Source organism: Ascaphus truei, chromosome 4 (assembly GCF_040206685.1).
Source record: "Ascaphus truei isolate aAscTru1 chromosome 4, aAscTru1.hap1, whole genome shotgun sequence".
Lineage (NCBI taxonomy): Eukaryota > Metazoa > Chordata > Amphibia > Anura > Ascaphidae > Ascaphus > Ascaphus truei.
The window spans coordinates 110,763,212-110,835,300 of NC_134486.1; the positions used below are offsets into that span (position 1 = coordinate 110,763,212).

At 45.6% G+C, this 72,089-nt stretch overlaps 1 protein-coding gene across 1 annotated transcript; it reads left to right on the plus strand.

Moving 5' to 3' along the window:
- Nucleotides 1-6,806: 6,806 nt before the first annotated feature.
- LOC142493018 (heterogeneous nuclear ribonucleoprotein L-like) lies at nucleotides 6,807-53,122 on the plus strand. Its single transcript, XM_075596403.1, has 13 exons — nucleotides 6,807-7,111; nucleotides 19,209-19,324; nucleotides 28,749-28,986; nucleotides 29,559-29,644; nucleotides 33,459-33,555; nucleotides 33,633-33,705; nucleotides 35,453-35,521; nucleotides 42,197-42,414; nucleotides 43,746-43,867; nucleotides 44,849-45,050; nucleotides 46,058-46,115; nucleotides 46,212-46,310; nucleotides 52,960-53,122. Exons 1-13 carry the CDS (start codon nucleotides 6,956-6,958, stop codon nucleotides 53,013-53,015), a joined length of 1,590 nt encoding a protein of 529 aa, XP_075452518.1. The 5' UTR covers nucleotides 6,807-6,955; the 3' UTR covers nucleotides 53,016-53,122.
- The last annotated feature ends 18,967 nt before the right edge of the window (nucleotides 53,123-72,089 follow it).

The following is a 72,089-nucleotide window of genomic DNA, read 5'->3' on the forward strand; positions in this document are numbered from 1 at the left end:
CTGACTGTCTCCCTGCGGTAGCGCATGGCACTGGTAGTATTTCAGAAAATACTACCTTGGAGGTCCTTGCCTTAAGCTTTTGGCCTAGATCACTGTAATCATTTTTTAGAACCCTCCATCTTTCTCTAACTTTGTCATTGGTGTCAACGTGTACCAAGACCGCCGGATCAATACCAGCCCTCCCCCCCCCCAACAATCTGTCTACCCGATCCGCAATGTGCCGAACCCGAGCGCCCAGGAGACAACAAACTGTTCGGTTCATGCGGTCCTGGCAACAGATTGCCCTATCTACCTTCCTAATAATGGAGTCTCCTACCACCACAATCTTTCTTTGTATCTGAGCTTCCTGAGTCCCCACTGTGCTGGAGGAACTATTCCCCTGGCTGCTAGAGGAATTAGTCTCCCCCAGCCTTGCCATTTCTGCCCCAACATTCCCAATATCTTCACTCAACATGGCAAATCTATTGGGATGTGTCAGCTCAGAAACGACCTGCCTCTCCCTATTACCCCTGCTTCCCCTTCTAACTGTCACCCAGCTACCTACCTGCTCCTCACTAACAGAAACCAAGATACCTACCTGCTCCTCACTAACAGCGCCACCATCTGCACCACTAGTCGACGCAAGGGCCTGCTCAGTGAGCTCTAATTCCCTTTCAAGATTGCCAATGTCCCTCAATATTGCAAGTTGCCTCTTCAGATCAGCAATCTCTGACTCTAAAGTGACCACCAGCTCACACTTCTCACAGCGATATGCTCCTTGGAACAGCTGCTCCAAGTGCACATACATGTGGCAAGATGTGCATTGAGTGGCATTTTCAATCCTGCTCATTCTAGCAACTATGAAGTTTAGAAGTACTAACAGTAAACTGTACTTCAATAACTATACCTTGTTTAACCGCTTCCTTGTTCAAACTGCTTCTGGTTCTAACTGCACACACTTTAAACAACAAGCACTTGAAATCAACCACACAGATCAGTCAGTACACGCAAGCTCAGGATTCGTTAGAAGCCTCTGTTTAAATAAGGACACCCACCAGGTGTGTTAGGTTATCAATTAACTAACCCCACCCACTGCAGGTGTGTTAGGTCAGCCAATTAACCAACCACACCCACTCTGCCTCAGGCAGGAGAAAGGGAACAAAAAGTTACAGGCTTCAAATTACAGCACACTTTAAAAATAGATTAACCCCCTGCACACTCCCAAAAAACAGCCACCCCTGCTAGTATACCCATTACTTCCCTTTCCTTCTGGTTCTAACTGCACACACTTTAAACAACCAGCACTTGAAATCAACCACACAGATCAGTCAGTACACGCAAGGAAGTGGCTCACTCTGCAAGGAAGTGGCTCCAGCCTGAGGTATGTTCCATCGCTGCAGTTCTCGAAAGAGTCGTTATAGACCGGTTCCTGAGGGGTCTCCCCCGCACCATCCAGAAGTGGGTGAGCCATAGTGACCCCAAAGACGCCGAACAGTTGGTCGCTTTAGTCAAATGTTACTTGACTGCCGAAGAGATGTCCAAGAGTTCAAGTCCAGATGAGTGCTCCGGTTCTCGCTTCCTGTGCTCCAGGAGGTCCGATAAGACTGTTCAACCCGAATAGGAATCCCCAAGGACTCATTGACTTGCGTTAAGGAGTAGGAAGTCCCACAGCACCTAGGAGGGAATCTGGTCTCGTTGTTCCCAGTAGACTGGAGACAAAACACCGACCCAGTTTTGGAAGGTATCTAGAGTGCTACAGATGCCATGAACTTGGACATGTGGCCGCAGTTTGCCCTCGGAACACGGAACCAATGGAATTTAATTTTTCTGTGGGGCATGGTTCGCGCTGGGTTTCTACGATTCAGCACAGTTCTTGCAGTTCAGAAGAGGACAATGAGGACTTCTATGTGGCCCCGCGGAAAGGACAACCTCCGTGTGCAACAGAAGCTGCAGGGAAAGTTTACCCCGTGGCATCAGAAAAGACCAGAGGTGGACTACAACACAGAGCGCTTGGCGCAATCGTCACAGGAGTGACTACTAGCCTTGGTATGACAAAGGCTACCGATACCACATAATCAGAAATCCAAGTGAGTCTGACCAAAAGAGTGTTGACTGGAAACGGTTCTATGAGGCGTCCCAACAAGACGTTCAACACCTCATCGGCAAGCAAGAAGTTTCTCAGCGAGAGGTCTGCACGTTAAAAACAGAGCTGGGTAAAGTAAAGCAGCAAGAGCTACAGGAGCGACTGAGTACCCAGTGGGTCCCCGCCGAGCAGCATGATGAGCTGAAGGCCACCCTGAGCCTTACCCGAGCATCACTGGAAGCAGAATACGAAAAAACTAAAAATGTCCAAACCTTGGATTCTGAAAAACTGAAGTTGGATAAAAGGCTTCTAGAGCTAAAGCGGATAACTGAACACACGTCCCAGCAACTCACAGCTATAAATGAGGACAACCTCAAGCTGGAGAAAGAGCTAGAGAAGCAGAGAGCCTGCTCCATCACCAAAAATCGGTACTCCCGGGAGAAAGAGGCATGGAAAACAGAAGCAGCAGCAATCCTATCGACAAAAACTACAGAGATCCAAAATCTGAAGGATGCGCTGACACAAACCCAGAGCAAGCACCGGGAAGAGATGAAGGCCCTAAGAGGAATTGAATTGGCAGCTGCCTTGAGCCAGAGAAGAAGTATAGAAGGACAGCTTCAAGACCTGAGGAAGGACCTGGAGTTTGAGCATGCTGGCCGCAAGAAGGTAGAGAAACAACAGCGTGACCTAGGCGAAATGCTCGAAGCTCTGAAGACTGAGTGGGACACTACGCTGGACTCTATTACTGCTCAGCAGGAGGTCTAAGGCCTCGGTCCCGCTGCGCTCGTTGGCGCGGGCGGCGGGTCGCGAGTTCCCCACCAGCAGGGGAATCCTCGCGAGCCGGTCCCGGTCCCCCCTGGCTGCACAGAGCACTACACACTGTAGCGCGTCAGCCGCTGGAGACACCAGAGAATGGTGTTTTCTAGCTTTGACGCGTGACGTGTGTGGCTGTGAGCCAATGGGGAGGGGAGGCTTCGGGAGGAGGAGAGGCTTCGGGGAGCGGGGAGGAGTGTGGAGTGAAAGCAGGTGAGTGCCTTTCTCTGTGTGTGTGTCTGAGTGCGTGCCTGTCTGTGTGTGTATGTGTCTGAGTGCGTGAGTGCCTGTCTGTGTGTGTGTGTGCCCGAGTGCCTGCCTCTGTCTGTGTGTGTGTGTGTGTATGAGTGCGTGAGTGCCTGCCTGTGTGTGCGCGCGTGTGTGTGTATGAGTGCGTGAGTGCCTGCCTGTGTGTGTGTGTGCGCGTGTGTATGAATGAGTGCCTGCGTGTGTGTGTTTAAACTTTTACCTTCCAGCTCCAGCCCGAGTCCGTGGAGGGAGGGGGGGGAGAGTAGCGGGTCCCTCCGCTCAAGCCACGCCCCCCCTCCCTGTCAAACCGCCCACCTCCCGCCCACCTCCCGCCCACCTCCCGATCAAACCTCCCACCTCCCGCCCACCTCCCGCTCCGGCTCCCGCTCCCTACAGACCGCAGATCGCAATCTGTGTATCTCAGCGCACCGCCTGTCAGCAGCGCAGGTGCGCTGACTCTGGGAGCGGGGCCTTAGCCTAATGAAGAAAACCTTTAAGAAGAGGAGGATGTCAGACATGTCTGACAAAGAGGTTGGTGCACGGGATAGTGCACAGGCCGCTCACAGGACAATGTTTCGCTGGGGGGAGGGATATGTGATGCCGTCACTGCCCTCTAAGGGTTAGAATGGGGCAGTTGTGGGACTTTACAGCTCTCATAGAGTTAATCCTCTTGAAAAGGTCTGTTCAGCTGAGAGTTAATGAGCTAATTAGCCTAGCCTGTATAGTCAGGAAGTGATACAGAGATTCCCCCCCCCCCCATGCTGTCAGACACACACTGTTGAGAGTTATACAGAGAGGGTGAGAGACACTGCTGCTAGACTGATCTGAAGACACACACAGATAGCCCTGTGAGAGACTGAAAGGAGACCTGCTGCAGGTACAGTGAGTAAAGTGGGGAAAGAGTTTAGTTCTCCACGATTAGATAGGGACTAAGCAGTATTAGTCAGTACTCCTGGAAAGAGTTAGGTCTTTTGTTTCTGTTTTGTGTTATGAGTTAACCCTGTACCTGCTTTGTACCCTGTAAATAAACCCCTGCTTAGAAAGTACAGTGTTTCCAGCCTTTGATCTGGACAAAAGATCCGACGCTGGGACTGAGACGTCACAATATATACACATATATACATGAGAAACAAAACAGCGCTAATACACAGACATAGGTGCCCTTATTTAGACACTTAAATAATAAATAAATACAATACCAATAAATGATAGAGTCATGTAGGGGGAACAAAATGTCCAATGTAATGTCCACACAAAAGGTAATAATGGTAGCCAAAAACCAAGGTGAAAAGCGGGGGGACTGTTGCATCCAGGGGAGAATCACTCCCCAAAGTTCCAATGTAGAAAAGAAAGAAAAAGCACACACCCCTAGTGCATTATCCTCAATAGTAAAACATGAAAGGTTTATTGAAGCAAATGTGTGATAGGCAATTCACACTTACAAGATAAAATAAGGCCAAATGCACATAAAGGTATCTTTTGGTGAGTGTATAAACCTCTGGTCCCACTGGGTGGAGGGAACTTATATGATAACTCACTGCCAGCAGATCCGCAGCCTCGCTGTAATGGGCTGCACACGTGCACAACACACCTTTGTGCGATAAGGCAATGTCAGGATCCAGGTTTAGAAGTACTTTCCCCTGTGTCTTGCTGTCCTTCGTTTCGGTTCCTTCCTCAGGGAGCCTGAGGAAGCTTGTCATCAAGCGAAATGCGTAGCTCAACCTTTTTTTCCCTTGGAGGCTTCCGTAGCCAAACAGTGAGGGGTCGCGTTCCTAACATTTCAAACACCATCTTGAGTTCCTACACTCCGAAGCGCTGCAGAGACCAGAGAGGAGGAACCGAAACGAAGGACAGCACCCCCACTGATTTCATTTTCCGTTTGTATTACTTGTGTTTTTTATCTTTGTACTATTAAAATACCTTTTAAATTCCGGTGGACCCCCAAAAAAATTGTGGGACCCTTGGAGCCAATTGGGGGGCATACACATCGCAGCTGTGGCAGGAACCCTTATGGGTTTTGACTCACACATGCCCGTGTGAGTATTAACTATAGCCTTCCTTTCACACCTATTCTCCCTGGGGAGATCACCCAACATTTTCTCTATGGGCACTAAGAAGTATTTGTACTGATGTCTATTTTAACTCCTTTCTTCCACCTCGGGGGACATTGAATACTCTGAGGACCTGTGAATCCACCTGCAGTGGAGGGGAAGACGTGGACTCCAAGTAAAGATCATCTGCAGAGTTTAGCCCTGAGAGGCTTTCACGCACACAGGCCCGTGTGAGTATATATATTCACTTATCCATTTTTACTTTCATCATCCCACAACCTAAGCATATTGTTCTTTTAAAATATTTTACATTGTCATTGTTATATGCTGATCTGCGCTCCCCTTGCTTTCCTATTATCATGCTCAAAGGGCTGTTTTTTGCCGGGTTAGATCACGTTCTGCGATCTAACCAGTGAGAAAACAGAGGATCCCTCCTCTTCTGTTTGCCACAAAATGGCTGCCGCAGTTACGTGACCGCACTGTGCCGAAGGGGCCGTGGCACTCAGGCACTACAACCCCCCGGCATTCAAAGGGTTAAGTAAAAGCGTGTTCCATAGTTTGGGTAAGATTAGTGAAAAGGTTTGACATGGGAGGGCTGTAGAGCTAAAAGGGGCAAACACGAGACGACCTTGGGTTGAGCTGAGTAGGGGTGTAACGAGAGATCACAGTTCAAATAAGGTATATTCAGGTTTGATTATTTTGTGGAAACCAGCCAAACATGGAGGCAGGCTGAGTTCAGGGTGGATACTACGGCAGCGAGCTTCTGTGCGCGCCTCCGCCGCTCGCTCCTGCAGCCCTGCGATCTCTGACTTATAGGCTGCGCTTATAGTGACGGCGACGGTGACGTCGCCTTGCCGTTGCTGGAAAAATCAAATTGACTTGGCTTCCAGCGATCACGACCAAGCCGTCGCTCCGTCACGTCGCTTCTACTATAAGCACACGCGATGGAGGCAATACATTTGTTTTGCCGTGACGTCGCATCGCCGTCACCGACAATATAAGCGCAGCCTTCGCTGCAGGAGTTGGGTCACGGCGTTTGGGGGCGTGGAGAATGTGTCACGTGACGCGACTGCAGCCTGAAAAATCCATTTCGGTTGTGGTGGCAAAATGTAGGGTCAACGCTGTACTTTGCCGCCACAAGAAGCTGCAATGTGACATGGTTCGTTTGACATGGATCGTGTGCCGATTGTGCGTGCGCTTACGTCACGTAGTATCCACGCTGAACTCAGCCTTAAAGACTGGGGGTGCTTCAGCCCCTTACCCCTGGGTTACTGGGTACATACATTTTTACCTTATGGAAATATATGCTGCTGATTTTATGTATACAACATAACCACATAAATAAGAATTCCTGCATTAAAAATGCAATATACAGCTATATCTGGAGAGACAGCAGCCTGGCCTGCGTGCCATTTATTACACAATGCAGTTGCTCTGGGAGCTGGGGGGTTAACTACCTCACTGCACGTTTGAGCATGAAACGCGGAGATGGTAACGGCCTTGTCACCCTGGCAACAAGTCGTCCAATCGCGGTGCAGGGAGTGGGCGTGGCTCCGCTCTGGCCCTTCGCCCCCTCATTGAGGTCCATTCTCCAGCCCGCCTCTGGCGAAGCTGGTTGGTGGGAATCATGGAATCACGCGTGCGCAGTGAACGGCTCGAACCGGAAGTGGCAATACGGTGCGCCGACATCACAAGTCCCGCCCTCCAGCAGGCTGAGTGTCCGCCTCGCGCTGGTGTGAGGAGCAGTTGTTACGTCACAGCGGGAAACAGGAGCGGAGACATGGCGGCCTCTCCGGAGCAGTGCGAGGGAGGGGAGTATGAGACCAAGCCCAAAAAACTGAAGACCGGGCTGGAGGAGGACGGGGAGATAGATGATACCTCGGAGGAGCAGGACAGGGAGACGGCGGGAGCGGTCCCGGGAGCGGGGAGCTGCGGGGTAATGTGGTGACAAGCGCACATGTGTCTGATATATATATTTATATATATATATACATACATACACACACACACGGGAAATATGTATGTATTGTACATATAAATATATACATTCTGTGTGTGTACATGTACTTTTAGTCTGTGAGCAATGCATGGTACCTACAACCTGTGTGTGTGTGTGTGTGTGTGTGTGTGTGTGTGTGTGTGTGTGTTTAATTTGCTTTAAATGTTGTGAAATGCTTTTGTGTTAAAGTATTTCCCAATTCCCCTCATTTTTATGTCTTCGGAATGGAAGTCACTGCTCAATGATTTTTTATATATATATATATTATATGTGTGTGTGTGTGTGTATATATATATATATATATATATATATATATATATATATATATATATACACACACACACACACATATAATATATATATATATATATCTCTAATCAAACTGGGTGTACCTATAGGAACACATCATCCCTAAGCCTGCTAGTTGGCACATAGCACAGCAGATGCTAATGCCAATTATAGACTATGGGGACATAGTATATGGCACGGCACCCCAAACCCGCCTTGGCAAACTTGACACCCTCTACAATTCAATATGCCGTTTTGTTCTCCAATGCAACTACAGCAAACATCTTGCGAAAAGCTCAAAGAACTAGATTGGTAATCTCTTGTCTAGTCGCAAAGTTTTTGTCCTTTTTTTTATTTTTTATTATTACTTCAACTACTTTCTGGGCAAGCTACCCGTCTATCTGAACAAGCTCCTCGCCCCTACCACATGCAGCACTTATCATCTGAGATCAGACTCCAAAAGACTCATGGTTCCAAGGTTCAGCAAAGTATCCGTCCGCTCCTCCTTCTCTTACCGTGCACCCCAAAACTGGAACAACATACAGGAGACTCTCTCAGCCACTACCAGTCTTAAGTTCTTAAAAAACTAAAGCTATCTCACATTTTAATCTGGTCTGTAACTATTACGCCTATATTATATATTATTTTTAACTGTTTATGTATATATAATGTATAATCCTGTTCATTTAATGTAACCATGTATTTGTCATCATAACTTTGTGCCAACACATACTTGAAAATGAGGTAACTTTCAATATGTTACCTTTACCTTATATAAATATATATTGTATCGGTATCTCATTGGGTTTTTTTATGCAGAGAATATCCACTTGGACAATATATAGAATTATTCCTTTAGTCTCGGACATTGTGCACAGACAAATGGGGTAATTGGAATAAAGGAAAGTGACTGGTGCTCAATAATTTGCACTTAAAATAAGACAGTTTTTTATTTTATATATATATATATATATATATATATATATATATATATATATATATATATATATATATATATTTTAGTGTTCGACAAACCTATACATTTGCTCGCCCCGGGCGAGTGGATTTAACCCCCGGGCGAGTAAATATTGGCCCAAGCAGCACACGTTTGGTACTAGGTGGCGAGTAGATTTTTTTTGTGTGGCAAGTAGATTTTTTGGTGATTTGTCAACCACTGTGTGTGTGTGTGTATATATATATATATATATATATATATATATATATATATATATATATATATATATATATATATATATATATATATATAAAAACACGTGTTTTTTTTAAAAGAATCAGTCACTTTCCTGATAGCTATAGAGCTAGAGATATATGCACCAGATGCTTGGGACCCTATGGAAGTTCACTCACATAGCACATATCTTTATAGAACAATTTAACTGCAGACACATGCTCATATAACTCTATAAATCCGGTCCTCGTTTATCAGACATGATGCGTCCCGCAAACCGCTGTTGGATTGCGCGCCCATGTTAATCCACGGCGTGCGAATGCATCCAGCGGGCTGCATTATCCAGCGTTTGATAAGGCATTCGACGGGAAGCCGGGTACCAAGGACCACCTGTGATACGCACAGGCGCGCGCACACTCCTCGGTATCCGATGGCCCGTTTTCCGTTGAATTTCTTATCAGACGTCGGAACTGCTTATCTGATGCTCGTCGCCGAGGATTAACATGGACTGTCTGTTATTCGGTGGCGGTTTGCGGGACGCATTTTGTCTGATAAACGGGGACCGGCTATACGGAGCTGTGTGTGTGTGTGTGTGTGTGTATCTTATCTATATCTTAATATATAAAATCGAAAGGTTGGAACAAGCTGCGGTGAATCTGATTGGTCCTCAGCCTCTGGCCAATCAGATTGGTGGCTCTGACGTCACCCAACTGCCACTCTCTTCCCCCTCGGCCACACACACACACACACACTCTCTCTGTCCTCTCCCCCCTCCTCCCCCCATCACACTCACCCTCACGTGCGCCGCCCTGCACCGGCTCCCGGAGGAGGGGAAGCGCGGCGCGGCCCTCCTGGCCAGCCACCAACGCTCACTTCCCTCACTCCCCGGCGCTCACTTCCCTCCCTCCTTGGCGGGGGGACAGGCAGTGGGCAGGCAGCCTCCGGAAGGACCCCCTTCCATCTGCAGCTGCCTCGGGGCTAATGGCTCCCAACCGTGAGCGCGACAACAAAGCAGTGAGACGCTGCGGGACAGGGCGGGTGGGACATGCCCTTCCCTCTGGACCCCTTCCCCACGGCGCTCCCTTGCTTGCCCGCATGGGGAGGGAGATGGGCGCGTGGAAGGGGGGGGTGCGGTGGTGGTGCGCACTCACGGCTGGCGGGAGGTTGGGAGCCGCCTGTTCGGATCGCCGGACGTTCCACTCTCCCTACCCCCCCCCCCCTCCTGTCCACTGTGTGTGTGTGTGTGTGTGTGTGTGTGTGTGTGTGACACTGTGTGTGTGTGACACTGTGTGTGTGTGACACTGTGTGTGACACTGTGTGTGTGTGTGTGTGTGTGTGTGACACTGTGTGTGTGTGTGTGTGTGACACTGTGTGTGTGTGTGTGTGACACTGTGTGTGTGTGTGTGTGTGACACTGTGTGTGTGTGTGTGTGTGTGACACTGTGTGTGTGTGACACTGTGTGTGTGTGTGTGTGTGTGACACTGTGTGTGTGTGTGTGTGTGACACTGTGTGTGTGTGTGTGTGACACTGTGTGTGTGTGTGTGTGTGTGTGTGTGTCACTGTGTGTGTGTGTGTGTGACACTGTGTGTGTGACACTGTGTGTGTGTGTGTGTGTGTGACACTGTGTGTGTGTGTGTGTGACACTGTGTGTGTGTGTGTGTGACACTGTGTGTGTGTGACACTGTGTGTGTGTGTGTGTGTGTGTGTGTGTGACACTGTGTGTGTGTGTGTGTGTGTGTGTGTGTGAGACACTGTGTGTGTGAGACACTGTGTGTGTGAGACACTGTGTGTGTGTGTGTGTGTGTGTGTGTGTGTGTGTGTGTGTGTGTGTGTGTGTGTGTGTGTGTGTGTGTGTGACACACTGTGTGTGTGTGTGTGTGTGTGTGTGTGTGTGTGTGACACACTGTGTGTGTGTGTGTGTGTGTGTGTGACACACTGTGTGTGTGTGTGTGTGTGTGACACACTGTGTGTGTGTGTGTGTGTGTGTGTGTGACACACTGTGTGTGTGTGTGTGTGTGTGTGTGACACACTGTGTGTGTGTGTGTGTGTGTGTGTGACACACTGTGTGTGTGTGTGTGTGTGTGTGACACACTGTGTGTGTGTGTGTGTGTGTGTGTGTGTGACACACTGTGTGTGTGTGTGTGACACACTGTGTGTGTGTGTGTGTGTGTGTGTGTGTGTGTGACACACTGTGTGTGTGTGTGTGTGTGTGTGTGTGTGACACACTGTGTGTGTGTGTGTGACACTGTGTGTGTGTGTGTGTGACACTGTGTGTGTGTGTGTGTGTGTGTGTGACACTGTGTGTGACACTGTGTGTGTGTGTGTGTGACACTGTGTGTGTGACACTGTGTGTGTGTGTGACACTGTGTGTGTGTGTGTGACACTGTGTGTGTGTGTGTGTGTGACACTGTGTGTGTGTGTGTGTGTGTGTGTGTGTGTGTGTGTGTGTGTGTGTGTGTGTGACACTGTGTGTGTGTGTGTGTGTGTGTGTGTGTGTGACACTGTGTGTGTGTGTGTGTGACACTGTGTGTGTGTGTGTGTGTGACAGTGTGTGTGTGACACTGTGTGTGTGTGTGTGTGTGTGTGTGTGTGACAGTGTGTGTGACACTGTGTGTGTGTGTGTGTGTGTGTGTGTGTGTGTGACACTGTGTGTGTGTGTGTGTGTGTGTGTGTGTGTGTGTGTGTGACACTGTGTGTGTGTGTGTGTGTGTGTGTGTGTGTGTGTGTGTGTGTGTGTGTGACACTGTGTGTGTGTGTGTGTGTGTGTGACACTGTGTGACACTGTGTGTGTGTGTGTGTGACACTGTGTGTGTGTGTGTGTGTGTGTGTGTGTGTGACACTGTGTGTGTGTGTGTGTGTGTGTGTGTGTGTGTGACACTGTGTGTGTGTGTGTGTGTGTGTGTGTGTGTGTGTGACACTGTGTGTGTGTGTGTGTGTGTGTGTGTGTGTGTGAGACACTGTGTGTGTGAGACACTGTGTGTGTGTGTGTGTGTGTGTGACACACTGTGTGTGTGTGTGTGTGTGTGTGTGTGTGTGACACACTGTGTGTGTGTGTGTGTGTGTGTGTGTGACACACTGTGTGTGTGTGTGTGACACACTGTGTGTGTGTGTGACACACTGTGTGTGTGTGTGTCACACTGTGTGTGTGTGTGTGTGTGTGTGTGACACACTGTGTGTGTGACACACTGTGTGTGTGACACACTGTGTGTGTGACACACTGTGTGTGTGTGTGTGTGTGTGTGTGTGTGTGTGTGTGTGTGTGTGTGTGTGTGACACACTGTGTGTGTGTGTGTGTGTGTGTGTGTGTGTGTGTGTGTGTGTGTGTGTGTGACACACTGTGTGTGTGTGTGTGTGTGTGTGACACACTGTGTGTGTGTGTGTGACACACTGTGTGTGTGTGTGTGTGTGTGTGACACACTGTGTGTGTGTGTGTGTGTGTGTGTGTGTGTGTGTGTGTGTGTGTGTGTGTGTGTGTGTGTGTGTGACACACTGTGTGTGTGTGTGTGTGTGACACACTGTGTGTGTGTGTGTGTGTGACACACTGTGTGTGTGTGTGTGACACACTGTGTGTGTGTGTGTGTGTGTGTGTGTGTGACACTCCTAGGATGGGGACCGGAGCTGCGCATGGGGAGGGGGGAGCGGAAAAACAGACAGGGGGAGAGGAGGGAGCCAGACAAGGGGAGAGGAGGGAGCCGGACATTTTAAGCCCGGCCAACGCCGGGTGCCTGTCCTGTCAACTGCCCCCCCTCCTGTCCACTGCCCCCCCCCCTCCTGTCCACTGCCCCCCCCTCCTGTCCCCTGCCCCCCCTCCTGTCCCCTGCCCCCCCTCCTGTCCCCTGCCCCCCCTCCTGTCCACTGCCCCCCCTCCTGTCCACTGCCCCCCCTCCTGTCCACTGCCCCCCCTCCTGTCCACTGCCCCCCCTCCTGTCCACTGCCCCCCCCTCCTGTCCACTGCCCCCCCCTCCTGTCCACTGCCCCCCCCCCTCATGTCCACTGCCCCCCCTCCTGTCCACTGCCCCCCCCTCCTGTCCTCTGCCCCCCCTCCTGTTCACTGCCCCCCCCCCTCCTGTCCACTGCCCCCCCTCCTGTTCACTGCCCCCCTCCTGTTCACTGCCCCCCCCTCCTGTCCACTGCCCCCCCTCCTGTTCACTGCCCCCCCCTCCTGTCCACTGCCCCCCCCCCCTCCTGTCCACTGCCCCCCCCTCCTGTTCACTGCCCCCCCTCCTGTTCACTGCCCCCCCCCCTCCTGTCCACTGCCCCCCCCTCCTGTCCACTGCCCCCCCCTCCTGTCCACTGCCCCCCCCTCCTGTCCACTGCCCCCCCTCCTGTCCACTGCCCCCCCCTCCTGTTCACTGCCCCCCCTCCTGTTCACTGCCCCCCCCCTCCTGTTCACTGCCCCCCCTCCTGTTCACTGCCCCCCCTCCTGTTCACTGCCCCCCCCCCTCCTGTTCACTGCCCCCCCCTCCTGTCCACTGCCCCCCCCCCCCTGTCCACTGCCCCCCCTCCTGTCCACTGCCCCCCCTCCTGTCCACTGCCCCCCCCCTCCTGTCCACTGCCCCCCCCTCCTGTCCACTGCCCCCCCCTCCTGTCCACTGCCCCCCCCCTCCTGTCCACTGCCCCCCCCCTCCTGTCCACTGCCCCCCCCTCCTGTCCACTGCCCCCCCCTCCTGTCCACTGCCCCCCCCTCCTGTCCACTGCCCCCCCCTCCTGTCCACTGCCCCCCCCTCCTGTCCACTGCCCCCCCCTCCTGTCCACTGCCCCCCCCTCCTGTCCACTGCCCCCCCTCCTGTCCACTGCCCCCCCTCCTGTCCACTGCCCCCCCCTCCTGTCCACTGCCCCCCCTCCTGTCCACTGCCCCCCCTCCTGTCCACTGCCCCCCCTCCTGTCCACTGCCCCCCCTCCTGTCCACTGCCCCCCCCTCCTGTCCACTGCCCCCCCCTCCTGTCCACTGCCCCCCCCTCCTGTCCACTGCCCCCCCCTCCTGTCCACTGCCCCCCCCCTCCTGTTCACTGCCCCCCCCCCTCCTGTTCACTGCCCCCCCCCTCCTGTCCACTGCCCCCCCCCCTTCTGTCCACTGCCCCCCCCTCCTGTCCACTGCCCCCCCCTCCTGTCCACTGCCCCCCCCTCCTGTCCACTGCCCCCCCTCCTGTCCACTGCCCCCCCCCCTCCTGTTCACTGCCCCCCCTCCTGTTCACTGCCCCCCCTCCTGTTCACTGCCCCCCCCCCTCCTGTTCACTGCCCCCCCCCCTCCTGTTCACTGCCCCCCCCCCTCCTGTCCACTGCCCCCCCCTCCTGTCCACTGCCCCCCCTCCTGTCCACTGCCCCCCCCTCCTGTCCACTGCCCCCCCCTCCTGTCCACTGCCCCCCCCCCTCCTGTCCACTGCCCCCCCCCCCTCCTGTCCACTGCCCCCCCCCCTCCTGTCCACTGCCCCCCCTCCTGTCCACTGCCCCCCCCTCCTGTCCACTGCCCCCCCCTCCTGTCCACTGCCCCCCCCTCCTGTCCACTGCCCCCCCCTCCTGTCCACTGCCCCCCCCTCCTGTCCACTGCCCCCCCCTCCTGTCCACTGCCCCCCCCCCCCTCCTGTCCATTGCCCCCCCCCCCTCCTGTCCACTGCCCCCCCCTCCTGTCCACTGCCCCCCCCCCTCCTGTCCACTGCCCCCCCCCCTCCTGTCCACTGCCCCCCCCTCCTTTCCACTGCCCCCCCCTCCTGTCCACTGCCCCCCCCTCCTGTCCACTGCCCCCCCTCCTGTCCACTGCCCCCCCCTCCTGTCCACTGCCCCCCCTCCTGTCCACTGCCCCCCCTCCTGTCCACTGCCCCCCCCTCCTGTCCACTGCCCCCCCCTCCTGTCCACTGCCCCCCCCTCCTGTCCACTGCCCCCCCTCCTGTCCACTGCCCCCCCCTCCTGTCCACTGCCCCCCCCTCCTGTCCACTGCCCCCCCTCCTGTCCACTGCCCCCCCCTCCTGTCCACTGCCCCCCTCCTGTCTACTGCCCCCCCCCCTCCTGTCTACTGCCCCCCCCCTCCTGTCTACTGCCCCCCCCTCCTGTCTACTGCCCCCCCTCCTGTCTACTGCCCCCCCCCTCCTGTCTACTGCCCCCCCCCTCCTGTCTACTGCCCCCCCCCTCCTGTCTACTGCCCCCCCCTCCTGTCTACTGCCCCCCCCCTCCTGTCTACTGCCCCCCCCCTCCTGTCTACTGCCCCCCCCCCCTCCTGTCTACTGCCCCCCCCCTCCTGTCTACTGCCCCCCCCTCCTGTCTACTGCCCCCCCCCTCCTGTCTACTGCCCCCCCCCCTCCTGTCTACTGCCCCCCCCCCTCCTGTCCACTGCCCCCCCCTCCTGTCCACTGCCCCCCCCTCCTGTCCACTGCCCCCCCTCCTGTCCACTGCCCCCCCTCCTGTCCACTGCCCCCCCCTCCTGTCCACTGCCCCCCCCTCCTGTCCACTGCCCCCCTCCTGTCCACTGCCCCCCTCCTGTCCACTGCCCCCCCTCCTGTCCACTGCCCCCCCCCTCCTGTCTACTGCCCCCCCCCTCCTGTCTACTGCCCCCCCCCCTCCTGTCTACTGCCCCCCCCCCCCTCCTGTCTACTGCCCCCCCCCCTCCTGTCTACTGCCCCCCCCCTCCTGTCTACTGCCCCCCCCCTCCTGTCTACTGCCCCCCCCCTCCTGTCTACTGCCCCCCCCCCTCCTGTCTACTGCCCCCCCCCCTCCTGTCTACTGCCCCCCCCCCTCCTGTCCACTACAGAATGCGGTAGTGCAGAGCACAGGACTCCACAGGACAGCAGTGATGAAGATAAAAGTTTTCTTTATTGGCACGTCATGGTGCAGACAGGTATGGGTGCAAGATCTCCTCCTCTTACGCGTTTCACGCCTGTGTTTGGCGCTTCGTCAGAGAGTCATACCTGTCTGCACCATGACGTGCCAATAAAGAAAACTGTTATGAGACGTACATGATTTTATATTGGCTTGCGTTTTATTAACAGTTTACAAAGCGAAGCCGATACTCTTAACTCAACTTGCACTGAAATACATATGCGACAAGAAGTAAATACTCATTCCTATCTGAAATTTGTTTGTGTTTCTATGCGTAATCCCTGATACGCTTATGAGCGATTTGATGTGCTGACCCATTGAGCTGTAAATCTTTAGAGGCCCTTTTTAATATTTAGGGCCCTTTTAATAAGCAATTCCAAGCTGTAAATCCATTTACAGCTCATTCACAAGGGACAGCGTTGGGTCCCTTATTAACAACATATAGTGCATAGGAGCAGTGTTTCGCTCTGTGTATGCGCTATACAAGACATTAAGATAGACGGCCCTTACAATGCTCTGGCCAGCAGCATCTTCTCTACGTTAAAAAATCCTCTTGGGTTATTTACTAAAGTCCTGGCTACAAGACTGGGGTAAAACCAGCGCTAAGTAATTGCACCAGATTTATCAAAGTTTAAACTCCAATTGCCCGTAATGGAATTTCTTTCTTTGATAAATACGCTGGTGGCCTTTTCCCAATTTTGAAGCCAGGAGACTTTGGTTATTACAGCACAAAAATAACCCCGCTACAGCTTAAGTAGATGATATTGAAGTGTTCACTAGGTATAGCTACACGAATACAGAAGAACTGGAAACCTAGTTATAAGCACTCGATCACTAATATGATAAATGAAGTAATTAAAAATAATTTGTCAACAAATGAATAAAATAAAGGGTATTAAAATCAACAATGTGTGTAATGACTCTGGTCGTTGTGCAAGCACTATATGAATGCTCACGACCCTGTATTGGTATATATCAGATGGCTTGAATAAGTCATCATAGGTACTATAAATATAGAAGGCTACTAAGGAGAAGCCTAAAACTCTAACTCCCGAGAAGAGTGCAAGGATAATATAGATCCCCAAATGGATTCCTGAGTATAATCTCTCATAGTCCTGCACTCATAATAATGGTGGCAACAAACTGATGTTATATTGTCAGACGCACCCCTGCATCCGCACTGAAAAAAATGAGTATCAGTGCAGATGACAATTGGAAGTGCACAGAAATACCTTAGTATGATGTAACTTGTATTCAGTAATATTCAAGTGGCTATTATGAGTAACAGCTTGATCCTAAGGACCTTTATCAGCAACAATGTTTTCGGAGTAGTGGTGTTAGGAGTGAGACATGCCCCAAAGTAAAAGGTTAAAGCAGCACACTATTGATAAGCAGTACAGTACAAGGCTCCAGCTACACTGATGGTGCATGAAATCGGTACCAATGTCTGTGCAAACATAACAATTAAGCTGCATGAGGCAGCTGAAATTCAGAGACTGCTACAGTTGGCTAAATACAGACCACAGATCACTTTAGTGTTAAACGTCAACTTCTGTACCCGCATCGATCATATCAATACGGATATCAATTTAGAAATACTGCACAGTAGCTGGTAGGATTCAAGTGAAGATCTTAACAGTAGCTTAATTGGTGGCACGCGCCTTCACTCGCGCTGATCGTATTCACCATATTAGTGCTAGTGTCAGTGGAGATATGCTATAACCGGGGTCACGCTAATTTTAAAAAAAATGGCCGCCACGCGCCCGATCGGGAGGAGGGGGTGTGAGGCGCCGGCAGCCCTACACGATCCCCAGCAGCCACTGTACTAGCCCCAGCAGCCACCGTACTTCCCCTCCGCACTTACCCCAGCAGCCGCCCTACACGATCCCCCCCAGCAGCAGCAGCAACTACCAGAGGTAGGGGGGGGATCTGTGTGCCTGCCTGTCTGTGTCTGTATGGCCCGCGAACGATGTTATAAATATCCAAATGGCCCTTGGCAGAAAAAAGGTTCCCCATCCCTGCTCTAGACGGATGCTTGCTGTGCTGAAGACGGATGTTTAACCACTCGCAGCATCGCAAACTTAGTATCTGTGGAGGTTAAGACAAATGTAATATATTGAGGCCCTACTTATTGGTAGCTCAACATAGTGGGGGATATGCCTGTTAAAGAATTGCAATCATTTGTATACCTTAGGTGACAAGTTGCCACCCAAGTGACATATGCAAGGGGAGGGTGACAGTTGGTCACTATTCCCTTTCTCCCCTCCCCCCCCCCCCCCCCATCTCTTGTACTTGTCACTTGTGGTCCTTGTCAGAGGGCTGGCCGTCGGAGATGAAGGGACTAGTTTATAAAGCACAGAATTAGTAGCAACGCCACACCTTTTAGACCTTGCCTCAAGTACCAAATTAGATTGTACCTTTAAAACTATGCACAGCGTACATTGTGAGGATTTATATAAGAAAACAGTATCTAGTGCTGTACTTCAGCTACTGTCGTACTGTTTCTTGTGCCTCTACATAAAGAAACAGGGCCGAAAATACATTACTGTGGGACTTTACCATCTCCATAAACTTACAATTTGAAATACCTATTATATAAGGATTTGTAATGTAGAGGTAACTTTGTGCGGATAGTCTGGTTTTATAATCTAATAGATTCATTCTAGGAAATGAGCAAAAATAGCATGACGTTCTCTGAAGTCATAAGATCCGTGGCTGTCTGGTCCTCGTGATATACAGGGTACATTAAGTGCAGCCTACGTCTAAAGGAGTAAAGTGGTTTGAGAAACATCATGCTGCAGAAAGCCCTGTGTTTTATTACCCTTATCACCTGCAATATTTGTCTTGTTTGTTTCCTAGCAAATGGACAGACATCCTATATTTGTGTTTGCCTTATTTCATAGGGGTTTTTATCTAAGTTTTAGAAGAGCTTGCTAGATAGTAAATGGTGAGACAAGCCGCTGTTGCTATGGGAGTAATGACACCAAGAAAAAGATTAGTTGGCTTGTTGTGAAAGTATCTAGTACAACTGAACCCTGTTATAACACGGTGCTCGGGTCCACATAATGAGACCGCGTTATAACCGGCAAGCCAGAAATGGCCGTCACGCAAGGCCATTACCCGGCATCTGCAGCTCTCTCCTCTCCCTGCTTCATCGGGCTGTGTCCACATGCGCGGCGCTTACGTACCTTTCGAGCGCAGAGGAGGGTCACGTGACCCTTCTCTGACCAATGACAGCCCAACAGTGAATACATTTTATATAATACACATGCTGAAATCGAACCCATGACCTTTCATATGCCAGTGCAATTCTCTAGCTGCTACACCACAGGGTTGGTGTGATGAATCTAACTATCTAAACAAACTTAACATCTACTGCACAGTACAGTCCATCACCATGATGGTGTAGCAGCTAAAGAATTGCACTAGCAAATGAAAGGTCATGGGATTGATTCCTGTATGTGTATTATATAAAATGTATTCATGGGTTCAATTCCCACATGGTGTAGGGGGGATGGGTGTGTGTGTGTCTCCGTGTGTGTCCGTTGGCAATAAAGCATTGAATGTTATAAAAAAAAATATAAAAAATTTAAACACCTTGGAGATGTTTTTAAATCGGGAGCCACGCTCAGACCGCGTTAAGTGGATCTGAGTTGTAGCGGATCGCCTATAACGGGGTTGAGCTGTACCTACTGCCTTAGGTCAGATCATTTTAATGTCTACACACCATTTCATTTTGTTTCTCAGGATGGAAGAAAACTTCAGACAGTGTCGGTGTCCCCTGTGGTCCATATCAGAGGCCTATCTAAATCTGTGGTGGAGGCTGACCTAGTGGAGGCTCTCACTAAGTTTGGGACTATATGGTATGTACCACTTTGTAAACATTAATTGGTGGCCTCATTTAACTCTTTAATACCCATTGCGACGCATAAAAGATATGTGTACACCATCCAGTGCTGGAGCAGCCTTTTATAATGGTAAATCATGTTGTGCCACATCTTTATTTGCTATATGTGCCAATGTACAGCTCGTTCTGCCCTTTTTTTTTTACGGTGGCTACAATTGAACGTCCGTGAATTTACTTTGTAAGCAGCTTCACATTCCCACAACGATTGTTTACTGGAGGTTCAAGCTGTAAAATGTCTGTTCATTATTAGGCATTGAACAAGCTGTTTTGTATTTTATATTGGACTTGGCCTATTTATTTTTATTTAATGCATGAAAATAGGTTTTGTTAACTTTTGAGAAAATGGGTGTTCCAGGTCAATATGTTTTTTGCTTCTTTTTTTTTTTTTTTTTTACATTGCATAGAATATTTTCATTCTCAAACACTAGGAATAGTTGCCATATCATTAAGGATATTCTTATGGGTACTGATCTGGATACTGATGCTGTACCTGTAGAAGCTTTAGGGGCCTGTTTATTAATAATTTCTGATCAAACTGACTAAAATCATTTGGAGACACATTTTGCGACATTTATTATTTATTTAGCACATGTCCCCAAATATTTGTCTTGCCCCTCCTAACTGTGCATGTGGTTATAAAGACATGGTGCTGATGTGTCACCCCCTAATGGTCTTAACGTAATATTCCATGAAGAGTAAGGAGGAAGATAGTACGTACCTGAGGAAGGTGCTATATCTCTCTAAACATTGTGCAATATGCAATAAATAGTCCGACTTTCGAGACCTTCAGCGAGGAATGTGTAATCTTTCGCCTCCTTTATTTTTAGTGATTTTTGGTTTCGGCTCTGCAAATCCGTGTGGTATGCAAATGAAGAAATCGCGTAAAATTAAATATTCACATGGTATTCCATAAAATGCAACGTTGGATTTGAATGAGATTCTTGCAACAAACAAAAATTCGCCCAACTCCTCAGGGTGGCAATGATTTTTTTGTTTTTTAACGCTACGGGGATGTATTCGGTTACTTCGGTGGATATGCTAGCCACGGTATGAGGATGTAGATATCCATTGTTAATGCTCGAGAGTTAGAGTACATTATTAGTCCTCTCTCTTACACTGGCTTAGTTATACTACTTGTAATGAGGGAAACCCACGTTGGGGCTTATTCTGCAAGATTGCCATCTCGCACATCAAACCCCACTGAAGTCAATGTGCGATATCGCTGAAACGGTAATCTTGCATTTTACGGAATAAGTGAACAAAAAGAACTGTGCAGCGCCTAACAGTGACAATATATTACGAGATACAATCTAATGTTAATCAGATAATATCAAAAAATTTACGACCGTGCAAAAGTGTCCTTAGAACAATAGTCCCATGATCTGAGAAGCTGGATCCGAATTAAACTCGGCACATATGCAAAGAAAAGAGAAAACACAACGTAGTGTGATATTGCTAGGAGAAAAATAATAATAATAAACCTAATTGGAAAAGAATAACAAATTCCCAGAGGTAGGATAACAGTCAGAGAAGGTAAGTGAAAAAAGTACATTTAATAATCTTAAAAACATGTAGCAAATAGATATAAAACTCCTCTCCTCTTGTTTTGTGTTTTCTCTGGTGAATTTGCATAGATCATTTTTCATTTAATGAATAGGCCCCTTAGTGTCATAAACACGTTCTTCCCAAATGGGAGGTACTTAAATACTTTTTATGTTAGAAGAACAGATTTGGGCCTTGTGGTGTTCAAAGCTGCTTTTATTTTATAAAAAAAAGCATAATTGACATGTCGGTCCAATAAAAAAGTGTTGCAATGATTCCAATAAACAACATCTATAGTCATTGAAATCAACCTCGCATCAGTTAATTGTATTTATTTTTCTTTAGCCTTATTAGCATTTGTTTTAATCAATATCACTTTACAATTAGATTAAAAACGACAACAATAGATGCCTTAATATGTAATATTGCTGCAGTTTTTTGCTGCTATTGCAGGTATCTAATTAAGTGAGAAAATAACCGATCTAAGATTTTAAAGTTGCTATGGTTGTGTATGATTTATTATCAGAATATTAATCGTTATAATTAATATTTGATTGGAAAATCGTAATTCTGGCTATTTTTAGAGGGCTTGAAAGTATTATTTCCTGTATCTCCCCATGGCAGTGGGCACACTTGTGTTAAGCTCTGGCTGAGCGAGGGCAGAAAAAAAAGGTTAATGCAAGTAGTACCTCCAATTAGGAACCCCTCCTCCTACCTGCAGGCTGTGGGGCTTTTTGTCGTACCTGGCTGAGGCTCTTTTTTTTTTTGGTTGACTTAATACTTTTTGTGAAGGTAGTTGTTTCTAGGGTCCCATTCTGCTCCACATGTCGCACTTGGGTGCGTAGCTATTTAGGGGGTCCTCTGAGACTGGGGCTGCACGCGGAGGCGCAGTGGGGTAGGCTCCTCCCTTTTCGAGCGGAGCATGCTCTTCTCCCAGTCTGCAACTGCATAGTGTGGAGCCACTTGGGCACTTCTAGCTTGACGTCATTTCCGGGCGCCGCCATTTTAAGTTGGATGGAAAGTGCTGCTACTCTGCGTCAGCATGGAGTCTGACAGTAACCTCTGCTGAGGTCTAGTAGGTAAGCTTTTTTTCCTTTTGAAAAAGTGTATTGTTTTTGCAAATGCCTTTAATTCGGTTTTCAAAAACTTTTACAATATTTTTGGTAATTACAGGCCAACTGTATAATTGTAATAACAATTCTAACTTTTTTGCAATGATTCCCCCCCCCCCTATTCATATGCCAGTAGCTCAGCTCAGCCAGAAAAGGGTATCTGAGGAAGAGAATTGCAAAAAAATAAAAAGATAAATATGAACGGCTTTCGGAAAGCCTGCTATTGATGGGGAAAAGATTGGTGTGTAATGTGATAGTACTCTAGCACAATAATCATCAGAACAGATATAAACCTTTCTAACATTGATGAAGGACAGTATATCACAGAGCTTGCAATCAGCAATGCAGACCCCGAAGGAATCTCATAAGAGATCAAGATTAAGACAACCCTATTCAAAAGAGAGAAATCTTCAGACGGCTTGGACATTCAACAAGTATTCCTTTCAGAAGATTAATATTCTGGGTCATCTGAGGAGTAAGTACAACCAGACAGCTCTCCTTTTGATCAAGGTTTGGTCGATAGCCTTGTTAAAGCAGTAAAAGAAGCACCCAGGATCAATTAACCAGAGATAAGTCAGATAATTTGCCATTCATATAAGGTGATCCAAGATATGATTTGGAGCAGAGTGTTACAGCCAGACAAAATCCCGTTTTTCCAAAACGGTTTAGTTTAAAAAGATGTATCCCTTTACAAATAAAGAGGCTAAGATTTGATGTGGCCATTATCGGACTGACTAGTGAACCACTGTACCAATGGCAGATGCAATTTATTTTAAAGATCCTACGGAAAGACTGATCGTGTGTGTTGTATGAATCATTTCTTGCATCAGGGGCATCCTTCAAGCCAGTAGTAGCAACAATCTCAGTTTCCAGGGCTACTAGGGTCTGGTTGGCCAATATAGAGTAGGCCCTTGTTTGGGGTGTGAAAAGATTCTCCATTATCGACACCGTAGCTGAAATCAAACTGGCGACAATTTATAGCAGAAGCCTTGTTCAAAATGATACATGGGGCAGCTAAATCAATGGCTGACAGTAACCGATTGAGCATTGTGGCTGCGTTCTTGGTTGACAGATACAACTTCCCCCCCAAAAAACTGTATACTCTTCCTTTTTTCATGGCGACTTTTTATTTGGAAAAACGCTGGGAACTATTATATTCAGTATTTGGGTGAAGGCCCTCTTTTCTTTTAGAGCGCCACGTTACAACCAAACCCGATGCACTTTTAGAGAAGCAAGACCATATCGCCCTGACGGGTTGTACTAGTCGGCCAGAATGGAAAAGTGGGCAAAGCCAGGAAGAGGAGTAACCTATAGAGAAAATGTTGCCTGAAATGAGAGCTTCGCAGTTGCTGGTGGGTGGAAGGCTCGCCAGATTCAGGGCTGCCTTTGATCAAATTGTTACAGATGAGTTCTGCAAATGTTATCATTCGGTTACCATCTAAAATTCATAACTTTTCCAAGGAAAATAATTTCTTGTGTCTTTAAAAGTGCCAAAGAATAAGGAATCAAGAGAGGCTATGGAGCAGATCTACAACCTCAAATTAAATCAAGTGATTGGGAGTTTCTAAGAGCCCAAAGAAAGAAAGAGACCACCTCTACTCGATCATATTTTTAGTTAAAAAAAATTCGCTGGGAGCTTCAGGCCAGTCCTGGATCTAAAGCTTGTGAACACCTTCCTAGAGATCAGAAGGTTCAAGATGGAGTCCTTAAAATCCTTGTTACAGGCAGTAGACCCAGGAGACTGGTTGGTGTCACTGGATTTAAGAGCTGCTTATCTGCACATTCCAATCACGAAGAAACATCAGAATCTCAGTTGTGAGTCTTCACTTAGCCCTGGGACATGATGAATTGAAGCTCGCTGAGGCGGGCTGAGCAGATGCACAAAGCCCCTGCATCGGTCATCAGCGCGGCTATAGTTTCCCCCTCCGCATGCGTGCGGAGGCTCTGAAACTTTGCCGAGAAAGGCAAGTTTCAAATTTGCCGCTCGGGGAAGCGATGTGAGCGATCACGTGACCACTCACATCCAATGGGAGCGGGGGACTAGCTCCGTCTCCCGCTCCGCCTCCTGGCACGCCTCCGCCCCCTGAGCGCGCTCGCTGCCTCGTCTGCAAGGACAGGAAAAACCTCCATTTTGGAGCAGGCGAGGCAGAGCAGGAGCGCGGCTCAGCGCTGTTTAATCCTCTATGTCCCAGGCCTTACAGTACGCAACTTTCCGCTTTGGTGTAGCAATGACTCAGAACTTTCACAAAAGTACTGGTTTCCGTAAAAGCAAGGCATCCTGATATTTCCATATTTAGAGAACATTTTCATAAAATCTGAAAGCAAAAAGATACTGGTGTCACATCTCACAATAGTTTCAGCCTTTAAAAAAAATGTATATTGTTTTATTGGAAATATTTTACATATCTATCACAGCAGGTAACATTTTCATAATACATTATACATATTAAGGAATCAGTCTCCCACACCATAAGTCAGAATGATAGGCTAATAGGTTAAGAATATGACTTCAGTCTTCTGGTTACCTTTCTGTTTGGGACCCTTATGGATTTCTTGTATAAAGAATTTCCCTTTTACATGCTGTCAATGTAATTCTGGCTTTATTTACCTTATTTTTAAAAAAAAATTATAACATATCAAAATTTGGTTGACCTTTGAATTAACATAAAATTAAAAAACCCCACCCACCCATTTACAATGTCAGGATCTTAGTACTTTATAGATCAGTTGTTCAAGGTTTTCTTTTGTTCTCTTCTAGTATTTGTCCTCGTGTTGGCATTCTATTTTTATTTTGTTTGAGGTGTGTGATTTAGACACCATGTCGGCAGAAACTTTTTCTATGGCTGTCTTGGCCTTGTCTGATAGTTAATGCGCATCTCTCTCTTTTTTTTTTTTTTTTTTTTTTTTTTTTTTTGTGGAAAACAAAAATTGGTCTTGAGCTCCTTATGGAAGAAGCTTGAGTCTATTTTGTCCATGGACATCAGTTTAAATAGATACGTTTTGACTATATCTTATGTTGGCGATAATGGGGATATCCATTGCAGTATGATTTGCTTTTCTAGCTGCTAGTAGCACAATTTCAGAAGCCTTGACTACTCTAGTTGTGTTGCCTTCCCCGTCTAGCCATGCTTCTATGTTGGCAAGTAGTAACACCATTGGATTCTTGTGATTTGTGATTTTTTTAGTACTTTTTGTTATATAGTCCATAATTTCATCCCAGACTTTTTTTTTAAAATATGGCTGCACAACCATAGGCAGTGTTTAAGCGCCGCCTTCGGCGTTTGACACTTGGGGCATTGATTGGAAACATTTGTTGAAAGCAATATGTGCCCTGTGCTATAGAAAAAGAAAAACTATGCACCAAATTGTGTATAATGTTGTGACAATGTGATAAATATAAAGATTAAAGTGAATTCTAGATTAGGTATTGATGTGCACCCTAAATTGAAGACAGTTACAATATTAAAATAATATTGTGATAGTATGATACAAAAATAAATACAAAAATCTTCAATAATGATGAGTCTGCTGCTTGTCAGAGTGGGTGACTCGGCACCACATGAATAGACATGGAAAAGAAAGACACAGCACACAACTCTCATAGTGTAAAACATTCATTATATTTCTACTAACAAGTGTGGTAATAAATGCACGTACAAGATAACTCCGTTAGAAAATCAGGGCGTGTTTAGGGTACATTTTACCACTCGTGTACTCGCTCAGTGGATGGCCTCTGCAGTTATAAGCCCTCATTCCAGAAGCACAGCATCACCGGTCCAGGAATCACCAGTCCAGCAAATCCTCCGCTGGACGCAAGTCCACTCGCGTGTCCCACGGTCCCGGTACACAACTCAACCAGGTGCTCCCCTTAATATTGGCTGTAGGGCTGACTTAGCCCAAGTTTCAAGCCGCAGCTTCGGTACTTAACAGCGGAGCTCCTGACGTCACTGGGGGTGCGTCCAAACGAGCGACTCTCCAGCACAGGAGCAATGTGTATACCACAGACAGGCACGGAGATACCAGGAAATAAGGTATTTGAACACTTGAACAGCACAGGTCCTATGCGTTTCGTAGAACAAACTCTACTTCATCAGGGATCCCTGGGGTCCTTTCGACCAGCTTTAAAATATCTGTTTCTCTCTTTACTAATTGAAGATCAGTTGAAGTGACTGACAAGAAACGACCTTCTAGAAGGATGTTCTCTTCTGGATCCCGATTGCATCCATGGATAAAGAGACTCAATCAACACAGGTTGAGGTGCACAATTAGGGGACCCAATCATTTAGGATGAATGGCTGGTAACTTGGACAAATAAGTGGTCAAGTTTTTTTGCGAGTTAAAGGCCATAGAAAAAGCGTTTGAACCTCCTTTTGCAAGGCCTTTGCGTAAAGGGGAAATCGGACAAAAGGCTGGGGGTGGCATACTTGTGCAGACAAGGAGGCACAAGAAGCAAGTTGTTGGGTAGCGTGACAAAACCATATTTAACTTGCAACTGGTTTTCTGTCCAAGTATCGCAGCCATGCACATTCCAGGGGAACAGAACACATTTGCCGACTTACTCGGTCGTCAGATGGTTCATCCTGGATCGGAATAAAAAATGGGTCGTTCTAAAGAGAACAGACAAATGGGGACGTCCAGAAAACGATCTGATGGCAACAAATATAAACAGAAAAATCCGCCCCTCCGCACCCCTCAAGGAATTCCCATCCGCAAGCAGCATGTATATATATTTGCTCAGCTTACCTTGGACCTTTCATCTCCCATATTCCACTCTTTCCAATAGTACTAAAGAAGAGGTACTCGCAGGTCTTGAACATGGCAATCCAACCTCCCTTCAGTTAACCTGTATCACAAGACCTAATGCGTCGAGGGCCAGTCCAGCATCCATATTCTCAAATCTCCAGACCTTTAGGGCCAAATTGAGTGACAATTTCTCAGGAACATGGGTCTTTCTGAGTCCATTATCACAATCTTAAAAGTGCAGTTCAAGCTGCTGTTTTAAAAAAATATATATATTTTTTTTTTCCCTCATTCAATTTGTGCTTCTGTACAATCTGCACACTGACAAGTGATTAGCTAAGCTGCAGATCGATCAGTTCTCCTGTAATCGCTTGCTCGGGGCTATTTAATTCAGTTCTTGCACAGCATTCTGGGTAATGTAGTCCTGGAATATGATTGACTGGTCAGTTACTACTGTAGATACAATTGGTGCACTGCTAGAGAGAGGGCATGGCTCGAGCCAGAGCCTATCAGAAGGGGAAGGGGCTGTCACTTTGGAAATGCTTCCTACATTACAAACATTAAAGATGTCTTTTTAAAACTTTTTTTTTTTTTTAAATGCTACACTATTTTCTCATAGTACAGAACTGATTTATATTTAAAAAAAACACCTGTAGGATATTGCTTGAACTGCAGCTTTAATGGCTGCCAGAAAGTATTCAACTTCAAAAGTATATGTAGTGGTGCTGCAAATTGGAGTGGATTATAAAGCCAATCAAGGGATTATTTTACAATTCCTGCAGAATGGCCTGGATAAAGGGTTTAGTTTAAATTGATTGAACGTTCAAGTCTTGGCAATATATCAATTTTTCTAGAGGCATTTGGCTTATTTGATAGTGAAACATCTGAGACCACAGATCAGAGAGAAGATTCCACCATGGGACTGGTCTTTACTCTTCACAAGTCACATGAAACCTTCATTTGAGATATTACATTGAGAATGCTAACGCTGAAATAATGTTTTTAGTGGCAATAGCATCAAGAAGAATCTGAGAGCTACAAGCGCTCATCAAAGCATCCTTCCCCTTTCTTATTTATTTTTGTAAGTCCTACATCAGGATAAAATTGTGCTGAGTCAGTATAATTTTTTTACCCAAAGTAATTTCTCTGTTACATCTAAAACAAGAGTGTTATCCACTCATTCTGTCCTAATTTAAACTCGTATGGAAGAACATTTGAGTTCGCGGGATGTTCTTTGCAGTCTAGTGCACTACTTAGAAAGGGTTGACAGTTTTTGCAAGTCAGATATTGTTCGTTCTACTGGCTATCAAAGCACCAATTGCACGATTTGATAAAATCGTACCCAAAGACTGCTTATTAAGCAGATCTGTGAGAAGGCGGTCTGGTCATTATTCATTAACTTTATTAAGCATTATAAATTAGATGTGCAGGCCTCTGACACAAGCTTTGACCATAAGATGCTACAAGCTGTAGTAGCTTAATAAAAAAAAAATTGCAGCTACACCTTTTGTATGACTTGGTTATTCTTTCCTGTCCCTTTGTTCGATACTGCTTGGGGTAGGTTCCAGTTGTCTCTACTGCCATGGGGATGAACAGGAAAAGGAAACCTTGTTTCATACCTGCAGTCAATTTCTTTTCCTGGAATCCTTCCATGGCAGTGGGTAGATCTTCCTTGCCCTCTGAGTTTTTTTACAATATGTCATATTGTTGTATTTCAGCTGTTTGGAAAACCAGAGACAGCCTGCAGTTAGGAGGGGTTTCTTATAGGAGGTACTATTACCCTTAGGACAGGAAAACACAAAAACTAAGTTCCTATCTCAGTCGGAGGCAGAGCTTAACCCAAGTGTGCCCACTGCCATGGAAGGATTCTGGGAAAAGTAAGCATTTTGGGAAGTCTGAAGCTAGATTACATTCATTCTCCTAGTGTTCTTTTTTTCTAATGAGCTCCCCATAGAATTAACACTCTCTCTCTCCTTGTCCGGTCAGCTACGTGAGGTTGATGCCCTTCAAACGACAGGCGCTGGTGGAATTTGAAGACATTGAGTTTTCTAAAAAGTGCGTGACCTTTGCTACCAGTGTGCCGGTGCACATAGCAGGTCAGCAAGCCTTTTTCAACTACTCTACAAGCAAACTCATCACCAGGCCGGCAAACACTGAGGAGCCATCTGGTGGGAGTAAAGTTCTCCTCCTGTCTATTCAGAATCCCCTCTATCCAATCACAGTGGTACGTCTGCTTTCCCATCTATACATCCGCATATAGGTCTCGGCAGGCTATTTTCCAGCACATATCTAATTAAGCATGAGTCTAATGTAAAAACACAGTACTATATCAGTTTTTTTTAAATTTGGGAAACAAAGAAGATTCCAAGTTCGCACAATAAATCTGAAGAAATAGAAATACAGTTTTCTTCAATGGAACTGAAAGGTTGAAACTTATGGAAACTTTTTTTTATTTTATTTAGAGACCAAATTCATTTTGTTAAGGGAGCTCATATAACTTCGATTTTCTATCTTGTTAAAAGCAATATGTGTAAAGTAAACATTGGATATTTTTTAGACGTCCAACAGCTCTTTCCTAGTGTTTACTTTCCTGATCAGTTTTTGATTTTCCACGAATGAGTGGACAATACATACCCGGTTGTGGTTCTAACATGCACTTGCGTGCCCTCTTATGCACACACATCCTATTATTAGTATATTGTATTATATTTGCATGTTAAATCAAATAATGTCTTGCCATATAATATTGTGTGTTTTTAATGTAATTTATCATATGCTTTTCTTGGTTTCCTGTAGGATGTCTTGTATGCCGTCTGCAATCCAGTTGGAAAAGTTGAGCGCATAGTTCTATTTAAGAGAAATTCGATCCAAGCCATGGTTGAATATCCTTTTTAATTTAGAGTTTTTATTCTGGATTGCAGTTGAGTATTATTTGTTACGGAAGACCAGAACTTATTCCCCAGGATCAAGGCACCATCATCATTTTTTATTTGTTTTTAAGTAAATACAGGCCTCCACTTAAGGATGCATCGCAATACTTTAGTCAGTTTGAGAACAACGAAATAAAATTAATTTGTTTGTTGTCATGAGGCAGATAAGAAAAGCCAGAATTATAATAATACATAGTTGTATTAAATGAACAAAAGTAATACATTCAGTTTGCAGACATTTCATGGACACTTGGATATGCCAATAATCATAACTAACATTTACAGACAGGATTAAAATTGTATTAGAAGAGGTAGGATAGGCCTGCCAGGTGTTTAGAAGGAGCTTACAATCAGAGTAAGCAGAGTAAGTTGGCATTGAGTACAGGGGATGAGACAGCTGGTGAATTTCAGAATGCAATAGAACAGCTGCAACATTACCAAACATAAGTGCTGAGACGCAAGTGATAAGTGAGGCAAGCTGAGACGCCCTTTGTCTAATGCCTTTGGGGCAGAAATTCTTTGGTAGAATGAAACCGTAGCATAGCACACTATTGGACCTCACTGCAGAAATGTGGGAGGGGGACACTGGTCAGGCTCCAGGTGGTCTTTAAAGTGTTTATTTTCCTCACACCAGACCGGAAAAAGGTGTTCAATAAAGGATTTTTATTCTGACAGGATTCAGCAGGCACAACACCACCTACATAGATCAGAGCTATACTCACTAAAATAGGACTACAGGGGGGTTCCTAGGTGCTGGGTACCAATTCCAAGGCTTACCCAGGAGTTCTCAATGATGCCGTTCGCCACCAAGCAGATTTAAATGTCTTGCTCAAAAGTATGGGTCTTTGCGTCTCCAGCAGAACTCTAAATCCCAGTGCACAAGTGGGTTTCGATTCTCCTGCTCTGATCGGCCCCAAGCCTCGTTCTGATGTTACTTGGAGCACACCGCTTGGTTATCTAGCTCTGGGGACTGGCTATGGAGCGGCGATCGGCTCTACCTTCAATTGTTTCCATGGGAGACAGGTTTGAGATCAATAACAGCGCAGTCGCTGTGTGGCGGATTACAATAGCAATTACAGCTCGAGAGGCTTGTCTATGTTGTCCAATCCAGGCTTGGGATGGACTTGGGTGCGAGCAGGGATTACAAGCCGGCTAATAGGAAACACACCTACGGGACTGAGACCCAGCAGTGGTTCCCACGGCCGACTGGGTATCTCCCGCTGGGATAGGCACCTTGGTGTCTGGGCAGACACGTGGCTCCACTCTGAGCCAACATCCCCCAGACCCGATCTCTGCCAATCACTGCTCTACCTTTTGTCCCTTGCCGTGCACCCCTCACCCCCCCTTACTCCCTCAGCCAGACCTGTTTTCATGGACATACAGGCTGAGGAAGTGAACTACTTGCCCAGCATGTCCGGTGATTCCAACAATACATTTACATGCAGGAATAAAGAGGTCATACAATGGTTACAAGGTGCTTTTAAACAGTGTAACTTGGAGGTCCTCTGGGCCGGTTGAGCCATAGGGAGATTGGTGATGCTGGTCCTTTTGTCCCTACAGTCGCATTCAAATTTCCCCCCCTGAAAATATTCACTCTTGTTGCATCTGGTTTTATAGTCCTACATTCCTATTTGCAACACAGATTTTTGAATCCCGTTAGGATGACATTTTGTCCGTCACATGCCTGCTAAATGAAGCAATGAAAACATGCTTCTCGGTGTTAGTAATTCATTTACTTCGGGCTGTGATTATACTCTCTTCCTCATCCTCTTTTTAGAGACAAGAAAATATGCCTATTATGTAGTATTTGTTTCCTCTCTGACTTTGAATTTGCACGAATATCTGGCATGATTACTTCACTGTTGTGGGAGGCAGTGGCGTAGCTAGACATGCGCGGGCTCCCGGGCAAAAAACTATTTCAGGCCCCATTAATATTAATACCGACTGCTTTTTTTTTTTGTTTTCTCCCTCATCATCCCTCATCTTAATCTCTCCCTCGACTCATTTCTCCCCCTTATCTCATCACCTCTCTCCCTCCTATCTCTCCCCCACCATCACCTCTATTCCCCCCTTCCCCCCCCCCACCACCATCATCACCTCTCTCGCCCATGCCTACCTGTGGGTGGTCCGGCGTTAAACAGAGGATAAGCCGGCAGAGGAATCAGCAGCTGTTACAGAGGGAGATCAGGAGAGCAGGGGAGGAGCACACTGTAGTGGTCTGAACCGCACGTCTTTCTTACTTCCGGTGTCTGTTGCTAGAGCGTGTTCCTGCCATGCTGTCCTGCCCTCACTCTGTAACCGCTGCTGATTCCTCTGCCAACGTAGCCTCTGTTTTAATGCTGGGGTCCGCCGCTGCATACCATCTTCCCCTGCCTGTCTGAAGGAGCGATGGGCTGCCGTGCTTTCGCTACGCCCCTGTGTTGAGGAATGAAGCCACAGAAGGTATTAAAGTGGCATTCGATCGTTTTTTCCCTAATTTTTTGCTTGGCTTTGGGATGAGTACGTTGAAATTTCAGAAGATGTGACATGGGATGGTATCCGTAAATGTGGCAGAATAAGAGGACGAACTTCACTTTCCGTATTCGCCTTCTCCCCCCTGTGCTCGCGCCCCCTTACCTTTTTGCCGGCAACAAAGATGCCGCGGGTCATGTGACGCTCCAGTTTCAGCACCCCTGCTCTAATCATTTCTTTCTCTATACCCACTTGGTCGTCGTCATCCCCTATAATTTTTTCCTTGTCACTGGCTATTCTGCTTCTCTGCCCCATGTACTATTTTGCCTTCTTGACCAGCTCCTCCCTTTTTCTGGTGAATTCCCTGCTAGGTAAGATGCAGCAGGACCCTGGGAAGTTGCAAATCCCCTTGCTGTTGTAGGGGAAGTGTAGGTTTGCAGTTTCCTTCGGTTCTTCGCTCCAGTTTTGTGTATGAAATGATCTCCATGTACCTGTGCTGTAGCCTCATTTTAAAGGAGCAATCCCAACTATGCGTTTTTTTTATTTTAATAGGATTGAAGCAAGGGGTCTCTGGAGCTGAACCCCATTAATTCCCGCTCCAGGACACACCTCTGCTTCCCAATATATTTACCTCGTATGAGGTGCCGATATATCTCCCGGTCATGCAGGCCAATAAGAACCCGCAAAAGGTGACGTGACGATTTCCTATTGGCCCGTACGATGCGGGACATTTAAACCACCATTATGAGAACCCACACAGGGTCAGCTCTGAAGACTCCCACTGCTTTAATCCTATTTATGGGAAGAAGAAAAAAAGACATAGCTTGGACTGCCTCTTTAGAAACAAACATTCAAGCACAGTAAGACCTCTCTTAAAACCGGAAATCCCTCACAAAAATTATTATTTTTTTAAATGTCAATATCATTAAATTAAACAAAACTACAAGTGAGAAAATAAGACTGAATCAAAGCATTTGATTACTAAGTTGGAAAAACAAATTCTAAATTCTTATTTTTGTGTTTATGCCCCCTTTCTCCTCCACCCCTCCCCCACTCATATTTGACCGATTAATCCTTCCATTACCATTCACTTTCTTTGGTATTAAAGGGGACTTCTCCCTCTTGACAATTCAACAACCTAACTGGCCTTCTGAGCACAAAGTGTGACTTTAAATATTACACATTGTATATGTACATGAAAAGGGAAAAAAATCTATATGAACTAAAACAACTGACACATATTACACTGTTGGTTATGTTGTCATTAATTAAATGATGTGCATTAATGAATCCTGGCTTCCTTAACCCGATCAACATTTGAGACTGTTGAAATGGCCCAAAAGGCCAAATCGTCCCTAAATGGAGCGGACATATACGCTGGATGCTGTACACTAAAAATAGAAAATGCTAGGGTAAGTCATGATCCGAATGTCTGTATATTGTTTCCTTGTAATTGGTTTGGCACTGACTTTAATTTAATTCTACACAGCCTACACGGCTCAACGTCATTCGGAACGACAGTGATAGTTGGGATTACAGCAAGCCCAACTTAAGCAGACAAGGTAAGATTTCTTCTCTGTGTAAGATTTCACTATTTTTATGTTCTTGGATATCCGTGTTAATGGATAACATAAAACATTGCATCTGTTTTCACTAGTTGTCTTTTGGTTAAAGCCTTGTTGCAAAATCCTGATCATGTCGGGATAATTGCTCCTTAGGCGTGAACACTAGTAGCCAATTCCGTGGTGAGTTGACCTAATTCCAGAAGGAACCCACACTTGCAGACATGCTCGCAGTACCAAGGACTTGCTTTTCTCCAAGCAGCTTTTTCCCTCCTCTCTTTCTCCTCCTCTGAGAGAGGAATTTCATTCCTAAAATATAAACTCGCACACTGCATCAACGGAAAAGACTTTGTTCCAACACATTAAAGCTGGACAAGGCACTCAGAAGTCTCTAGAGGAGGACTCCAGCAGGCTGACTCTATACAGTACCTCTTCATGCACCACATCACCTGCACAGCAAAACATCTCTCCGAAAGCCCTCCTAAAACCTCAGACTTGCAACTCACCTTGACTGCATTCAGCATGCATCATCATCACCACCACCACAGGCTCCCAAAGGAGGACAATCGCAAGCACTCCGCATATTTGCAAGGATTGAACATTGTTGAATACATTGTTATATTCTAGTTCATTGGAAGATGTCACCTGGATTTACAGACATTAATGGCAATAGTTAAATTCTTAAAGTGCAAATTGATATTTTATCCAGACTGCAGTATGTTTCCTGTATAATTATATGTAAAAAGCTAACAAGGAGTTGCTGTATTGGTTGCAAAGTTCTGCCATGTTAAGTTTAGCTGAGAAATATCTGCACTAGGTCAGCAGGTTGCTTCATCACGTCCCTCCCTATGAACCTTTTCCAAATTGGTTTTAAGCATTTCAAATCAGAGAGCGTGACCATGATCTGCCCCATTCCCCAATTCTGTTTCACATGAGCTGTAAATCTGATATTGGCATAACCAGCCTAGTACATCTCTTCCTTGGTTCGCTTTACATTGTTTCTGTAACCTGGTAAATGATGAAAATAAAGGCTGTGAGGGGTTGTTCGTGTAGCATGTGGCCTAGAAAGAAATGTTCAGTCTTTGTGTGGGTTTTTGCATGTATCCTGCTCTGCAGACGAATGTGTAGTTATATTTCCACATTGTTCACTGTGTTATAACTGATTGTGAAACCGTGTAATACAGGTTGTTATTCGCTTATGCTGAAACCTCTTGAAAGGAGACCTCTTTGAAAATGTGTTGCTGGTCAAGCTAATAGTAAGCTCTGCTCTTTTAACATCTTAAACTGTGATTCCTAATGTATAGTGTAAATTGTAGCCTTGTGTGATGTTTCATACTGTTAATGTCCTGTGCTATACTATGAAAGCCTTGCCTTCCTTATTCCTTTGGTAAAAGTTTGATTATTATGTGAACCTCTTCCATGTTCCCATGTATGAGTTTGATGCACTGTTATATAGTAACATGATTTTGTTGGGTGGGACGTTATGGTTGTTTGGTAAATAGACCTATTTAAACCTTCAGTGCGTGAATATCACCCAGCGCTGAAAAAGCTTAGCGGATCCTTTCAAATATAATCTCTGTATACTCTCCTCCAACATGTTCTCCATTTTGCTTTTATTGCAACCTTGATTAATGTTGTTGGGAGAAGCCCATGGATTTTCCTGCTTCCCAATGAACCAGGAAATATATTTAAAGATAAGTCCTCTTTTCATTTTAATGTTGATGATGGTTTTTTACTTCTGTTTTAGACACAGGCCAAGGCCGTCACAGGAAGGCTATCTTGGGAGACCACCCTTCTTACAGATATGATAGTTATGGTAAGTAAATAAGGACCTGACCTGGTGAAGGTGCTGTAGCAGCACAAACGTTGATGCAAAGAAAAAGATAATTATGATTAGATTGACCAACATTTTATTGATTCGTATGTCTCCAGTGTACTCTGCAAGATACTGAGCTGGCTGCGCCTGTGTTCATCATTTCTACTGTGCAACATCGACTTCTGTCTTGTGCCAGAACACATACCATTCATATCACTTTGCATCTCCTTTCATCCATTGTAGCCTTTTCTTGGCCAAAAATAATGTGCCCACTATTACGGTCTAGGATATTTGGTTGCGACCATTTACCACCACTCACCTCTCCGCAGGAACATCTCGTCGCCGGCCACTTAGCTACCAGTTTAGACCCTATCCTTAGCCCTTGGTCTAAAAAACAGTGGTGAAAGTAGGCCAACACACAGTACCGGTAAAACCAATAAGTGCCGGTTTGCAACTGCAACAAGATGTGAGATTGCAGCACTATGGAAACAAAAAGATATCCCACAAATTCCTAAAATTCGTAATAGAATCTGGTTTGTCTGTCAAATGCAGAAATTGACAAGCCTGGTAAATGATACCAGTACTACATTTCAGAAAGTTTGTCAGCCATGGTTAGCTCAGACATCCCGTGATTGAGTATGACCACAATTTTGCTATGATAGATGTAGTTGCGTTCTCATCTGATGTACAATTCCAGGCTGGCTAATAGAGGGCTATACTGTATCTGAAGTCTTTATCAGAATAGAGCAGACAGTGACTGCGGAGGCAAATAAGGTTGGACCAATCAAGCAGAGGAAAGTAACCAGGCCCTTCCCCCCCCCCCCCTTCCCAGATGTGCCCCCCCTGATTTTGTTTAATCCTAGAAAATCTAATGTAATGATGTGTATGTATACTGTGTTGAATTACAATAAAATGTAAGTTACAAAAAAACTTTAAGTGCCGCTACTGCGTAGAGTTATGAATTATAGGGGATCTAAAACTTCCTGCCTCTCTCCTTGTCTCCCTGCGGTCTCTTTGAGGTCTCTCTCTGCGGTCTCCCTATCCTTCTCTCCGTTTCCCTGCGGCTTCACGTATCTCCAACAGGGCTGGCTGCCGTGGATGCCCATATTGGGGCATCCTACGTCTGTGACTGGAGCCGGCTCTGTAATGGGGAGATGCGTGGAGAGAAGGTTAGTCAGATGTACGACCACCAACGGGGCAGGGGCAGTAGAGCATGTCCTGGGCCCGGTGGCTGTGGGGGGCACAGCCAGCCGGAGCTGGAAGTCTGCTGCTGGGCCTGTGCTGCCGGTCCCCAATTCTCCCCAACTGCGGCGGCCCCCCTCTCTATTTTGTGGTGGTGAGAAGTAGTATTATTGTGTGTTTGCTAGTATATTGTGTATCTTTTTGTGTGTGGGGTATTATACTGTGTTTTGTGTGGAGGCGGTTTATTATATTGCGCATGGTATGTGGGGGTGTTATTATATTTTGTATTGTGGGGGCTATTAGTGTTTTGTGTGTGCGTGCGTGCGTGCGCGTATATTGAAGGAGCAGGATTGAGTGAGGGGGATGTCATTGAATGATCGAGGGGGCCTAAGATAGGGGCCAGGTGGGGGAGAGGAAGTGATGGGGGTAAGAGACGCCGGGGGAGAGAAATAAATTAAGAATTGAGAGGTAAAGGGGGGGTGCGGGTGCCTGTAAAAACTACTTTCACCTCTTCTAAAAACCTTACCCCGATCCCCTACCCTAAAACCGCTAACGCCAATTACCTACTTTGGGGCCAAAATTTCCAGCGGCCAAAAGTCTGCAGCAAAACAGCGCGTCCACATCTCCCATTCTGCACAATTATTCCTTAATTAAATTTCTCTGTAACGAGTCTATAAGGAAGCTTTCTGAGGGCCTTCTTCTGGCAATCTGGATTTAAGGAGGAGGGGGTCAGGTTAGCAACACTTGTGCTTATCAACGACACGGTTGTATTTTTTTTTTTGTATATTGATTGATTGATTTAAAAAGTGACCGTCTTTTATTTATTTTATTTTTTTTCTTACTGAACAGATCTTTATCATGAAAATTATGTTTTCTTAATATTGTTATTGCCTAGCTCTGTGTGTGTGTGTGTGTGTGTGTGTGTGTGTGTGTGTGTGTGTGTGTGTGTGTGTGTGTGTGTGTGTGTGTGTGTGTGTGTGTGTGTGTGTGTGTGTTCTGCATTTGCAACCACAAGCATCAGTTTTTTTATTTTTGCTTTTTAGACCATACAAAGATGCAACTATATATTTTTACATTGTTGTATTCTTCCTTTCTGTTGAAAAAGAAAAAAAGCTTATTTTTTTTTCATTAGTCGTTGGAAATGTAGTTATTTTAAGAATGTGTGGTTGTACCTCCATACAACTCTATATAAACTGCTCTTACATCTGCAGAAATACTTCTCAAGCAGCCAAATAAATAAGAACGAAGCTGATTAGATTTATTTTCTTATTTTTTTTTTTCTCTTATGGTGGCCTTTCTTTCTCCCACACTCCGCGCCCTGATGGCAGGGATGGAGGCGTGGGGCTCCTGCTCTCCTCTCTCTGCCGTTACCGAACCCTTCCTATTCCTCCATCTCTTGCTTTTCCCTCCTTTGAGGCTCACACTGTCCAGATCTTCTCTCCTCTCCCTGTCCATGTGGCGGTCATCTAACGCCCACCTACCTCTACTCATCCCCCTTCTTCCTTTCTCTTTCACTTTGAATCCTGGCTCTTTCTTTCTCTCCTCAGACTCCCCTGTTCTTCTCCTGGGGGACTTCAATTGCCACATTGATGACCCCTCTCTCCCTTGGGCTTCCCGCTTTCTCTCTCTAACCTCTTCTTTTGGCCTTCAACAGTGGACTGCAGCCAGCACCCACAAGGACGCCACTACTTAGACCTGGTTTTCACTAAAAACTTCTCTCTCTCCAATTTCTCCATGTCCCCTTTTCCTCTCTCTGACCATCACCTCATCTCATTCTCTCTATCTTGCTTCTCCCCTTCTCCACCTCCATCTGCCCCCCGGTTCTGCAGAAACCTACGCTCTATTCACTTACCTGAGTTTGAGTCCACTTTACGCTCCTCCCTCTCCTCTCTCAGCTCTGCTACAGACCCTGACAACCTGGTCAGGAACTACAACTCTGACTTGTCCTCCTCTCTTGATCAACATGCCCCGCTTTCTATCTGCTGCCCCGCCCTTCTAACCCTAGATCCTGGCTAAATTGCCACACGTGCATGCTGCGTTCCTCCACTCGTTCCTCTGAACGCCTCTGGAGGAAATCTCATACTCTCACAGACTTCCTTCGCTACAAATTTATGCTATCCTGTTTCAACTCTGCCCTCTCGCAAGATAAACAAGCCTACTTTTCTTCACTAATCAACATGCACAAGTCTAACCCACGCCGACTGTTCTCTGTCTTTGATACTCTACTGAAACCACCCTCAGCTGCCTCTCCTTCCTCCATCTCCGCTAAGGACTTTGCTGACTATTTAAGGAAAAGGTGGAATCCATACGTCAGAACATCCCCTCTGTTTCTTCCTCCAATCCTACACCTCTTCCTAACTCTCCTCCTGCCTTCCTTGACTCTTTTTCCACTGTCACAGAGGAGGATGTGTCGCTGTTGATCGCCTCTTCTCCCTCTACCACTTGCTCTCTTGACCCCATTCCCTCCCATCTCCTAAAACCTCTTGGTCCTACAATAATCCCTACACTCTCACACATTTTTAACTCCTCCTTCTGCTCTGGAACCTTTCCATCCTCCTTCAAACATGCAACAGTTATACCATTACTCAAAAATGGCAAGCTTGACTCTACCTGTCTTTCTAACTATCGACCTGTCTCCCTCCTGCCTTTTGCCTCTAAACTCCTTGAACGTCTTGTATTCTCTCGCTTGCTCCATTTTGTCAACACCTATTCTCTCCTAGACCCTCTACAATCTGGCTTCCATACTGCTCACTCCACGGAAACGGCCCTCACTAAAATAACTGACAACTTCCATGCTGCCAAAGACAGAGGTCATTACACTCTGCTCATTTTACTCGACCTCTCTACAGCATTTGACACCGTGGACCACCCTCTTCTCCTTCATATTCTCCATACTCTTTGTATTCGGAACAAAGTTCTATCCTGGATCTCATCCTACCTCTCCCATCGTATTTTCAGTGTCTCTTCTGCTAACACCTCCTCCTCCTCTATTGATCTCTCTGTGGGGGTACCCCGGGGCTCTGTCCTGGGACCTCTTCTCTTTTCTCTGTACACACTCTCTGTAAGTGACCTAATAACATATTTTGGGTTTAAATATCACCTCTATGCTGACGACACACAAATGTACTTTTCAACACTCAACCTTACACCTGCTGTACAAACCAAAGTTTCTGCATGTCTCTCTGCTATATCCTCCTGGATAGCCCTCCGCCACCTTAAACTCAACATGGCTAAAACAGAGCTCCTCATACTTCCTCCCAAACCTGGCCCTACTACCTCCTTCCACATTACTGTTGGAACTACGATCATTCACCCAATAGCCCAAGCACGCTGCCTAGGGGGTCACACTCGACTCCTCTCTCTCATTCGCCCCTCACATTCAAAACATATCTAAAACCTGTTGCTTTTTCCTCCGCAATATAACAAAGATACGCCCTTTCCTCTGTTGCTCGACTGCTAAAACTCTGACTCATGCCCTCATTCTCTCCCATCTTGATTACTGTAACCTCCTGCTGTCCGGCCTTCCCGCCTCTCACCTGTCTCCCCTACAATCTATCTTAAACGCTACTGCCAGAATAACTCTACTCTTTCCTAGATCCGTCTCAGCATCTCCCCTCCTGTCTTCCGATCAAATCCCGCATCTCACACTCCATTCTTCTCACTTTTAAAGCTTTACACTCTTCTGCCCCTCCTTAAATCTCAGCCCTAATTTCTCGTTATGCACCATCCAGACTCTTGCGTTCTTCTCAAGGATGTCTTCTTTCTGCCCCCTTTGTATCTAAAGCCCTCTAGCACCCTCTCTATCCACCTATAAGACCCACCTTATAGCACTGTGGATATTCTCAACACATGATACATAATGGATACAAAAAAGACACAGCGCACAACGCTCATAGTGCATTACAAAATATTATTGACATATATAATAAATGGGTGAGTAATGTGCGTACATCAAATGCAATAATAACGAGCAGTTTCGGGATATTTTACCCAACGCCTCCGGAGACCAGAATAGGTGTCCTTGCAGGAGTGATGCTGCTGTCCTCGATATTGCAGGGTCCTATTGAAATTGGTGTACAACCTCTGCTGTTCCTTGCTCCCCTAAGCACAGGTAGGCTGGGAGATGCTGATTCCTGCAGTGCTTCAGCAGGGCAGTCTTTGGCATCAGCTGGGCGCCAGCACTCTCCTCCGTGTGAAGCGCTTCCTGGATCGTGACGTCACCACGGGGATTTCGGCGCCGCTCACAAACAGTCAGTCGCGCACTGCGGTGCTGGTATGAGACTAGAACACTGGTAAACCTTGTCCTACGCGTTTCGTCCCTGAAGAAGAAACATTCCGTTCCGTTTCGAAACGCGTAAGACAAGGTTTACCAGTGTTCTAGCCTCATACTAGCACCCCAGTGCGCGACTTTGACTGTTTGTGAGCGGCGCCGAAATCCCCGTGGTGACGTCACGATCCAGGAAGCGCTTCACACGGAGGAGAGTGCTGGCGCCCAGCTGATGCCAAAGACTGCCCTGCTGAAGCACTGCAGGAATCAGCATCTCCCAGCCTACCTGTGCTTAGGGGAGCAAGGAACAGCAGAGGTTGTACACCAATTTCAATAGGACCCTGCAATATCGAGGACAGCAGCATCACTCCTGCAAATACACCTATTCTGGTCTCCGGAGGCGTTGGGTAAAATATCCCGAAACTGCTCGTTATTATTGCATTTGATGTACGCACATTACTCACCCATTTATTATATATGTCAATAATATTTTGTAATGCACTATGAGCGTTGTGCGCTGTGTCTTTTTTGTATCCATTTGCTAGCTCCAGGGGGATCCTGAGCCCCCCCATTCCATCACAGCTGCAGACGCTCAATCCTAGGTTAAGTTATTTATTTATTTATTTATTTCACATATCCTTCACTTATCACGTCACGATTTAGTTTTGCGCACTATTACTTTTTTGTTCACATGATACATAAAGCTTGGCCCCCTGCAGACGCACTTACCAGAACTCCCTCCTACTGTCTCTGTACGTTCTCCCTACCTACCAATTAGACTGTAAGCTCCTCGGGGCAGGTACTCCTCTTCCTTAATGTTACTTTTATGTCTGAAGCACTTATTCCCATGATCTGTTATTTATATTATCTGTTATTTATTTGATTACCACATGTATTACTACTGTGAAGCGCTATGAACATTAATGGCGCTATATAAATAAAGACATTAAAATAAAATTTTGTGAATCTGTTAAAGGTACACAAAGTTGAAATGTGTAAGATATATTATATATATATATATATATATATATATATATATATATATATATATATATATATATATATATATATATATACGCACACCTTAAAAAAAAAATATATATATATATATATGCCTTTATTTTCTAGACCGTTTCCCGATTTTACCATGGATATATTTACTCTGCAATAACATAGACCAGAGAAGGGCACCTAATTGTAGAAATAACCCAGATTTTTCCTTCTAGGCAGCTATCAACCTTTGTTGTCATTACCAAACCAGTACAGGATGGGATATGGAGATACCCCCGACTTGGTGTCTTATCCTCTGCCCCAAACCTCCTCCTCATACCTGCAAGGGGGACCTCCCATAGGCTCCGTGGCCATGGTTGGCAACTTGCATCAGGAAAAGATGAACTGCTCCAGAGTTTTCAACATTTTCTGCTTGTACGGCAACGTTGAAAAGGTAAACCAGAAACAATGCATCAAGAATTTTGCAGCCAGGAGATGTTCCCCTCCTTTTAGTATTGGTTGGGTGTCTGGATTCTTTAAAGGTTGTGCAACATCTTGTTGTGCCAATATAAAACATGATCAAGGTGAAGGGACTTAACCCATAATATCAATATTGGTCCAGAGGGGTATAACCTCTTCACTGCCCTTGGGGTGTTTATAAATGTCCTGCATTTCCCTGAGGAGCAATATTAACTCTGATCACTAAATGGGATCTTAAGTATTAACATAAGAATAATAAACGTTAATGATCCCTCTGAGATGAGGAACTAAACTTCTCTCCCTCTGAACTTCAAATCTCCCAGGCAGAGGACCACAGTGATGATCAGGGGGGAGGTGGGACCCTTCCCAACATAACAGCCCCCCCATTGATTTACCTCTCAAGTAAAATTTGATGGCAAGGGGGGTGTGGCTCCCCCATGTCTTGGCTAACTATGTGTTATTTTTTTCATAGAAATGATAATTTATACTATTTTATGGTCACACACAGCCCCAAAATGAAGACTGGATTATTCCTCTAAATGATAGTGGTTATTTTTGTACTCTCATCCCAGTAATCATAGTTGTCTGGGATCATCCTTGTTTAGTTAATGTAATTACATGTGAAAATAGTAGTGTCAAAATCTGTCTAATGTTAATTTTGCACCCACCACCATTTCTCATATAAAAACATGGCCTAAATAAAATGTATTATATTTCCTAAAGTAGACGAAATGACATTTTCGGCTCCTCCTGCTGCAATCCCCCCTTTTGCGCATGCGCGGCCTCCATTCTGCACCAGCATATGAAAGATCATGGGTTCAATTCCTGCATGGTGTAGGGGGAAGGGGGAGGTGTGGTGTATATGTATGTATGTGTCCGCGTGTGTCCGTTAGCATTAAAGCATTGAATGTTGGGGTTTTTTTTTGTTTTTTTAACCCTTGGAGGTGTTTTTAAATCGGGGTCCATGTTGTAGCGGATCGCACTTTCACGGGGTTGATCTGTACTGCTTTGTAATGAATTTTAAAAAATCCAAAGTGTTTTCAATATAAAGGGCTTGAGAAGTTACTAATATGCATTTGGAATAACGCCAAATAGAAGTGTACCTTCTTGTGAATAGTTACTTGGGCACAACTGACACATCATTGTTTTAAATTTGTATTGCAAAAATCTTAATTACCTTGGCTGCGCACAGGTGCGAAACTGCTTTGGCAGTGACTGCATTACAATCATCTGTCACCATAGAGCGGTTTTAGCATCCTGTTGATATTTTAGCTATAACTTCATCTTCTATTTGTTTAACTACAGGTAAAGTTTATGAAGACCATTCCTGGCTCAGCCCTCGTGGAGATGGGTGATGAGTATGCTGTCGAAAGAGCAGTCACACATTTAAATAATGTGAAGATTTTTGGAAAGAGACTAAATGTATGGTAAGAAAGACATTGAATACGTACAGTACAGAGTTTGTAATGTCATTACTGGGGAAATCCCTTACAGGTCAAATAGACAGTGAATACAATTCCTGCTTAATAGATGTAAGAATGTAATTCTTATTTATATATGTAATAGAATGCAGCAGAGAATTATAACATTAATCATGTCTGTGTTCGAAGACTAAGTACATTGAAGGAATCACTATAAATATATACATTTTTTTATTATTACAGGTATTATTATTTAGATTTTTAAGTTTTAATTATATTTGAAGTTGCTATAGGTTATCCTAGTGTCCCCCCATTTTGTTTGGCTTTACAGGACCAGGAGGGCCCTGGTTCCAATGCTTTAACAAACCATGAGGTTTTTATCTCCACCACCCCCTCTCCCCCTTCCATATACTGTATGTATGTGCACGCATGTACGTACGTACGTACGCACGCACGCACGCACGCACACGGACCCTCCGGTTCCAGTGCTCTCCCTGTTTCCACCAGTGATGATCACAAATGCTAAAAGGGGTTAGATATAAATAATTGCAAGCACAGCCTGTAGCCTCGAGATCTCCCTTTTCGCTTTTGGTAATTAGATTTGTAAACTCTTTGGAGCAGACTCCTTTTCCTAATGTCTACTATTATGTATGAAGGGTGTATTCCTATAAGTATAAGGTCACGTGTGTTTCTGCTGTAAAGTACATACACTAATGGCTCTAAATACATAAAGAAATCCATTCATGGTGAAACGCCAGAGGGAGAGCTGTCAAGAATTAATTGACCTACTAGTCATAGTAGTTGAGAAAGCCAGCATAGTCTCCTCCTCCCAGCACATACTTCTAAATCGTTACATGCTGCGTATAGATGAACGTATCGAAGACAAGCCTAGGCTATACTAAATAAGCATTTCACCCTATTTTCTGATGGTCGTAAATCGCATACATGTCAAGGGTACCAACTCAATTTTTTCCCTTATAATTTCAGCGTGTCCAAGCAGCACTCTGTTGTCCCAAGCCAGGTTTTTGAACTAAAGGATGGTACGAGCAGTTACAATGATTTTGCCAGGAGCAGAAAAAATAGATTTGGCAGTGCTAGCCAAGCCTCTAAAAACATAATCCAGCCACCATCTTGCGTTCTGCATTTTTACAATGTCCCCTTTAGCATGGGAGAAGAAACCTTCCAGAAGGTAAAGAGCATAAACTGCCTACTATATGTTTCTCTGTGTGTTTTCTCAGTGGTGTGGTCATGCACAAATAATATGAATTTGATCTGCGACAAAAGTGATGTAAGTGGGGGTGGGGGAGAAGGGAATGCTGCTTATTAGCCCTGAAGAAGGCCAAATACGTTGGGAATAAAGTAGGTAGACTGTATGAATCTACAATGAGCTGGAACTTTTATATAGTGCACCTAAGTCTGCAAGTGTAAGTCAGAAAGATGCAGATATTTGTGTTTTGAAGCAACAGAACCATAATACATCTTTATGGAGTACACTGTCGGACCTATATAACGGAAAATGAATTCTCTGAAAAATGTGTTTTAAAAGGATCTTTAATGTTAAAATATCTACACAGAATAGCAGCATTGCTCACCATTTATTTTATTTGAATACCACAGTTTCTGCAACTACCTGAGCCAACAAGCTACTAAAAAGCATATGTTTTTAGACCAGTGTTTTTCCAACAGGTGGTACCCAAGCATCCCTAAGAGGTTCCTTGCAATTTTCAGGTCATTTGAAAATTGTACCAATTACAGATGAATTTACAATGCATCTGATCTCTGACGCGCGACTAGAGATTTTTACACGTGATATTTGAGAGGGTTGGGGTTCCTTACAATGCATCTGATCTTGTAAATTTACATTTGCTGCCATTTTTCTTAAGTTGATTTCAGTTGGTTCTGTGACAAAAACGTAGCTTGAATAAATTAAGTTATGTTAGGATAGAGGATGAAGATTTACTGTTGCCTCCCTCAGTCAGTAAATAAGTTTAAATCTCAAAGCTTTCACATTTCCGGAAAAAAAATCTTTAAAATGCATATACTTGTACATATGTTTTTTTTTTTTTTTTGTGTTTTGTTTTTAATTGCCAATATTTAACCGTTACACCTGTCACTGATATTAGGTCACTTTAATCCTACGTGTCGCTGCATATTTAACATGTCTTCTCTAACAGGATTTCTTCTTGTTACTTTTAGCTCTGTGAAGACCACACGGTTCCCATGTTTATCAAGTTCAAGGTGTTTGATGCAAAACGTTAGTACAACTTTTTAGATTTCTACTTTTGATTAGAAGTTTTATACATTTTAATATAATAATTTCTTACCATCTTCACCCTCTCGTTTCCTCCAGCCTCCTCTAAAGCACTCTCTGGCCTGATTGAATGGGAGACAAAGACTGAGGCGGTGGAAGCCCTCACCGTATTAAATCACTACCAGATAAGAGTACCTAGTAAGTTTTGGTTCTTGTAAGCAGCGGTTACTGTACTAATTGATAGGATTAGACCAAATTGCTTCATATTCATAACTTTGCCTTTCAAAAAAAGAGCAGATTGCCATGACTTGCAAAAGGGTTTCAAAACATAATGTAATCATAGTTTTTTAATTGAGATTTTGCTGCTGTATCACGCAGTAAGGGTGCCCACTTCTTGCTCAATAAGGAAAGGGGTGCCCTCGCAAATAGGATCCCTTTAGTTGACTTCTTTCAGGAATCTCATTAACGTGAAGCACCGTCGCGTAGCATAGGTAATTCACACCAGTAACCATACTAGCATATAATAACTCTCACTGTCTAAGGTGAGAAGCAAAAGGTGTATTAAATCCCACCCTCTGAATTTTGGATGAGTGGACCATTCTTGAGGAGCGTTTGACGGTTAACTATAAAATAATGCTGCAGTTACTTGATCAAAAGTGCAATCCTCGATACACTAAGAGCATGGCAAAATAGAATCTTATGACTCAAAAATTCCAGTCTGATGTCATTACCCTTATGCTGCACTTATAGTGCCCGCGATGGCGACGCGACGTAGCTCAAAAACAAAACAATTGACTCAGTCGCCAGCGCTTATAGTAAGCGCGACGGAGCGTCTGAAAAATTGGTAGCCTGGTCTATTTGATTTTTTTTTAGAGACAGTCGCCAAGTGACTGTCTCTAAACCAATCAAATTGCGCTGCCCGCCCCTTTAGTGACGTCACTGGCGACCGTCGCTAAAAAACAAATTACAACTTTCGCGGGTGGCGACAAGTGACGTCATCGGTCTTGTCACCGTCACCAGCACTATAAGCGCGGCCTTATTTGGAAAGGAACAGAGCTATCGGGTTACCCAACTCTCTAGTGTGAGAAGGGTCCTTAGACATGTGCGTCTCCACAGCAGGGTATCTAGCAACTGCGTGGAGGGTGGCTATGACGCAAAGGGAGCGAAGTTCTCACTTTTTTTTTTTTGTGGTCAGAACGAGTCGAGCAGTGAATTCCAGAAAACAAAATGACAAGCAATCACCCTGATACAGGGACAATCCTTACAACTACAATTATTCATTTAACTTGTAGTTTGTGATTTTATATGTTAATTAGAACGGTTTGAGCGATTCATACCACCCGCAGTGTGAAATGTGAATAATGAATGATTGGTCTGGGTTGTGGTTTCACATACGTGTAACAGTGTTTGCCCGGGCCAATCTCATATTGCCCCCTTTCTGTGGAAACTGCTGCCTTACAGGACTCCTGAGTCTCCCGCTTGATGGTATTATGGGGAAGGTCTGGACAGGCTTCTGGGGACATACCCAGTACGTACTCACGGTGATAGCGCCTCCATCTATTTCAGGCCCCGGGATATGGGGTGGAATCCCTGGAATAGAACGTCCCCCTCAGGGATGAGAGATTCCAGTCTCATAACCGCTTCTTTATAAATCAGGAACACTTTATTGCACCAACAGCATACACTGGAGCAGCATACACAGCATTACAGGAACACAGGAGTTCTCCTGCAGGATGGACCTGGCCATACACTCCCAGTCAGGGCCCTGAAAGCAGGCCTATCTCTTCCACTACTCCATATCAGAGTAGTGGGAATAGTCTACCCGCCTCTCCCCTAAGGGAGGGCCCACAGATTGGCAGAGCCCTGCACAACTGGATCTGGTGACTGAGCTCCTCTCAAGGTAGGAGCAACTGACTAAATACAGGACATTCAGATCATTATGACAGATCCTTCAAGAGCCCGCCCCTGTCCCTTATTGGACACAGGCCTGACTGCACTGCTTTCTCTGCATCGCTGATCAGCAGTGAGTGGGGAGAACCCATGATTACTCCTGGCAAACTTACCCTTACTAAGTATTACTGCCCCAAAACTACCCAGCGCTACACTCTCCCTCTGGTGCAAAACAATGGTCCCCGTTTGGTCCTAAATTTGCTGGTCCATCATGTAGGCGAACAACCTGCACAAAAATACAAAATGACATAAACAGATACACAGTTAATATGGTCATTACAGTGCAGGTTATACACCTACCCACCATGGATATCTTAACAACGTAACTAGGATTACTCCCTTACTGGAGACTCCGTACTTTAATAATAATAATGTCTGGGGTCGGGTTTGTTTAACTCCCCTACCCTCAGGATATTTATTACTTGTACTACCATACCTTCTTAAGGTGGCCTGTGCACAGCATGGTCCGCTGGGTTTAGAGCAGAAGTACCATAACACTCTGGGTGACATACTGGACACCCACAATCGGCCTGGATGATACTGGTCGGAGAGGAACATGCCCATACACTTCCTTAAGGCATCTCCTGGAGATGTAAGCTATCTTTTCTGTCTCATTATACCAATTCTCATCTGATACTTCACGATCCCAATTTTCTATGGAACTATCAGTATCCCAATTCTCCCCCTCATCACTGTTCTCTTCATCAGAACTAAATTCTATCCCCTCATCAGCGAAACCCATTTCAAACTCACTTTCTCCCTCCCATGGATGGTGGAAATAAAGTAAAGCTTTTTGGCGATTCCTGGCAACTCTTGCCGACACTGGAGGCACATAGGGTTTTACCCGGGCAACAGGCACAATATGAACAACATTACCCAGAGTCCTGAACAAAACCCACCCCACCCGGTAATCAGTAAGTGGCTTGGGGCCTTCCCATTTACCCAATGACCCACAGTGACAATGTCGGGGACCCGAAATAGCTGGGACATGGATAGGGGCAATGGCATGGGCAAAGTGACTCTGGGCTGGGGCCGGGGCAGCAACAGTATCCGGGGTAAAGTCCTTGACTTTGGTTAGGTCAGGGCCTACCGCAGGGGACAGTGGCTTCTTGAACACAGCCTCGACAGGTTGGCGCTTCCCTCGGTCCACCACCCTGTAAAGGTAGTGATCCATTCCTTGCCTGGAGAGGGCACTACTCACCGGAGCGGTTGCAGCATAGTCCCGGTCCGCTTCGGCAGTCGACACGGAGGTGATGTCATCAGGTGGAGACATCACGGAATCCCGATACAGGGCCAAGTCCCGCCCCGGAAGTACGTCATCTGCAGGACGGGGTACCGGAAGCTCGACGCTGTCATTCACACGGAAGTAGGCGCTGGGCTGGGCCTCGTCTCCGGACTCGTCCATCGGAGCCTTTCGGGGGTAAGCAGATTGCTCACCACTCCGCTGGCTTGCGATGGGATCCTCTTCCTCCGGTTTCATCTCCGATTGCCCCACCGACACACTGGGAGTCACCACGGCCGTGGGACTCTTCCGCGGCTCCGGCCGCACCAGCACTCGCCGTGGGGTTGTCTCTGGACTCAGCCGCTCTGCGTTACAGGTAGGTGGCTCTTCCTTCACATGGTCGCTGGTGTGGTCCGCCGGTTGGCGCATCACCATCCTGGAACTGTCGTCATAATGAAGTTCCGTCATTAAAGGTTCCGGCTCTGGAACCGGAGTACACGAACCCCTGGAATGTTAGCTAAGGCACACGGGCCCTCGAGTAGAGTACCGCCGTCGCCTTCACACCTTGAGCAAAGGTACTTTGGATATTGGGTCCCGACTACCTCCACGGCCAGGCGTTTTCATGCCATACAGTAGTGGGAACAATCACAGTTAGCCATCTTGGGCTTGAGGAAGGAGGACTGGTAAGATAAGTCCTCTCCCTTTGTTAGCTCCGAGGAAGTGAGGGTGTGGCAGCTAGCATCTGGCTTCTCCCTCAGTGACATTGGCGGATACTGATGTGCCCCCTCCCTCTGGTGGAGTTTAGAGGAGGAGCACGTGGTAGCAGGGCGTGACTTTGGCTCCGCTCTAAGCCTGTCACAGCGTAGGTAGGCGCGACTCCTGCTTTCGCGTCACTCACCTCCTAGGGGTGGGTCACTGACTTTCGCGCCAAGCCCCGCACAGGTTTTGCAGATGATAGCATGCAACTTTCTGCAAACAGTCCATGCGGTCTCTCAGGTCGGCAGGAACCGCCATTTTGGTCACCATGTCCACACGATGCGTTCCCTTGCAGGGGAACCACCATTTTGGATGAAATAACAGGATCACTCACAGCGGGAACCTCACGATTTCGTAGGAGGCCCGCTCTGCTGGACTCAACTTCGTGGCCACCGGTGGGTTTCCGGATGCCATTTTTAAACAGTCCACGATCACTTGCACACACTGGTCGAACCTCGGTAGGTATTACAGGCTGAAGAGCAGGCACATACACAATCTCAATGTCCTCAGTGTCTGCTCCCTCTGGTGGAACCAGAAGATCCATGCAGGACAAAAAGGGCGCGGCTATGACATTTGCGCCATTGCATAGCAAACTGGCAAAAGTAATTTCTGCATTTTGTAACTCCGTTGTGCACACAGCATGTGCGCTATCCAGGCTTGGCGCGATCCGCCATTTTGGATTCTTCGCACCACGCGGTGCATCACCACACACAGCAGCCGCCATTTTAGGTATTCCCAGTACTTTTAACACTGCGCAACCCTCCGATTTTTGGGAGGGGACTCGCTCTCCTTTGCTCACTGTAATACATGTAGCCTCTGACAATTGGTAAACTCTGCATACCCCAGGCTAGGCAAAACTCTTTCTTTTGTACACTGCACACGATGACAGTCCAGTACACGTGCTCTATGGTTAGTAGTCTGGTTACTGGTTAGAAGTACTCTGGGCTTCTCCATGCTGTACTTAGGGCGTCACCTACTGTTGGCTACACATAGCGCAGACCCTATCAGGAGTTCCTGGCCCATGTTAACCAGGCTACCCCCTTAGGCATCCTACGACTTTCTGCCTCAAGGTGACTAGAACAGCAATAGCCCTGTCTCCAGATCTACTTCACCCTTAAGGGCTATCAAGGGTGTGCTTTGCGAGTTGCAGGCTCCTGACTACCCCTAGACTCCCTTCCTTAGCACTTGCTCTGGAAGCATACATCCAAACTTTCTGTTTTGCTTCGCTGAAAGCCTGTCCTGATTCTCTCAGCAGCGCCTCCAATTGTAACGGTGTTTGCCCGGGCCAATCTCATATTGACCCCTTTCTGTGGAAACTGACTCTGGTTACAAGGCATAATAGTGTGGTGCACCTGCTGGCTTACAGGACTCCTGAGTCTCTCGCTTGATGGTATTATGGGGAAGGTCAGGACAGGCTTCTGGGGACATACCCAGTACGTACTCATGGTGACCGCGCCTCCATCTATTGCAGGCCCCGGGATATGGGGTGGAATCCCTGGAATAGAACGTCCCCCTCAGGGATGAGAGATTCCAGTCTTGCAACCGCTTCTTTATAAATCAGGAACACTTTATTGCACCAACAGCATACACTGGAGCAGCATACACAGCATTACAGGAACAGATGAGTTCTCCTGCAGGATGGACCTGGCCATACACTCCCAGTCAGGGCCCTGGAAGCAGGCCTATCTCTTCCACTACTCCCTATCAGAGTAGTGGGAACAGTCTACCAGCCTCTCCCCTAAGGGAGGGCCCACAGATTGGCAGAGCCCTGCACAACTGGATCTGGTGACTGAGCTCCTCTCAAGGTAGGAGCAACTGACTAAATACAGGACATGCAGATCATCATGACAGATCCAACAAGAGCCCGCCCCTGTCCCTTTTTGGACACAGGCCTGACTGCACTGCTTTCTCTGCCTCACTGATCTGCAGTGAGTGGGGAGAACCCATGATTACTCCTGGCAAACTTACCCTTACTAAGTATTACTGCCAGGAGGAGAAAGAACTATAGCCCCAAAACTACCCAGGGCTACATACAAATGTCACAAGTGCAATCGTGTAAGTCTCTGACTTCTTCATCTTAAAGTTGGGTCACTTCCTTTCCAAGTAGCAGTTACTCTCTTCGTAGCATACTTTTGAGCAGTGTCCGATAATAAAATAAAAAAACACATTTGTATTTGGACTGAGTTAAAGGGAGAAAAGATTAATAGTTTGGGTTGTAAACATCTCTGTATACACATTCATTTATTTCTTTCCCAACCCTCCCCTCTCTGTTAATGTCACTCTCTCCTACTTCTGTTTGTTTGTTTTTCTTCTAGTGCTTTTCCCTTTTTTTTTTCCCTCTATTTCAAAATTTTCTCTTATTTATAAATTTTCCTAATTTTATCTTAATTTTATTTTCCCCTTTCTCCTGCTTTTTAATTAATTTTTTAAAATATTTTTTCTCCCATTCTGCCCCCTTATTTTAATGCCGTCATTTTGTTTTTTATTTCTTCTTCCCCCTTCTTTCCCATCCTTCACTTCATCTCCTCCAATTTTTGTAAAATATTCTATTTGAGGCTAAAGTGCTTTGAAATGTATTTCCTGACTCTCGCTTCTTCTAGAACACGCGCACGTAATATTTATGCCATGTAATACACCAAGCGGGAAAGAGGGAATTTTGTTCAGAATAAGTAGAGTGTTGAAATAGTGAATTTTACTGCACTTTATCCTCTGATTATTTACAGTGCCACTAAATTACATCACAAATCATCAAATGTACTTGCTCTTGACTCGTGTGAAGAGCTGACATGCCTTTAAATCTGCTCTAAACATGAATGTCTTGTCAGAGCAGCAGAAAAAGTAATGTGTATAGTGGTGACAATTTTGATTGTTCCCCCATCATGGTGTGATACTAAGTTTTTGCTTTCCATTTGTTTACAGACAGCTCAAATCCTTACACATTGAAGCTTTGCTTCTCCACCTCATCCCATCTGTAAAGGCGCAGGAGAGAGGACTGCAAGAGCAAACCTGTTTTTCCATTTTGTAGATTTCTCAATGTACATGTTACAATGCCTTGTTTTTATTATACAATGGATACCAGTCACTACTGGAGGTGTTTTTTTTTGCTTCTCCCTCTTTTTTGACCTGCTTAAAGCAGCACTGCGTGTGTGAAATACTATGTTTGCAGGGGGGGCGCTACCAATCGGTGCAGAAAGAGTAGCAGTGGATGCATGAGGGGGGGGAGGCAGTGGATGCCATAGGCAGAGACACACGGGAGGTGCCGGAGGCACTATTTAATATTGTTGGGGAATTGCTCATTTGTTTATGCAAGTCTTTAATTTATTGAGATTGTTCAGGGTATTGATGTGATTTGGTAATTAATTACAAATGGCCTGGTATGAGAATGCTAGGCTTTTTTTTTTTTACATTTTATACCACATCTGGAGATGACAGCGATTTCTGTTTTATACGTTAGAATGAGTAACATGCTGCAGTCATTTTGATACTCTTTTGTAGTGGTTGATACTATATGTAAAGGTTTTTTTACAATCGCAAATGGAACATGGCATTTGGAACTTTTTCAGAGCGACGGATGCGTCACATGAGCGGTTCAGCCAATGACGGTGAACTGTTCACGTGATGGCCACGCCTCCCTATCGCCTCCCACCTGCAGTGCAGGTTTCGGGCGGGTGCAGCGCCCTGATGGAGCGCACACCCGCCACCCTTATAATCAAGGCCTTAGGCAAAAAAATTTTCTGTAAAACAGGAGTATAGCAGGGCTCTTTAACTATTTTCCAGGTGAAAAAAAGTGATTGAAGCGGTGAACAGCAATCTAACGAAAAAAGGCAGACTGCGCTTGAAAATGAATTTATTTGGCCTATGACCAAGAATAAAAAGAGACGGTCCCTGCGTTGTTCTCTGACATTGGCCAACTTAATTAATTTTTTTTTTCAAATAGTTTTATTAGGCATTTAGATATGAACACAGGTACAACAAGCAGTATAGCCTAACATTTTTGAATCAACATTTTTTGGGGGGAAACAGATTGACAACCTCAGTTGTCAGTAAAGAGGGGGGAATGCCTTCAGAGAGGGAAGGCAGAGGGGGGGGGTTGGGGGGAGGAGGGGTCGGGGGAGTGGGTGTCCCATCTGGCTGTTGGGGATGTAGTATCGGGGGTAGTTTTTAATCTCCTATGGGGAGGGGGTGGACCTCTGTCTCGCTGGAGATGGGCGTCTATCTCTATTGAGGGAAATCCAAGGTTCCCAGATGTCCTCAAAGGCGGGGAGTTTTTGTCTCACGATGGCGGTAAGCCTTTCCATGACCATCACATCACCTACTCTTTTTTTGATCGTACCCAGTGCCGGCGTGGTTGTTTTCCTCCAGGAGGCCGCAATACAGCATCTTGCCGCGGTAAGAATGAAGGATATTAATTTCCTGGTTGGTCGGACATTGGTGCGGCCAACAGGTAGGTCAGTGGTTCGATAGGTATGTCAAGGTCGGTGACCTCTTATCAGAATTTGGACCTTGGCCCAGAATTTCACAATTTCTGGACAGGTCCACCAGATGTGGACCATGTCCCCTCTATGACCACAGCCTCTCCAGCATAGGTCTGATGCCAGAGGGTAGATCTGGTTTAATCGTGCTGGGGTAAGATACCAGCCGAACATGATTTTATAAATGTTTTCCTTTATTGTAGTGCATAGGGAAGTTTCTGAGGCTGCCTGCCAGATTTCTTCCCAAGTCTCTCTTTCTATATTTTTATTCAGATCTGCTGCCCATTTGAGCATATTCAGATCTGCTGGCCATTTGAGCATGTAGTCATGCTGTTTGGGGATCGGAGAGTGCTCCAGAGCACCATATATGTCCGAGATTAGACCTTTCTGGTGGGTCTTAACCTTGCAGAGTTGTTCAAAGGTCGTGAGAGTGGGGTATTCTGGGAGAGGGCAAGTTGTCCTAACAAAGTTTCTGATTTGGAGGTATTTAAATGTGTCCAATTCTCTAATTTTATATTTGGTCCTCAGTTCTTGATAGCTCAGAAGCTTCCCTAGACTCAGTAGGTCGGCAATCGCCTCTATACCCCGCGTGTTGAATTGGTCTAACAGTTTAGATCCACATCCAGGGGGGAATTTCGGATTGTTAAAGATAGGGGTCAATTGGGAACTTTTGGAGGTAAGGCCATATTTGTATTTACATCTTATCCACACGTCCCGCGTGAGGACTGTAGTTTAAGATTGTGCATATGCCCCTCGCCTCTGTCCAGGCTCTAGAGGCAGGCTTGCAGAGAAGGCACTTTGGCATATCGAGTCTCTATCTCTACCCAACTACAACCGGTCGGGTCTGAGTTCCACATCACTACCTGCTTGAGCTGTGCGGCTAGGTAGTATTTATATAGGTCTGGGACTCCCAAACCTCCCCTAGATCTTGCAGCCAACAGGACCGATCTGGCGACTCTGGGTCTCTTGCCCTGCCAAATGAAGTGAAACAATCTGTTCTGCATATGTTTTAGATCAGTGCCCGGAACGTGGGTCGGGAGTGTTGAAAAAGGTATAACATTCTTGGGAGTATATTCATCTTGGTAGATATCATTCTACCGAACCACGATATCTGGTAACCTTCCCACTGATCTAGATCCTTTTTGATCTTGTCCCATAACTTCGGGTAGTTATCCCGGTATAAATCCCGGTAGTGCCTTGACACATGAATTCCCAGATATTTAATGTATGAAGGGCACCATCTGTAGTTAAAATTTAGTTTGAGGAGTGTGACTTCGGGATCTGGGAGACTAAGATTTAGGGCCTCTGATTTGTCGCTGTTTATTTTGTATCCTGATACCTTACCAAACTCCGCCAGTTCCTTCTGAAGGTTAGGGAGGGAAGTTAGGGGTTTAGTCAAAGTAAGAATGATATCATCAGCGAATAGGGAAATTTTGTATTGTTCTTTATCAATGGGGATACCCTGGATGTTCGTGTTTTGTCTTATTTTAGACGCCAGTTGTTCAATCGTGAGGGCGAAGAGGAGGGGGGATAGGGGGCATCCTTGTCGGGTGCCATTTTTGATTTGGAATCGTTCAAGGCCTCCGCCTGAGAGTCGTACTGAGGCAGATGGGTTCTGATAAAGTGCTTGAACCCCCTTTAAGAACGAGTCTCTGAACCCAAATTTTATCAGAGTTTGGTCTAGAAATAGCCAGTCAATTCTGTCAAATACCTTCTCTGCATCTAGGCTTAATAACATCGCCTTTGAGCCTGAAAGGTGGGCATGGTCAACTAAGTTGATTATTTTACGGGTATTGTCTGAGGCCTGCCGACCCAGGACAAACCCGACCTGGTCCTTGTGTATTAGTCTCGGGAGGATAGGGTTAAGTCTGTTCGCCAAAATTTTGCTATATAATTTAAGGTCGTTGTTAAACAGTGAGATTGGTCTATAGCTGCCACATTGAGTGGGGTCCTTCCCTTCTTTGAGTATTATAGCCAGATTAGCGGACGACATTGTGGATGGGATAGGACTCCCTTCTAAGAATGAGTTGAACAAGCTTAATAGGTGTTTGGACAAGATGGGAAAAAAATTCTTATAGTAGGCATTTGTGAAACCATCAGGGCCCGGCGCCTTGGAGATTTTTGAGGCCTTAACGGCCACTTCTAGTTCGTCTACTGTAATTTTAATGGTGGCGAGAGGAGGGAAGGGGAGGGGGGGGGGAAGGGGATAGGGGAGGGGTATGGGGGGGCAGGGGAGGGGGGGATTGGGGGAGGGAGGGGGGGGTTGCCACGAGAGGTTATCAGCTTAACATTGAGTAGTTGAACCTTTAAACTTATTTACATAGGAGCCGTGAGGGCTGTCCCTTTATGCGTTTGCAAGACTGTCATATTGCCTCAGCATTGGTGTAATCGGTGATGAGCGCGGAGGCTCGATTGTGAACAACAACAACATTTTATGCAACACATAGACATGGGAGAAACCTTGGGGTAGCGCTTCCGGGTCCCAGCTCGTTGAGATCCCGGGTGGGACATCAATCGGGGGGGGGGACACCTTCTCACGGAGGATTGACCTCTGTTTGCTTATCCAGGTTTTGGGGGAGGGGGGGGGCTTGGTAAGGGTGGTGGGAGGGGGTACCGCTAGTTAATGGGGGGGAATAGTGGGGGGAGGAGGGGGGGGTCTGTATCTGCTCTGTGTGGACCCTTCTGTAGCGGGGTACCATAACGCTGGATCAATGGGGAGTGCAGTGCGCAACTTGGGACAATGGGGAGAGACTAGTAGGGTGAGTGTATGGGGGTAACAGTTTTACAGACCGTCTTTAGGCGCTTATCCGCTGGTTGAGACTGGCATGTCCTGCGCCGTTAGCCCCCTCGCGGAGGGGGGGAGCAATCGAGACGGGATCCGGTGGGAAAAACCTTGGTAAACCAAAACAAGCCCCCCTCAGCCGAGGGGGGGGGCAGCGGGCCATCTGGGGCCGGAACTGGTACGGGGCTCGGTGGTTGCCGATTGCTCGGTGCTCCTTTTCGGGTTCCGTCCTCCGGGGTCACGTGATGCGGAAGGTGGTGACGGAGGGGAACCGCGAGTGGTGGTGACAGCTTCGTCTCGCTCTGGATTCGACAGGGTGCTCCCCGGTGAGTTGAGGCCTCTCCAGCCGCCATTTTGTGGGGATCCGGTGCTCACAGGACTGACTCCTTCGTCCGGTGTTCGGCGATGCGTCGGCTGGGACCGGAGATGTACTGCAGGAGGTGAAGGTTACCGTGCGTCTGGGAGTCGGTGGGGATCTTTATTTGAAGGTAAGCGGTGAGGCCTCTCCAGGCGCATCTTTATGAAGAGGCATGCGGTGGGGCCTCTCCAGGCGCCATTTTGTGGGGTGGCAGGGAGGGAGCTGATGTTCTCCCGGGAGGGCGTCATTATTTTGTGAGGTTGTCCCTTCATTTGTCTCGGGATTGCTTTTGCTCCGCAATTCTTTCCGAGGCTCTGACCGGTTGGTCCTCTCTGTCTCGGGTGCGGTTGCCAGCTTGGTGGGCGTATTGGAAGGGTTCTGCAGGGAGGCCCAGGGCCTTTGCCAGTGGCTCCATTTCCTCGGGATGTCTGATGGTGAGGAATTTTCCCTTGTGGGATATGATCAATTTAAAAGGGAATCCCCATTTATACTTAATTCCTTTTTCCCGAAGGAGTAGTGTAAGGGGGCGCATCGCCTTCCGTCGGTCCACGGTGAATTTTGAAAGGTCATAGACCTGGAGTGGCTCATTTTGGAACGTGATCGTGTCCCTCTCTCTGCTAGCTCCGATCAGTTTGTCTTTAGTGGAGTAGCTAAGGAGTCGCACGATCACGTCCCGCCGGCGGTTTGGGTCATCAGAGCGTGGGCCCAGCACCCTGTGCACTCTGTCTATCTCCAAATCGCGAGGGTCAAGGTCTGGACAGATAGAAAGAAGTCCACTAGGTAGGCCCTTAGGTGGGTGGGCTGTACCGCCTCAGGGATGCCACGGATCCTCAGGTTCTGGCGGCGGTCCCTGTTCTCCTGGTCTTCTAATCCGTTGCGGAGGGTGTGGATCTCTTGGCCCAGGCGGATTATTTCATCATCGGCCTCAGATTGATGTTGCAGGGCCTCATCCAGCCTGGTTTCAAGTGTGGTGGTGCGCTCCTGCAGGCCCTGTATGTCGTGTTTTATTTCTGCAACCGCTTCTTTTATGTTGGTTTCAAGCGATCGTTGGAGCTTAGCATGGAGCTCCTCGAGGAACTCCTTTGTTATCCTCCCGTCCGGTGAGGGGGGAGTCTCGGCGGGACTTGCCGGGTGTGAGAGGCCTTGTTTGCCTCGTGTGCCTGATGACTGGGCGCCATCTTGCCGTCTGCCTCCGCCTCAACGGGCTGTTTAGCGGGGGTGAAGAACCGGCCAACCTCTTGGGTCGGGTGGTTTTTCCCCCTGTTTGACATCCCCGCGGTCTTAGGGGGTGATCAGGTGCCTTTTGGGGGTTTTTCAGTCGGGTGAAATAGCCTAAAATCAGCGTTTATGCAGAAGGGTCTCCGGAGCTCTCCCTCTACCCGTCTGCCCTGGATGACGTCATCGGCACGCCCCCCCCCAACTTAAATAATTTTAAAGAGTTCAGTCTGGCTTTTTTCGTTAGATTACTGTGCACCGCTCCAACCACTTTTTCTCTACTCACGGCCGTGGATTTATATGCGAGTTACTTTGGACGCCATTTTGTCATTGTCTTAAGTGAAATACTAGACCCTATATATGTCCATTAAGTGAGGGTGGGTTTTGCCTGACCTGGAGACTCGAACCAACGATATCAACCAGGTGTACTGTAGGTGATCTCCCATTAATTCTCAGTAGGCTTATTCATGTGGATTTTGTGTACTCACATAGGTGCTTGAGCATTTATGTATCACAATGAGAGCTACTCACAACCACTTACGATACTAGAACATATTTATCAGAATGTGCACCAAGTATGGACTACATTACATACGTGCAATTTCAAAGCAAACATTATCAGCCATAAGCATTTTACAAATGCTGGTGGATGCTGGTAATATATATTAGACCTACAATCAAGCTTGACTCTGAAGCACTACACTGTGACAGCTTTGCCACGTCCCCTCACTCAAGGTATTTCTCCGGATGGGCTGGATAAGATAACATTGAGTGCAAGGGCTACAAGCTTATTGTAAATGTCATTTTATAGAAACCATATTTAAACATCTTGCAAGCATTTATAACATCTGTACCATGTATATTTACATTAGGTTTGAAGCAAGGGGCTATCTGGGGCTGAACAACATTGATTTCAGCTCTGGGGATACCCCTGCTTCCTGAAATACTTACCTCCGTAGGTGCTTTCGGTTAGAACCCTGGCTTGGTGCACAATATGGCGGGTTTAAAAGTCTGTTGTCTTCCACAACATCATCCCTCTTTGTCTTCCTATTGGCCCACGTGACACGGGAGCTTTAAACTGCAGAGATAGCAGCAGCACCACCTACGGAAGTATCTCTGGAAGCATGTGGGCTCCGGAGCTGAAATTAACGTGTTCAGCTCCGTGGACCCACAGCTTCAATCATATTAAATACATTTAAATTGTAATTAAACAATGTTTCAATTAGTTAAGAACTGCAATACTAACTAATTATACCACCTATAATACCTCAGAAATGAGTATCCTTAATTGAAAAATTATTCAATAGAAACTATCAGAACTGTATATGATATCAGAATGATTACTATCACTAATAAATTACTACCATTAGAAGATTGGTATATCGCCTTAAACGCATTCATGTATAATCGCTTACAGAGGCCCGGTGCTTTTCCCCAAAGCACTTCAATTAAATGCCAGGGGACCGTGTGAGGCCTCTAAGTTATCTTACCTTGTTGCGGGTGATGTCAGATTTGATGCTGGAGACAAGTTATGGGGGGGGGGGGGGGGGGGGGGGGGGGCATGCAAGGGCAAAAGTTTACACACCCCTGGCTAGACTACCTCTTTAACATACAAGTGAGTTTCAGTGTGAAAAATGTCACTTGTCTGCCTAAGCAACTTGTATGAAACTAGCAGAAGCCGAGTCCAAGGTCCGCATCAAGGCCTTTCGCGGACTCCATTTGGCAAACGGACCACCAGTTGAAGAGCCCTGGATTATAGCATAGCTCTTTAGATGCCACCTTATTAATACACACACTCAATATAGGTCACAGTATACACCTGACTAACCACTTCAGTTCCAGAGGGGTCAGTATTTTTATGTCCTCTATCATGGAATAGGTTAGAGCAGACTACTGACTAGTTATCGTTTCTAATATTGACAGCCGAAAATTAGGCAAGCAACTAATATAATAACATTAATGGTGAGCTCTCGCTCTTCAGACAAAACAATAGGAAAAGGAGTCCCTGCCCCGAAGCACTTACAATCTATGCGGTAAGTGGGGAGAACTTAGAGACAGTAGGAGGGTTTTCTGGTAAGTGCATCTGCAAGGGTGCATGGTCGGTGCATATATATGATATGTGTATTATCAGCCAGTGGAGCTACCCATATGCTTCATTAAAGAAGTGTGTTTTAATACAGGTGGAGAGAGAAGGTGCCAGTTGGATAGATATTGAGGGGAAGGGCATTCCAGAGATGTGGGGCGGTGAGTGAAAGGTTTTAGGCGAGCGCGTGCTTTTAGATACAAAAGGGATCACAGAAGACTACAGCCTTGAGCAGGTGTATAGCGAGAAATTAGGGCTGACATATAAGGAGGGGCAGAAGAGTGTATAGTTTTTAAAAGAGAGGGAGAGAATTTTTTAAGAAATACGGGATTTAATAGGAAGCCAGGAGAGGGATTTCAGCAGGAGAGCTACTGAGACAGATTTAGAAGAGAGAGAAGTGATTTTAGCAGCAGCATTTAGGATGGATTGTATGGGGAAGACAGGTGAGCGGCACAAAGGCTGGACAGTAGAAGGTTACAATAGAGAATGAGGGCCTGCATTAGTTTTAGCAGTAGAGCGACAAACGGTATGTCTTTGCAATGTTACGAAGGAAAGCGGAAAAAATTAGGTTTTAGCTACATTGTGATACTCTGTGTATGATAGTACTGCCAACAGTAATGTATAAGGGGGCAGTAGGGCCAGGCTTGGGAGGAAGTATGAGGAGCTCCATTTTTGACATGTTATGTTTGAGTCGGCGGAGGGCCATGCAGCATGATATAGTAGAGAGACATTCAGAGACTTTGGTCTGTACAGCAGGTGTCAGATCAGGGGTTGAATGTAAATTTGTGTCAGCATAGAGGTGAGATATGATAAGGTAATCTAGAGAAAGTGTGTACAGGCAGTCCTCGGTTATCCGACACAATGCGTTACTCAAAATGGCGTTGTAAAGCGAAACACGTTTTCCCATAGGAACACTGTTTAAATGAAAGGTTCCGTTCCTGAATGCATTTTTAACAGTAAAATACACCAAATATTTTATGCAGGTAATAAGATATGCAGCATACACATAAATTATATAGTGTATATACTGTATTATATACATAATATAACATAAATAATATATTACATAGTATAATATTATATATATATACGCTCTTACGACGCTTTGCAACGTTGTTTATGTGAATGTGTATGTATATACACACATACATAACGTTGCAAAGCGTCGTAAGAGCGTTGGATAAGCCGTTTTGGCGTTGTAAAAATGAACATAGGTATGCATTGCATAGCGTTGGATAAGCCATTCGTTGTAAAGCGAAGCGTTGTAAAACGATGACTGCCTGTAAAGATAAAAGAGATGGGGTACACCCACAGAGAGATCGACAGAGGAGGAGGAGGAGGAGGAGGAGGTGGTGGCGGCGGCGGCGTTGTCAAATGAGACTGAAAGTACCATGAGTGAGGTAGTCCAGGATAGAACTCTGTTACGGATACCAAGGGTGTGGAGAATAGGGTGGTCCACAATGAATGGAAGTGGAAACAGTTGGCTTTTGCACATAACATGAAGGGCCCATGGTTCAGTACTGAAACAAATGGCCATCTCCCTAATTGGACGTTTCTTAAATATCTACTCTGACTGAAAACAGTCGGATTAGCAGCCACCAGCTATTAGGCTTCATGTTTTATAGGCCAAGTCCTTTTATTTTCCTTCCAAACTTTAGTTCTTACAATTGTGAAACTACCAGTGGATGGAAAGGGTCCATGAGGAGAAGACAGCAGATTTCCTGACATTCCATAACCTCACCAAGCAACTTACCAATGTAAACCATTTCATTGCATACGTCTGATTTAATTTCCATGTGACTTGGTTTGCAATGAGGGTCGTACCTACTTTAAACCCTTTCAGTTTCCTTGTGAAGTTCAATGAATGTCACAAGGGCTGACACATCTTAGTATGTGTTGAGCATCTGCACAAGGGAAAAAAGGCTCAACTCACAAATTACATTGCCACTGCAGCTTCTTCAAGGGCACTTGAGTCCACCTGCCTTATATTTTGATTAGACCCACCCATTATGAGATATATTACAGTACTTTGCCACAGGAGACCAGGCATTTACACCTTTATACCAGGATCATATCACTGAGCAAAACCAAGGAGTAAAACAAATTGTCATTTATTCCCTTGAAACAGACGTACACACAGTGAATTACAATAAACAAGAGGAAACACAGTTACTGGGGATCTGGGCTACAAAACTAACCTTTCTTAGTTGCAATAGCACAGAAAACAGTCTTTACGATGACTGGGACTAAGCCCAAAAAGTCCTGGAATCGAAATCGGCATGCAGTTCCTGGCGCCACTGCCGTTTCCACTCTGGAGGTGCTGAAATCCCTTGACTGGGAGTGAGTACCAAACGTCCTGGTACTCTTTTCGGCATGCAGTTCCAGCTGCGACCGCTACAAAGTATTCTGAGAACTTGGCCTCGAAAGTGGGACTTAGAAACATTTCGCCTTGAAATTTCTGAAGCCGGCTCACTGACATCTCTCACAGAGCATCTTTGAATTTACCGCTGTTTTGGCGTTTAGAATCTCCTGACCTGCTAGGTTTCTTATAGGATTTCAGTCCGATTCACAGAATACCTCAACCAATCGGGGCGTGGGAATATTTCTACCAGCCTATCAGTGGTTTGCCGGTATCCTGAAGTGGGGCGGGCACGGATTTCAATTCTACAAAGGGCATACGCCAGCTTGGCAGCTCTGGCACTTTGCATATTGAACCCACCTGCTGGGCCAGGCTCCTCAGAGTCTGGGATGGGCAAATGGTCGCCGCATAGCCCTTATTCATGCCAGGACGTGGGTATTTAAGTATAACTCTGGTACACCGCCTGCCCTAACACCTTGGCATCTCTGAGACTTTTAAGTCCGAGACCCGAGCAGGCTCAGTGGCAGTAAGCCTGGTGTCCATCTGGCCTCTCGGAACCAGGGACTTGGATATTCCCCAGCTCATATACAGTGCATAAAACATACCTTTTATACGCCATGTTAACAAAAATCTCACAAAATTCTTCTAAGTCCCTTGCCCCCTAGGATCTACTGAAAAGACGCGTACGTCCATTTTCAGAGCTCCTAGACCTTCCTATAAGAAGTTTATTAAAACGTTGCTTCAAATAGCGCTTAGGTTAAGTTTCAGAGTGGCCTCTATTGTATCGAAGCTGGACTTAGAAATAATTTCAACCTTATGGATGGTTGGAGACACCCCAAACCCCTATACCAAGTCTGGGTGTTTTGGGCATGTACTTGGGGGGGGGGGACTCCCCCTAAATCTAGGGACTATACCTGGGATACGTGTATCCCTATGCCCCCCTTTTAGCTTTCTTTCTGGTCTGTGCTGAAGCAGGGCATCTTGGCGGTGAGCCGCGTAGCTGCTTTCCAGGGAGGATTTTATCCGGAGGTCTGTCTACATGTACCCGGGAATCTGACTCTGCTCCCGGATACATTTTTGGGGTGGCCAACAACTCTGGACCCCGATTAGCTAAACACAATCCGACAACACTTTTGCCGCAAAGTCCACCCTGAAACTCAGTCTGAGAATCTCCACTGGTTAGCACCCTGGAAAGGCAAAAGACACATACATTCTTTAATGCCATACAATTACATTCATTGCAGGTACAATACACAGGTTGAAGAGCTGACATTCTAAAACCTGAAACAGGGCTCAGAGGTAACCAGCCGGGCATAATACCTTTATTGATGGCCTGGTTACCCCTTCATCGTCACATACTTAAAAAGAGTATACACCCCACAAGTATATGCAAAAATGGTCAGAGGACCTCAATGTACAGATAGATATGGATGAGTGGGAGGATATCTGGGAGTTGGCCACAAAGACCTCAATCTGTACAGTGACAAAAGAGAACATATATAAAATACTATTCCAGTGGTACCTGACCCCGGCTAGGTTGAGCCAGATCTTCCCCGGCACTCCCGACCTGTGCTGGAGGGGATGTGGTCAAAAGGGGGACATGGCCCACATTTGGTGGTCATGTCCGGAGATTCAGAGGTACTGGACAAAGATCCAGAAGCTTCTACAAGAAACTACGGGGCTTCTTTTCCCCCTGGACCCCTTTACCTTCGTGCTGAGCAAACCTATAGACGACATGCCCCCCCCCCCCCCCGAGTAGACTAGTATCAGCTATCCTAACCACAGCCAGATGCTCAATAGCGGCGGCGTGGAAACACACCAAAGCCCCAGCGAGAAACACGGTGTTGAGACGAATAGACGAGGTCATGGCCATGGATAAACTTACAGCAATGCTCAATAAAAAAATGCCACAGTTTCGGAATACCTGGGACCCCTGGAGCGGCCCGCTAAGACTAGGCCTGCATTAGGCCGTCCTCGTACTGATGGGAAGGGAGAAAGAAAACAGAGTTCCCACACCCCCCCCCCCAGTATGTCTTCCCCCCCCTTAGACCTCCCCCCCCCCCCCCACACCAACTGAAAAATACCCATTTTGGGACAACATGTTGTTTAACTCAGTTGAAAAATCTTGTCATGTGCCTATGACATTGTCGTTATCATTTGGATGTATGTTGTTCTCAATAAAAAAAAGTGATATAAAAAAAAAGAGTATACACCTATACAAATCAATTGGACAACTGCTAAGGCTAAAAAAAAAATGTACCTAGCGTTAGAAAAAATATATACATTTATATGTATATAAATATTTTATTGTAGACTTAAAAGTAATTGATTACATTCTTTGAGTACTGCGGTAAAGGCGATTAAATGTTCTTTTGGACATTATTTCAAATACACACTTAATGCGTTTTATGGTGAAAAAAGGAGTGATCTGCGCTCATATAATCGTGATTATTGTGCTCAATTGGTGTATAAAATATAGATACAAAAAACAATTAAAACCTGTTACATATGGTGGAGATTGTGCTGCTGTGCTCGTGGTATGGCTCCACAAGCCGAACTAGTGCAAAAACAAAAAGAGAAACAGCGCAAAAAACCTCATGGTGTAGTACAGGGGTGAGTAAACTTTTTAGGCCGAGCCCCCCTTTTCATCCATAAAATTTCTCGGGGCCCCCCCTGCCTGATGTAATCAAAATAACATGAAAAAAAAAAAAAAAAAACCTTTATTAAACGGTATACAATATAAATCCAAATATGTTTAAATACTTACATATTTCAACAGCTCGCGCTTGCAAAATTAGGCTGCGTTCACGCTGCCGCTGAGAGCGGTGACATCACCAACTCTCCAAGCATGAGCACAGGGTGTCCTGCATAATTTTGCAAGCGTGGATCGGGGCTATTTGTGTGTGTGGCTGTGTGTGTGTATTGGATGAAGAGTTGATCGTCGGGAAGCGCAAACATGTGGAAACAGAAAAAATATTCTGATGGTGCAATATTGTTATAATAAAGTGAATACGTTTGTTCTAGAATGGATGTGTAGAATACTCACAAATGTGAGATGGAATATCGTAATGGTAATGGATACGTAATGGTATCTTTGGATGATGATCCGCCAGTTGCGGTGTAGATGGATGGATTCTTAATGAGGATATGCTCTCTGGTAACCTTAGTGTTAGACAAAAGAGCCAAACATAGCGCAGACTGTATGCAAATTTTATAAAAAGTAAGTATAATGCAATGCACTCACATGGTAAAAAGTTGTAACAAGCATTTAGATCTCACAAATAGGATCTCGGCAGCAGGATCAGAAGTCTCTCTGCTTCCCCTGTGGTGTGGTGTGCGTCTCACTGATGCGTGTCTGCGAAACCGGAAATGACGTCATCAAACTCCAAAGGTTCCGGTCTGCCGTGGGGTTGGTTGGTCAGCGTCACTCTCCGCGTTTCACCTTCCTTGGTTTCATCAGGAGTGACTGACTAGATCTTGGGAACTTATATACTCTAAACGTGAATCCCATAGGTTAAAAGCTAATTGGGTAGTGGTGAGTATATTAACACAATGAGTGAGGTAATTAGCAGGAGCCGATCATGTGTTTGAATAATCTCTACATCAACACATATGTAGAGCTCAAATATAAACAGTTAGATTTTATTAAAAACATAGTATCATATTAAAGTGATATGATACAGTAAATTAAAAATGATAAAAACCAATTAAATAATATCAATGGGTAAAGATATCTGAAAAGTATATAACTCTTCTAACAATAAATTCTAGCTAATACACATAGTAATATATCATGGGCAAAATCTAGGAGAGGAACAAAAAGAGATATATGTGAGGTTACATAATCAACAAGATGCATTAGAGGAACGGTTTGATATCAAATTCCAAATTTAAGCCCGAGGGGGAAATGGTTTGGAGTTCATACATCCAAAATGATTCTCTCTTAATTAGAGCTAGATTTCTATTACCCCCTCTCCAATAAGGCATAACTTGTTCAATCGCCTTGAATGTGAGACCTCTAGGATTGGCATTATGAACTAATAAGAAAAAGAAAGGTGATGTAGAATAGCGCTAATAGAAATTACACAATATATCCTATATAGGGGTAAACACTAGTGGTATGCTAGGCAGCCTGGAAAAAATCTGACAGTACAATCAGAAAAATAGCATAAAACAAAAAAGAGATACCGGCGCCTAATGAGTCCAATTAGGGTAGGGCTATCTATTTTATTCTAGCTGGACATTGAAGGATCTAAAGGACATACTGGACAAGCGGTTTTATTGCAGCTATTGCAGCTAGAGAAGCCTCCTCGTGGCGGTGGTAACCGCGCTTGTACCCTGCGGTTAAGGGTCTCGATCCAATTGAACAGAGGACTTTTAAAGATCACCTACGGAGTTTGCGGGAGGAGAATTGATCCCGATGACCCACATCATCATATCCACGGTTGCAGAGCACAGAGTGGTAACATGTCCCTAACATGTCTTGCTAATTTTACAGTTATTTGATGTACGTGCAATACTCACCTGTTTACAAATACAATATTATTTTATGTACTACAGTACTACACCATGAGGTTTTTTGCGCTGTTTCTCTTTTTGTTTTTGCATTAATGCGTTTTATGTTTGGGTAATTCTGAACTTTGATTAAATAGGCACTTAATGAGTTTTCAATGGAAATATCAAGAAATTCCATGTCGAGGAAGTGCACTCAGTGAATTTTTTTTGCCAAAAATGCACTTAATGAGTTTTACCTACAACGATGATATCTACATGTAAAAAATAAATAAATAACATCTGAAAAAGGACCGGTTTCTATAGGAATGCATGGAAATAGAATTCCTTATTAAATCCACTCTGAGACTTTGACACTAATTCTGTAAACTGCGATAGCACCAATCCGCTACTATCGCACGGAAAGGTCCATTAACATCAACAGGACTTTCCGTGTGACAGTGCTGGATCGCATACAACTACATACAATCAAATAGATGATTCATTTTGTATCAATTTTATCAAATGTTCGTCTATTTTTCAAAAATGCTTCTTGTATATTCCACATCCGGCATGGTTACCATGGACCTTTCCAGACCCCAACATAACAAAATGACAGTAGACTAAATTGTTTTAAATACAGAGACCTACCATAATGCCTTTTCTCTGCGAGCAGGGCCCTATTGTTGTTTATCATAATCCTCATTAAACACAAAATCATTTTCTCACAATAAAATTCCAACAGTTTTAAAGCAAACGTATTGTGGTAATAATTTGTTCTGAACCCAATGTGATGAGAAAACTATTCACTGCTGGCAAACCAACCTTAGGGATGATTCTGGTGGTATATTAGGATTGTGACTACCTGGAAATTAAATAAGATTAAAGGGTTTCCAGAGAAGGTTTCAGGACCGCATAAACATACATATAAGTTGGTTCAAATAAAGATCCAGTCCCCAACTCGATGGGTCTCCTTGGAGGTGTTCTTAATGACATACATTTTGGTGATTTTACTAGCTGCCCACACTAAAAGAGGAAATTATATTTTAAAGAAAGAAAAGAAAGCCCCTATTAGGTGCACTCATAACCAGTCTGACAGAAGGTAAGTAGTGGATGAGTTCATTTTAAACTTTTATTACATGCATAAAATAATGGGGAGGGATAATAACAGGAAAGAATGATTCAAGCAAGGCTAAGGTAGATGTGTGGAGGCGTCATTGCGTGTCCCGCCTATAGCAGCAAACATGAGAGGGCAATGGGTGATACAGAAATCTGATGAAGCCTAAGGCCGTGCGACGGCAACGCGACGGATGATGTCACCCGTCGCCGCTAGCGACAGTTGTAATTTGCTTTCCGGCGACGTCGCGGGCTACCAGGTCTTTGGTTCAGAGGCTGTCACATGTGGCGACAGCCTCTGAAAAATTAAATTTGACCAGCTTCAAAAATTTGCGTTGCTCCCGTCACTCCGTCGCATCGTGCTTACTATAAGCGCACGCAACGGCGGCAATACATTTATTTTGCCGCAACGTCGCGTCGCCTGGCACTATAGGCGCAGCCTAAGGTTGAGATTATACCAAGTACTGCAATGCATGCACGCGAAACTGTGACGTCACATTTGCGATGCCGCCGAGCCACTGCAGGAGAGACCAGGTTGATCGGGAGACTGATTGGACACTTGCATCACGTGACGCGGCCGTCGCCAGATGAAAACAAATTTAGAAATCTCTTCCACAGCCTCCCGCTTTGCAGTATGGTATGGCGCGGCCATCGCCATAGGTATGAACACATTGGATTTATCATATATTTTTTGGCTTGCTCCACGCAACACCGCGGGTGATTTTTTGGTATTATCACGGCCTTAGGAGGAAGCTGGCTTATATACCAGTAATACCAATATACAGTGACGATCTCACATAGTGCTACTGATTCAGAGGTAATCACAGGATATGCCTGTATATGCAAACACTTCAGGGGAAGGGGGAGGGGGGAAGGGAAAGAACACCCTCGCTACAGCAATCAGGGGCGATGTAGAATAGCAACAATAGAAAAATGAAACCCTTATAATGAGAGCACTCTAAACAGATGTATACACTGATAACACCAGAGGAATCTAATAATGTAATGAATTGATGAATTGTTTAAAATAATCTTTATTAGGAGATACCTCAAAATTAAAATAATGCAGGTAAGTGAACCTATGCCTCATTACATTATTAGATTCCTCTGGTGTTATCAGTGTATACATCTGTTTAGAGTGCTCTCATTATAGGGGTTTCATTTTTCTATTGTTGCTATGTCTGTATATGGCCAGAATGTGAGAAATTAGTCGCTGAATATTGGTAATAGAAAACGGAGAGGCCGCTCTCAGAATGGAGGCTTCAGGGATCCCCAGCAATCGGGGTGTAAGTGTTAAGGGAGCGCAGCCTCATATGTGGGAATATAGAAACAAAGACACAGGGTGCCGGGTTTTCAAAAAATCAAATTTATCTCTTATATTAGTGTAAAGTGAATGGAGCCAAAACGCCCCTGGTGCCCGAAGGATACAAGGCCCTGAATGGTATCTTTACCGGGGCGTTCCCCCCGTCAGCCTCGGCCAACCCTGAGCCGCACAGCAGTAGTGAAGAATCCGCGGGAAATACGATACCCTCTCGGACCGCAATTATTCCACAGAGAGATAGCGTGTAAAAATATATGTATGAGCTAAAAAGGGATAAAAACGAATTCACACTTACATCTAGGATAGTGTGTAGCAGCTCACAACAAAGTGAATATTCAGCACAGTCGACAATATGCCTTCTCGGTGTCTGCAGCTGTTCGAAATCCCCGCTACTAGACCCAGCTTGTGTACACATAAACGAATGACCACCAGGGGTCACTAAGACCCTATCAAGTTGCACTCAAAATATCTAAACACCTTAGGTAAGGTGTTAAAGCTGCAGTTCAGTCAATATCCTGCATGTGTTGTTTTTTTTAATAAATCAGTTCCGTAGTAAGAAAAAATACTTTTAGCATTTTCTGTTTTTAAAAAATCAACTTTGAAAGACCAATTTTCTTGTATTCTATTTTAACAGCCATTTGCTAAGGCACTGCCCCTTCATGTCCTGTCACAAGCCCTGGCACACCCCTTTGTCAGCCCTGCCCTCCCTCTAGCACATGTCAGTGCAGGAGTGCTCATGAATATTCATGAGCTTCCACTGAGTGACAGAAGCAGAAGAAAAACATATGCCAGCTCTAATGATGTCACCAAATTTCGCCGATCAATACATGGAGAACTAATTGACCTGCAGCTATACAGTTCTTTAGGTAATTAGAGATTGCCCACATGAAACTATTGAAATAAAAAAAATAATTAAAAAAAAAAAAGACTGAACTGCAGCTTTAATATATTATACACTTCTGTCGATACATATAGCCCAAAATGTGGGTCCAGGAACCACCTATGGATGAACTAATAAAAATCAAATATTAAAATCAGAAAAATAATATAAGTTTATTGTAATCTATAGAACGACGAGAGACGTGAGAAAAATTATTTACAGTGTATAATAAAAAATCCCCAATAGGAGAGACGGCGTAGAGGATATAGGTAATATCTATTGGAATAGATATCCTTCTTCAGGAGGAGGGGAAAGGAGATCAGACTATGGTGATAGTATTGATAGTGATCTAATCAGTCACAAAATGCTAATTCAATATACACGATGTATATGAGATCTCCTGAGTAGAAGGTATGTATAGTGCATATATGAAGGACCAAAAAAGTATGCAACATGCAATTTGTCCTATATTCGTATCTTAGTATATTCACTATAACACATATTTCAATATACACCATGGGTATAGGATCTCCTAGGCAGAAGATATGCATCACACATATACTGAGAACCAAAAATATACCGTTTGCAAAGTGAAGTTTACCCTATATTTGCATCTTAACGGAGTCGCCACATCACAGATGTTTATATAGGTCCATTTGTCTCAAAAGTACAATACCTAGATTCATAGTATGAATGAACCCGTGGCATAAATTCATAGGATTGCATACGCAGTATACCATGGAAATAAAGTCACATAACGGATATTAATCACGCTGTCTGAATAGAGAGTACCGTAACTAAGGTATGTTCAGCATAATATGGTGTGTAATTGTAATGATCTATAAAGTTAGTGTTTTCCGGATCAGTCAAAAGAACGCCGTCTCTCCTGGTGCACGTCACAGACCTGACGTCACCATACACGTGTGTGTGTGTGTGTGTGTGTGTGTGTGTGTGTGTGTGTGTGTGTGTGTG

Bases quoted from the DNA above. Each gene is read 5' to 3' on its own strand.
- LOC142493018 (XM_075596403.1), top strand. From the start codon at position 6,956: ATGGCGGCCTCTCCGGAGCAGTGCGAGGGAGGGGAGTATGAGACCAAG. The intron at 35,522-42,196 runs GTAAGTAAATAA...TTTTCCTTCTAG, and splicing joins TTACAGATATGATAGTTATG to GCAGCTATCAACCTTTGTTG. The intron at 43,868-44,848 runs GTAAGAAAGACA...TTATAATTTCAG, and splicing joins GGAAAGAGACTAAATGTATG to CGTGTCCAAGCAGCACTCTG.